At 52.8% G+C, this 71,786-nt stretch overlaps 1 protein-coding gene and 1 long non-coding RNA gene across 2 annotated transcripts; both read left to right on the forward strand.

Moving 5' to 3' along the window:
- Window positions 1-1,562: 1,562 nt before the first annotated feature.
- On the forward strand, window positions 1,563-28,927 carry LOC119104542 (uncharacterized). The gene is made up of 3 exons (XR_005094957.1): window positions 1,563-1,644; window positions 28,490-28,556; window positions 28,856-28,927. It is a non-coding gene; the product is annotated as an uncharacterized LOC119104542 (long non-coding RNA).
- Window position 28,928: 1 nt separating this feature from the next.
- LOC119109013 (papilin-like) lies at window positions 28,929-60,544 on the forward strand (the record flags this gene model as incomplete). Its single annotated transcript, XM_037232560.1, is given in 49 exon segments — window positions 28,929-29,032; window positions 29,924-29,984; window positions 30,977-31,059; window positions 32,109-32,259; window positions 32,917-33,040; window positions 33,562-33,642; window positions 33,950-34,122; window positions 35,023-35,155; window positions 36,177-36,303; window positions 36,847-37,066; window positions 37,564-37,602; window positions 37,604-37,744; window positions 38,285-38,458; window positions 39,023-39,211; window positions 39,650-39,794; window positions 40,402-40,487; window positions 41,400-42,388; window positions 42,588-42,795; window positions 42,894-42,978; window positions 43,372-43,532; window positions 43,902-44,101; window positions 44,428-44,565; window positions 44,838-45,043; window positions 45,411-45,635; window positions 46,316-46,341; window positions 46,343-46,441; window positions 46,443-46,497; window positions 46,941-47,117; window positions 47,528-47,704; window positions 47,968-48,144; window positions 49,275-49,448; window positions 49,992-50,198; window positions 50,611-50,790; window positions 51,367-51,738; window positions 52,539-52,724; window positions 53,698-53,821; window positions 54,156-54,241; window positions 54,572-54,617; window positions 54,620-54,733; window positions 55,381-55,543; window positions 55,946-56,047; window positions 56,302-56,424; window positions 56,736-56,892; window positions 57,158-57,285; window positions 57,831-57,981; window positions 58,408-58,908; window positions 59,544-59,699; window positions 59,950-60,060; window positions 60,314-60,544. Coding segments are annotated over 49 exon segments (8,220 nt in total), but the record flags the coding sequence as incomplete, so codon positions are not given.
- Between the last annotated feature and the right edge of the window lie 11,242 nt (window positions 60,545-71,786).

Raw genomic sequence — 71,786 nt, forward strand, 5'->3', positions numbered from 1 at the left:
CGTGAGGTTGAATGTAAGCTTTAGTCCAAACCCTAGCTGCGTCTAAATCGGGCGACTGTCGCCAACGTTTCTACTTCTGTGGGAGCTTGATACAGGCAACTTGGAAAGCGTGCACGCTGCGCACTAAAGAAGCGTTTTAAGCAAAGATGGCATCCCAGGGGCTAGACATCGTGACGCACCGCGCCATGAGCCTGAAGCGCCACCTTCAGGAGGCTGTTACCTGCGCTGACCTATAGCCTGGAGCTGGGGGTGCTTGGCCTGCAGACATTTGCATGTCAGACCTGTGACCTACCCACACCAGTTACCAGCGTGTCGCAGGTGGGGCTCTGCTGGTCATGTAAGATGTTTACATGCGCTCTTCATATATCACATAAATTATGGCAGACGATTTTCATGCGACGTCGCACTGCGACAGTTTGAATAGAAGAGCAAACATTACGCCAAACGTGTACGATCTGCGGCATGAAGGGACAGATGGAGGAGCAAGGAGCAAGACAAGGCAAGGAACAAACTCACAAAGCAAGTCAGCTTTGTGAGTTTGCTTCTTGCCTAGGCTAAGCGTAGCAAGAATTAAACTTGCCACGTTTACGTCTACCAAAACTTGCCCTTGCCTAGGCTAAGCGCCTTATGCCTCGGGAACACTCAACACCTGAACACCTGAAGCACCTGAACACTCAACACAGTACTTGACGTGACACGAAGAACGCGTGCTTCCTCCAAGCGTCTGGTCCGACATGTCTGCGACTGCCGTGTACGTGACGGTCAGCTGAAGCGTACAGTAAGACTCGACCCTGCCATGCCTCAGCGACCAATTCATGGGGGCCGAACGAGAGTACTGGTCACCTCCCGCCCAATAGGTTCCAAGTTTTTACACAAAAGTGAACAAATTTCTGACAAGTATTCAGGCAAGAATTTGTATGCAACAAAAAGTCAATCTCGCCACCGAAGTTGCGTTTTCCATAACGGCCAAAATGAGTCCATAATTACCAATCCACTTGCTTCTTAGTGAGCGTTAGCCGTTCTATGTAAATATTGCCAATCGTAACATGACATGTAGGATTCAAAATTGTGAAATACATCTTTTGAAATGCTCAATGGCCTATCTTGCTGAGGCTTTTAAAATGTTTTTTTTAGTTGATCACATGCTCTCATGAGAAGGTAAGCTAACATTTTAAAATAAGTTGCTGCCACCTGGCCCGGTCCATGCTTTCGTTTGACGTGATTTCTGTACGAATCTATTTGTACTTCCTTCGGAAAAAAACTTTGAAACGAAAACGGCTAGACGGTAAGTACGAGCGACAACCAACAAGCGGGCATATTGCGCGCGTGCACTGCCGTTATGCGTACGGGTGTGTACGCACGTGTGCTTTTGCGTCGGTTCGTGTACGGATGCGTGTAAGCAGGTGTGTGCGTGTATGTACGCGTGTGTGTGCGTGCGTGTGTCTGTATGTGTGTGTGTGTGTGCGGGTGTATGCCAGCCCGGCGCCGGCTGCGGAGGGCACATCCGGCGCCGGCAGCTGCGGCCGACCGGGCTACCCGCGCCGCCTCAGTCGCTGGCACAGCGCCTGCTCGACACGCACGTGTGTACCGGCCGGCTGACCGGGCGCCGCCGCCGGCCACCATGAGGCTCTCCGGCTCGCTCAGGTCAGTACCGCCGCCGGTGACCTCGCTTACCGGGCTGGGGGCCGCCGCAGGCGCCGGGCAGGGGCGAGGCGGGGCAGCCCGCACTGATACGCCGCTGGACCGCGCTCTGTCAGGGGCCGTGTCGATGCTAGACTGATGGTTATGCTATCATTGCCAGCCGTTTGGTGGTGTAGAGCTATGTAAGAAAAGAAAAACGAGCCCTCACTTGTCACGTGGCAGTATTTGGATGGCGGTCAGTGTTTAGGTCACGTGAATTTTTTATGCAATGCCTTATGTATACTATGCGGATCTTTGGGATTTTGGATCTTGGATCTGCAAACAAGATCTTAGATTTTGTCCATTGCTCGCTTTTAGTTTCCGACCATTCCTTGATGTTTGTTCGAGTGAGTCATTGGGTTGTCGATTATGGGGAATGTGGTCTTCGTGCTTCTAGTTGATACAAGAGCTTGGAAAATGTCACGGAAATTCAACAATTGATTTATAATATCAGGTGACATGAAAGTCTTTCGTCCATATTTGTTATGTGATGCGTGCGCATTATTTCATCCTATAACCACGTTGGTGTGTTTTGCGGCGCGAAATGAACGAGTTTATTACGAGTGCGTGAATGATGTGCCTTGTGATAGAGTAACGTTTACCTTGCAAGCGGTCACTGGAGTGGATACAAACAGGTCGTGCCAAGAATGGCTTTCGGTGATCGTGAAAACACTTTGTAGCTTGCAAAAGAACGACATCTAGCGTCACATGCTGCTACACTTAATCCACATTTGCGATGGGCTAGTGTTAGAGCCTGTAATACAATATTGCGACGAAAATGCTGGCATGCAGCAGCATTTTAAGGCAAAGTAACACCCATGTTTCATTTGAATTGAACAAATTGAGGTGAAAGTTGAATGCTGTGTGGAGATCAGCGATATCACCAACATCACCTCTTGAACAACCCTACGTTCGGGGCGAGGTCGGCGGCTCTTTCACGTCGGAAAGTTGCCCGCAGTTGAATTGCAAGTCGTTGGGTCTGCTGCCTTGTTGGAAGCGAAGTGCACCAAACATGTTCATAGTAGCATCCATGGGCCGTAGAAGTCGCGTTTAAACTCGAGAACAAGAACGTTTAAAATGAACGTCCCGATTGAATACAACTCGGCCCTAACTGACAAACGTCACATTAGCAAGGAATACCTTTAAACTCCTGGTTTTTCGGCATGGTGAGCCCACCGTAAGCTTGTGCCTTTGTCAGTTTAACCTCGCTCAGTCGTTCACTGTACAATTCGTGCACTACATTCGCTGCACCACTATAGTGGTAGTTCTGGAACAAGCCGGGGTGCTGCATTACGGGTGGTGAAAAAGTGCCTTTTCGGTCTCCGATGAATTTTGAAACCGTCTGAATCGCCACCCGGAGTCAAATCTTTCAGAAAACGTCGCAATATATCTAAATATGATAAACCACAAAAAGACGACCCAAATGCAATGCGGCATAACCACCAAATATTTTCGTTTCGGGAGTTTATTTGCAATTTAGTTCTATTTCCCGACCATCAAATACTGAATGTTGGTTGAGATTTACCTTATAGAAATATCTGATAAGGGCATACTTAACATAACCAGCCTAAATGCGTATAGTTTCCTATTCAGTATAGTTTCTATTGTAGTGTCCTATAGTTTGGAGGTGTGTGGGGGGGGGGATAAAGTGGGATTGTGCCTGCTACCCAGGGATGCAGTATAATATTTTTAGCTATAATTTTATCCATTATTTTGAATTTATCATAAGTTGGAGAGTTCATCTGCCCGAGAACTAATTTTGAGAGACTACAACCCTGTTCCGATTGCGAAAAAGTGTGCCAAATCTGGGAAGAAAACTGCTTTAAGTGCATTTCGGAGGCAGGCTCAGGCATTTTTTCTTCCTGAACCTCTCCCTCTCCCCCTTCCATCCCTCACCGCGACGTATTTTGCATAACTGCATCCCCATAGCCCTACATTTACCGATAATGTGGTTCTGGAAAGCACCTGAAACAGTATCACTTTTGTTTTCGTGACGCCATCGTAAAATCAGCTGGAAGCGTTGGCGACTTTATCCTCGCACAATCATTGCCCGTGCAGAACTTGCACTTCCTAGCATGATCCCAATTATTCAGAGCAAAACCCGTGCAATAATGGTATCAACAGATGAAAACGAATTTTTGAATACCTCTAGCACCTTCATTTAGCGTTATTGCAATATGATGACGACTTAAAGTGTTTTATCTCACGCTTGTCCATCGAGCAGTGCGCTAATTCCGAGGTGCAGCGGGAAATGTGAGAGGCCTACACCAGCGATGCTCGACCCCTTACCTTGAAGCCGCTGTTCCTCTCACTAGCAGGAAGCCCTCGATGAATGCTTTACATGTGTCGCTTCAACGACATCCGTTTACCTCTGAGGCTACGGCTCAGATATCCACAAGAGACAATTCTTCTAGATCCGTAGGGCTTTTTAACGCTATTCCATTAAAAAAACTGACGGTTGGCTATGTTTGCCTGGCCAATCAGCTTCCAACAACATGAACACAACCAACAACAGCCCACAGCCTTGCATTGAACCCAACGCATTTCCAAGTGGCGAGCAATCAAGCCCATCTGTCTCAAATGGCACGACGCTTAAAAACGCAGCGTAGCAAACCAATCACGTTCGTCGCGAGGTGCTGTCGCCAGCCGCGATTCTTACGACTAGCAATAAGCCTAGTTATTTAGTATTTTATACTGTTTAGCATGTGAAGTAAATCTTGGCTGCAAAAATCTGTGGAAAGCACTGATCTGAGGGACAGTGGAAGAACACCGTGCCACCACTGATCTGTGGTATCAGCACTAGCACAGCATATAGTTTGTAGTATGTTTCTGTCACCTGCTAAGAACTATCCTGATTAAAGCTGCTATGTTTGGCTACATCTTATGCCTCAACTTGCTTACACAGCAAAACGTCAGACGAATGCTAGGCTTTGAGTTTTGTCGAGGTGGGCTAATTTGTTGTAATGTGGTCTTGCCTGTTGAAACTTGTTTTCAGTTTCGGAAATTTGTCATCAATTGGTTTGCGAATGTGCCAGTTTTTGTTACCGAGCATACCCGGTAAATCAGAAGCTTTTCTCACCCCTGCTGCATTAGGTGGCATTTCAGCTGATGATGTCAAACAGTGAAATACTGTGCACACCACTTGCCTCCATGCACTGTTTCTTATTCACGCAGCGCATTAATACTTCCATCCGTATATGATGTCACGCAATCTTGCACGACTGATTTCTGTATATCAATCGATAAGGCGATATCATCGCAGCGTTGTCAGTCGCAAAAGATAGGGCTATCTTTCTGTCTGACATTCGACGAAGAACTAGAATATGCACGGAAACAAGCATCAAGTATTCATGTCCACGTTCTTAAAGGGATTAATCCGAGCGAAAATCATGTTAGAGTGATGTAGAAGTAAGTTGTTCATTCGCATTTGTAATTTGTAGTGAATTTGCAAAGAACATTCTTCACATAGATAAGACAATAGGAGTAACCTTATTCCCCGAGAAAAAAGACCGGAAGAATGAAGATATAGATGGGCTGATATTTTGGCTGCATGCTTATCTCTGAAACTGCATGCTTGTCTCATAAACCATTAGGTGCCATTCCAGAGAGTTCTCATTGAGCGCTGTAATAACTAAAGGGGTGTTGGCTTGGGCAGGGCCGTATGTGTGGGGGACTGCCATGTTGTTGTGTTGTCACTGCATCTTTGTTCTGATTTAGCAGTCCTTCTAGTCTAGTATAGTCCATCTGGAAATACTACCAGGTGACACTCCAATCCCACTAGGCCCACAAGTTGGATCCAAAACTTTTACGAAATGGTTTTGCTGTCCAGAGAAAACTTTTTGGAAAACGAAAGGCGATTTATAAATCATACCATTGCGCTGGATATTCTGTATCTAAACAGCCCCTCCCTCAAACAAGTTTTTATATGCTTAATCAGCCTGACTTTCCGAAAAGAGAAACTCGAGAGGAGCATGAGAAGCAGCTGTCTGTGGCACTCGCCCACCACGTCCTCAGCAAAGGCACATTACTGGTTAAATGGTCATGCTCATGACATAACTATGTGTCCGGTACACTGTAAGTCAGGGAGCCAACAGCTTATGCAGGCATCTCGGAATATGTGAGAGAATTTCTATCCTAAAGCCCATAAAATCAAACATCAATACAAAATTCTCCAATACTGCAAAAATACCATCAAATGCCAACATCATCATTTAATTTTGGTATTCCTCGAATGTCGTAACGTGTCACCAGCTATTTTAGGCCAATAAAGCTATCGATGACACTGCTTTTTGTTCTCTCAAATTATACCTTTGGTTTATAGGGATATTTTGGTAGGGATTCGTCTCGTTAAACAAATTACTCACTTCAGTAGCAATTAAATCTCACAGTGGCATAGACACACACCAACAGTGTGCACTGCGGGGTGGAGGGGCTGCCTCCTTAGGTACAGTTGTGAATCCTACCCTTGCCCCTGGTGTGGTGAATCGGTCCTAGTCAACTTCATTCGCATGTTCATTGAAATATCAAGGCTCGCATGTAGGCTCATTAAAACGCTGCGCCGTAACCTCAGAACTTTCCTGAATGCCTGTTTAATCTAAAGCTCCTTTAAAGGTATCACTGTCGGGTATTTTGCTACTTTCGGATATCTTAGCGATGACCGTTATGGAGGCGTGCCCGGAAAATATGGCTCACAGTCAATCGCGCATAAGCCTCGCCAAAAATAGCCTTTCGGCGTTCGCCAGACGACTCCGCTGCTGCCACACCTCTTCCGCACGTAGACGTAAGGCCATAACATCCTGGAGTGGCGATTTGCTCAACACTTGATATGTTTGGTTTGACACGTGTGAATTGGCCGTCCCGCTGGTGCGGTAGTTCTTGCGCCTGCCGGGGGGCGGCGCCACCGGCTAACACTGAGTGGGACGTACGATGTTTTAGCTCCATTCTTTCCATTCAAAGCCATAGGCGAACAACTTTTTTGTAGCTTTCAGGATCGCTGGAGTCACACTCCCCTCCCAGTGGCTGCCAGTGTGTTCTTGTCTCTTCTTCACAGGGAGCGGCGGACGCGATTGTACATGTGTCCGTGCACATGAGTTCGAAGGGACAACATGAACTCCACATTTTCCAGCCTGGGCTCAAGGATTCCTCTAGGAGGAAATGTTGTGGTTTATAAATATATTTATTTAACTTTCCCTCTGAATTCAGACAAATGTGGGCAGCGTTAATGAGCTGCGGGACTGAATCTGAGCATGGTCAAAGATGACGCGACGGCCAGCATTCTTACACACGTGATCTTCGGGTTGGCTTCAGCCTGTTCAGAATGATGGCTTGATGACAGGGTTTTATTTCCACTTTACCAGGAACGCAAATGCGGTCGCAGCGTCCTCAGTACCTCGCGGCCTGATGAACATCACTTTCACAACCCAAGCATAAGCGTCTTCGAGTAAGCAAGTGACGAGGCATTCCTGAAAATTCACCAAACATTTATATCGGACCGCATCCGGCCGCGCCATTTGATGATTTACAGGCAGCCGCTGGCGCACGTGGGTGTGAACAGCGGGCCGAGGCTGGGGAACGTGGTATGTCGTTATGTGATTCATCTTTGGAGTCATTCTCTGCTGTATATACATCAAGCTACATGGACGTATCTTTGTGACCTAAGGCAAAACTAAGCCAAGGTATGTGTGTATTGATGACCAGGAGACGGGCAAGCAGCCAGCGCAGGCGTGTATTTGGGACGCGTTCGGCCGTCGTATAATCTCGAAAACTTATCTGGAATATTGGAAAATTTCTGGACTGGCGTTGGGCACTGCGAACACAGAAAATTATCCCAGATTATTTTGCATCCTGGGGAGATCCCCGGAAAATTTTCAGAGCATGGTCAAGACGAACATTTTTTCCTCGCTATGTATAGCTATGATCGTTCGCTGTGCATGACACATGTGAGACGAATTTGCGAAATACTTTCTGGACCTGCCGAACATAGGTGGAGAATCTTCGTGGATAATTATCAAAGAGACAATCTTTCGTTGAGTAATTTCCCCGCGACAGAACGCGCCCTTACAAATCGGGGAAGATGCATGATCAGCATGATCAGCATGATCAGCATGCATGATCAGCATGATCAAAGAGAAGAAACCAATCAAATTTAAAAGGGGCACCAACTCTCACAGGGCGCCATCACATGGAGGAATGCCCTCTCGTTTTTTTTTTTAAATCAGGCGGCAAAAGATAATCCTATGCACCTACTGTTTTAATAGATGGTCACTAAATGTAGATGTTTGCGCTCATTTATCCGGATACATCGAATTAGTCCAATAACGAGTAGCGTCCACGCAAAAAAACTGAACTTTCTTTAAAGTTTTTAAGGTGTAGGGTCCTATGCCATCTTCTATAGCCATTTCGCACAAAACTTCGTCCAAAAATACAAGATCCTAGGAGCACCTGCCTGAAGTAATAGCTTAAAGTCCAGTGCGAAACTGGTGCTTGGCGTATATGTCTTGTTCATTATGCCTTTCAAGGGCCAGGGCTGCTAAGCGTCTCAAAGGGATGAGGTGACGTGGCAAGTGTAGGCGACGCCACGTTGAACTGATCGTTCAGCGAATGTCCATCGATGTGGCGGCGACACCAAATATCGCGATCTTCGCAATGTCTTGTCGCGGACGGTCCAGCACCCTATCCGACCAGCTCCTTGTCGTAAATGTGTCCATGCTGTGTTTGTTTTCACATGCACTGGCTTTCCAGACCATGCCTTCCCAGACTGACACCAACCTGTAGTGATCAGTGTGCGGTGAGCATTGGGTTATGCCAGCTCTTTGCACGGAGACAATACATGGAGCAGCTCTGGTCGATTTCTTGCATTCAGAGGTGAATAATGTTCCTTGTGGTCAATTAATGACCAATGAATTGGTTCACTGCTGTGTATGGAACAGTAGCAATTATCACTCAACGTTGACTCGGAAAAATGCCTGGAACTAGCAGCTGTTTGTATTACATTCCGCACAAAGCTATGTCTCAAGCTGTCGCACAAAGCTATGTGCCAAGGTTCACCTTTTTCAGTGGATTATGTGGGTTGTGCCAGACAGGTGGTGTCTTGGTCAAAGAGTTGGCATCTTACGAAGTACAAAGCTGTCTGTGTCCGGCCCATATAATGTAAAACAAGAGTAAGAAAGTTGACTTTTGCCTCTGTGCTTCTGCCTCCTGGCTCCCAGAACCTCCTTACCCAGCTCCCGCTTGCGGAACATCTGCTCCCGCATCCCGGCTCCGCAAGCCCGGCTCCCAGCTTCCAACCTCCCTGAACCCTGGCTCCCGGCCCCAAGCTTCCCGGCTCTCACCTCCAAGCTACTGACTCTCAGCTCCCAGCTCCTGGATCATAACTCCCAGCTCCCAGCTCCCAGCTCTCGGCTCCCGGTTCCCAGCTCCCTGCTTCCGGCTCACGGATACCGGCTCCCAGCTCCCTGCTCCCGGAACCCTGGCTCCCTTCTCCCGGAACCCGGGCGACGGGCGCGGGCTGGGCGCCGGCCGGCAGCAGGAAGAGAGGCCGGCGCCGGCGGGCCACATCTGGACGGCGTCCTGTGCAGTCCCGCCGCCCCACACGCCAGACCGGACGGAGATAACGGTGACGGCCGCATCCGACTCGGCGCCACCGCGCGCCGATCAGACTTTCAGCATCGGGACGTTCAGAGCCGAGCAACGCGGCAGCGAGGCGTTCAGGGCGCAGGATCGGAGCTTCCAGAACCAAGGGGCACAGGATCAAGGCACTCAGGACCGAGGGCGCAGGATCGAGACATTCAGGACCGAGGAACGCAGTATCGGGACGGTCATGGCCTGGGGAGCCAGGACCCAGGCGCTGAAGACCAAGGGGTCGCAAGATTGGGACGCTCGGGGCCGAGATGCCTTGGGACAGAGATGTTTAGAGCCGAGGGACGCAGGATCGAGACGCTGAAGCCAGGAAGGGGAGTGTCGCGACTCACGGACGAAGGACGCCCGCGAACAGGCCGTGAAATCAGTGAGAGACACGCTCAGGACAATCGTGTAATGCGAATGTTTACGCTGAGGTTCCGCCGTTCTGACGCGGACACTCTGCGAAAGCCGGGAGGTCGGTCTCTTTGACGGTCGCCAGATGTTGTCCGGCCTCTGTCGTGGCTAAACTGGCGGTTACTTCACTGGAGGACATAGTGGCTCGATGTCCCCCCCCCCCCACCCTACTCTCCCTCCCTCTCTTCCAAAGACGCGCTCTTCAGGGCCTGCGAGCAGTACCGAGTAGTCTCACCGGAAATAGCTCGGGCGGCACGTGGTCCCTCTCGTACGCACATGCCCGACAGTATTAATAACAGCCGGCGAGGCGCGCCTCTGTCCGACCAGGCACGCGCAGTGTGAGCTATTAACCCGACACGCGCCGGCGGGAGTCAGGTCAGGGGTCAGGCGGGGAACAGACTGCACATCCGAGATTGCAATCGACGGTTGCAGGGAACATCAAAGACGCACCTCAGCGCCGTTCGGGTGTGAAGGTTGGGCGATGCGTAGCCTGGCTGATTTCGACCAGCGCCGGCACACATCTCGCGAAAAGGTGCCGTTTGGGTCCATGGTGCCTTGAGGCCGCGGGGGACGCTGTTCGGGGCAGCATCTGTAGAATTTCACTTCGTCACGTGTGTTCACAGTTCAGTATCAAAGATGCTTCTCATCATATCACCCTAAACGAGTGTGCTGTGTTCACGGCCAGCCCACACACCCGGATGTCATGACCGAGGGGGGTGACGTTGACTCTACCCGGTGTTCGGGTCATGCAGTGCCGCTTCCTCCGTCCGAGTTTGCTCACTGCGGCTGCAGCTGTCAGCCGTCTGAACGCATTCGACGGAGTCATGCCGCGCTAGATTTGGCCCTAACCGGAAATGGGGAAGTGCTCGTGCACTAAAAAAGGCCCCACCGCCCCGGCTCGGCAGCAGTTTTTGCTGCCTTTGAGCGAACTTGGTCGTGCGGCTTCAGCAATGCTGAACGCATATCCCCATGATTCGAGGGCCTCAGTAATCGTAAGAGCTCTCACCCACACAGGTCCACTTCAGACCTGGCCCACTTGTCACCTGCTCGTGGTGACCACTTCCTTGTAGCGGCCAGCGCCTCGTGAATCCCTTCTGAGTACGTGCCGGGGTGCAGACGGCGGCGTCGGGCGAGCTACACGCGCGGGCCCACCGCGCCGGCGGGGTAACAGAGAGGGAGAAGGGACTGCCGAGCCGGCCGACGGGGGTCGGATTACCCCGGCGGCCTGGCGGCGGTGGCGGCCGCCAGCGGGCCAGGCCCGACATTCGATCCCCTGGGAACGATGCGGCGCCCACCCGGCGGCGGCCACCGCCGGCCACAGCGCCCTCCGAGGGCACAACACCGGCCCGGGACTGTCTCCGACCTCAGCAGCGTCGGGCACAGCGGTCTCCGAGGACACAACACCGGCCCGGGACTGTCTCCGACCTCAGCAGCGTCGGCCAGAGCGCCCTCCGAGGGCACAACACCGGCCCGGGACAGTCTCCGACCCTCAGCAGCGTCGGGCACAGCATAGCGCCGAGTGGCATAACACCGCCGCGGTACCCTCAGTTCCCGACCGCTCCAGCGCCACCGCTGGTCAAGTGCGACAGGTACCCTTCTGAGCATAGCCCTGGAGTACTGCTCTCACTGTCAGTGAGCTAGATGGCTGGCAGCAGTTTTTCAGAACGGTTTTATAAAACCTCGGTCGCTACCGTCAGCAATTCTGTCACCTATGTGATGCACCAAATCATTACCGCGTGATGGTTGGTTCATTTTTCATCATTACCGGAGCACGAAGAACATCTGATGACGAGCAAGCTTTCGAACATCCATTTACGTTCTTTCTTATAGGAAAACGCTTGCTGTCAGACCGCGTCTAATACCAGCTGGGTGCAAACGCCGCATGCTGTCCAGCTGGTAGCAAAGACGAGCGCTTACGACCACAATGGTCGCCGTTACTCATCAGCCACCACTTCGCAGCGCGGTCGCTGCAGCACAAAGTATGCGGAAGCCACGCCGGCGCACTTTGGCTCTGTGCGGTGGGTGTGAGGGTGCAAGCTTTGCTCTTGGCACGAACCCGCTCCGGTTTCGCGCCAACACCGGTGTCGGGTGGCCGCCGAAGCCCAGCAGTCTTGTACTCCGTAAGTAGGCGGTAGATCGGAAACGCAGTCGAAATGGAGAATTTTCAAAGTCGGGTTGCATTAGGCTGTGTTAATCTGCGATTCCGAAGCGCGCTGCCAAGATGCGATATGTTATTCTGCTGAACGTGGCTGCCAGCCGAGATGAGCTGTCAGAGTTTGTGCACCCCTGCCGGCGTGCCTGGTTTCCGCGGGCCTTTCCCGTGCTCTGGGTGTCGCCACGGGCCGGGGGCGCCGGGATGACAACATAACGTGACTTCGCAGTGGCAGCGGCAGCAGCACAATGCGCCATTCAGCGGGCAGCGGGTTCCGCTGCCACCGCCAGGCTCTTCCAATTTCCGGATTGGACGCTGGCTTGCAGGTGCCTCATCAGGCTCCGAGAAGCTTGTGTAAGAGAGCTGCGGAGAAAAAGAAAAGGACTGGCATGTGTCGGGCTGAGCATAAGTTACATGGCATATGAAGCCCAAATGCTTCCCGTCTACTGAAGTGCTCATGCTAGTTGGCGAAAACACACTTCAAACAAAATTCAATACATCACACACCCCTTTCGTGCTAACACTAAGGAACGATGAAAAGGCAGCTGCCCCATGAAGCCTCGCTGACTCAACACGTAGGCTGTGGGAATTTCACCTTCGCTCATTGCAGGGGGTTGACTGGCACTTGCAACATTCAGTGTCACCACTTTCGGACTTCCATTGCCTGTCCTGATAGATCGAGGACAGAATACAAATTGCATTGATATCACTGTTATCGCTCATTTTGTATGTAGGTTGGCTCGGGATAACCCTTATAGACTGACTTGCCCGAAAGAAGGCTTGGTGTTTTCACGCGATTAGTTTTTGGTGGTCCTTTAACCCGCGGCGGTCTGGTGGCTACAGATAACCCGACACCACTCTGAGTTTCTGAAATAACCTCCAAACTGCGCGAGGCAAGCTCACAAAACTGGCGGTCCCTGACCATTAATGAAGTCGATGCCTCCTTAGAGACTTTTGTTTTTCAGTGATCGATCAGGTCAACGGGTTACTCGTCGATTTTTTGCCTTTGCATGGAGTACACGCAGCTTCCTCTCTCGTACTGCATCGCTTTGGTGTAATTCGTAAAATGTTGGTTTTGTTTGCCATCCGGGACCAGGCGTGCATATGGGGTTACACCAGGTCACCGTCGAATGACAAATGACTCGACATAACTGACACATTTTCAGACCGCCTGCGACCGTGTGCTTTAAAAACTGGATCAACAGACAAAACTGTTTGGTGAATGACCGGGCATTGGACTGACCTGATATTTATCTTGACTATTTAGCACCATGATATGATTTGAAACATAGTTATTTGGTTGTTTCATCTTCTACCGACTTGAAGCCACCACGCTGGCTCGCGGGCCTGAACGTCGCTCCAAGAGTTTGATGACCTTTTAAGCATTTCGCCTGCCTGTGATGACGTGTGATTACACATTATCATTCGCGTGAAATATGTGACCTTGCCGATTACTGGGTAAAATGCACCAAAGCTATCGATGGGCGCCCAAACGTTTCCCGATCCGACGATTATACACTGAGATGTTTTGGAGATGTTTGGGAGTAAGCTGAGTTTTTTATTTTAATTGGTTTCGGAAAGTAGTAGCTTTGGCCATTTTCCCGTCAATTAAGGACGAACGTATAAACCGAACTGTGTTGGTATTGCCCAGGTTTTGGGAGAAGACACATTCATCTCCTCCATGCAGTCGGTTTCGCGTATCCATCCGCTCTGGTTGCCAAGGTCCGACATCAATGCCCAGAAGCGTCCCAGAATGGGCCGATCCATGGTTCTCTCACAAGGGGCGTGAACGGATGCTCACATAGACTCACACTCTTATCGATATGATTCCGCCCGAATGCATTGGCCTCGTGTACATGCGGCACCGGGTCCATGAGACCTAACTGAGTCTCCAGTTGTGTTCTTCTGTTGCTTTTTCAGTTACGTTTTCCGTTTTCCATATTAGTTATAGATGAACACTATTCCTTTTCTAAGAGCTTGCGAGGGAATAGTACAAGTTTATACAGAACAAATTTTAATAAATCGAGTTTGTTGCTAACAACTACTTGAAGCTGTGATCATTCGCCACGAATATGGTAGCTTCCAGAAAACGACGGCGGGTGATGACGGGACCGGGCACTCAAGATGGAATGTTTTCATGGCTAACATGAGATTCGTTCAATCTGCAGTATGGCTCGCAAGTGAGACGAGTCGGGCGGTGAAGTGTTGAACTAGCAATTCCCTGAGTAATAACTAGAGTAGCAACTCCCTGAGGAGCATTCAAGGTGCAGTTTCTCTAGTTGGCTTAACATTACTTTGTTTGGAAATGGCATTGAACGTAAATGCTTATCTTTAATGCCTGCCATTAATGGGTGTCATTTATCATCTTCGATTCTTGGAAACCATCACGAAGGAAGAACTACATCGGACCAGGCAACTGCACTAACCACAAAAAGGCCAGCATGCCTGCCGTGCAGTCTTTGCATTCCTTTACTTTCACAATGCCCACCCATATTCTTAACAAGCATAGACATCACATAATTCCCCTCAACCAGTGCAAAATGTGCAGAGCCATGATTGTATTGTCTGATTTTATTGTATTGCTATCATAATTGTATTGTAGTGCTGAAATCGAGACGCGAAAAATTGATTTGCTATAGAAGACCTTCACCTGTCGTTTGTTTGCATTAGTATCGTCAAAATGTTAGAGGAATGTTTCACATCAGTTACGTTACGTTTGTGCCTGATAATTATGGTTCTATGCGATGCCATCACGTGAAAGGTAAAGGCATTTATAGTTGTACGACCCCACATAACTAAACACTAGTTTACTTCTACCGTTGAGCGTCGCAAAACATGCAGGGTTAAAAAATACTACCTCTGAAGTGAACCTGCTGGGCATAATCTTGATTCAGCTCACTGATATGCGTACTCATTTTGGAGACCTGGGCTTTTATCATCAACAACAGCTCTAGCCACATACCGCACCATTAATTCAATTTTGGTCGCCCTGACTTCCCATGCCGCCTACTACCACCAGGTGTTACTTTGCACGACAAAGCCCACTAGTGTAATGATTCGACGCTCCTTCATCGGTTATCCCGATGTTTCAATGGTTTGTATTACTTTGGGGAGAACAATGCCGCATGCTATACAATGAAATTATAATACATAACGCGTACAGAGTTCAAGTTTAAAGCCAGTGAAGCATGTCTTTCGGGAGCGTACCTGCCATCAAAAATGCCGGTCGTATTGTTTAAGTCATGAACGAAACTCATATTTACATTCTAATCCCCGGCCAGAGGAAAAAGGAGGGTACGTGTTAGCTGTCAGCCAGCAATACACGCGCTAAACATTTCCGAACGGACCCAGTGGTTGGCGTTCTCTCCGTATGGTTGTCCCCCTGTCCGCCCCCAAACGTACGCGCGCCAGACGTCACAGCGCCGGTGCGACAGGGCCGCGTCCAAGGTCGTCGCTCCCGCCCTCAGACCTTCCAGGATTTATTTGTCCCAGCACGGTCCGTTTCGGCCCCGTCGGTCGCATCTGGAAGCCATGGCTGCGGGCCCCGCCGGCCGTACCCCTCGGTGCGCCCCGGCTCCGCCCATCCATCTTGACGCGTCGCGACCCTTCGGGCCCGGCATGCCGCTGCAGACCCGCCGCCGACGCCGGCGCCATCGCCTCGGAAACGACCGCGTATGGCCGCCGGTTCGGCGCGGCCACGCGACAGCTGAGCCGCCGGTGAGAGGTCGCGGGAGGGTCTCCACGGCAGGGCGCCACCGTCTGCTTCGCTGCCAGCCTTAGGAGGGGTTCCTTGTTCGGGCAGGAGATGAGTCAGACATCCGGTCGGTGGGTGGGTCGTCTCGTCAGAGGTACGGGGGTTGTATGAACAAGAGTACGTCGGTCGTCCGGTCAGGGTTACGGCGGTGCTGCTGTCAGGGGTACGGGGATCGTGGGATAAGGATTCGTCCGGTTCCGCAGGGATCACCTGATCAGGGATCAGGGGACATAAGATTTGTTCGGGAGAATCATGGTCAGGGATGCGTGGGTGACGAGTTCGATGGAGCGGTCGGTGGACCGGGAGCGGGTACGGTGTCCTGCCAGTGCTTATGTCTTTTGTAAACGGGGCTCGCCCTCCATGCGGCTCGAGGGCTCAACAAAGCTGAGCCGCCGTGCAAACACGCCCGCCACTCCCACCGGGCGACGACGGACGCCGGCGGGGCGGGCAGTCACCCCGTCCGACACACACGGCGGCTTGACAGGACACCCTCTCTGCACACGTGCTGCGTCACGCGGCCGCCGCCCGCCGCCGCACCGTCTGACTCGCGCTTATTGAAAGGGTGTGCGGAGACGGCGGCAGCAGCAGTCGGCCGTCTGCGGAGCCACACGTGCACCAGACCACCCCATCCCTGTTACCGGGAAGTGATGACGGAGGGGATTCTGCGCGGTCTGGCCGCCACTGGACGATGTCATCGAGAGGGCAGAGTGTTCCGGTCGACCCGCCGCGCTCTGTCGTCTCGCTGTGGCATCATTCTGAGTCGCTGTCGTGGCCTGACCCCACAAGCCGCCCGTCTAAACATCTTGTAACCCGTCCAAGACGCCCGCCGCTAAGTTGAGCCTTTGAAGTGACGGGGACGCACAGATTGTCTGGTGGTCAGCGATGGACAGCGACATCATCGTCGGCGTTTGAAGGTGCCGGAACCCTGCCAAGAGCGCTGCCCGACCCCCCAGCAGGCACTGATCGCACTGACCCCACTTCCGTCAAACGGCCGTTTCATCAGATTTGCTCGCTGATGAAGGAGAGCCGTCTGCCGCGCACAGACGGGCTGTCTGGCTGACCAGGCGTCGCTCAGGCTCCCCTCGGAAACACAGCACACCGCCGACGCGTCCGGCCTTCTGAGAGGTGTCCAATACGTCAGAGCGTCTCGCGGCGGCCCGGTAGCTGGAGCGGACGCATCGAGAGCACGGCCTCTCTTAAGCGCTACGATGCAAGACGGGGTCTGTCGTCCATCCACTGGGAAAGCGGACGTGCCAGGACGGCCGTCAGTAAAGAGAAACAACCTTTCCGCAGAATCCACAAGAGGCAACTCGCTGGCCGCCGGGGCTTTGGCAGCGACCTGCTCTCGAACGCACCCGAACGGCAGCTGATGACCTCATCAGACAGTTCTGACAGTGTCTGAACGTGTAACTGGCTGTGCAGGTTTGTTGGGCACGCGACTGTCTGAGATTGTCGGTGACATTAAAATGCCTCGCACGTCTCTGCGACAGCGGAACTGCAGCCGAATGTACCACGCGTCGCGACGGTCCCGCTCCGTGGCCTCCCTAACCGATGACTTGTTGTGCTGTGCGTCTTGAGCTGTTATCTGGGACGGCCGCACTCCCCGCCGGATTCCGGAGATGCTGAGGAAGTCTGCTACAAAACAACCAGTGTGTGTATAGCAGGCGCTTCGCGCGCCCTGCTAGCGAAGCGCCCACATTTGAAGCGCGACATTTCGTCACTGAGTTGGAGAGTTTGATAGAAGGAACGAGGAGTTCGCGAAAGCAAAACGCTAAGCGGCTGAACGATTCTTCCAGTCTTTCATCTCCTTGCCGGCAGTCTCTGCAGTGTCTTCAACGTTACACAGCGGCGGAATTTGAAACGCCCATGGCGTGATTTGTTAAAAAGACGTTTGGGCATTTCGTACTCGATATCCGGAACTAGGTCTGGTTATGGTTTGGAAAGATTGCGCTGCTATTCATACTTGGTGCAGCTTTTGCCGGTGAAATTGATCTGCTCGCGAGCGATGCTGGCCCAAATGCAGGTCCTGTTTGCAGTGGCATAGACCGGCTTTAGCCCGGCCGGCCTAGTTTCCAGATAGAGAAGGCTTTGGGTTTCCCTTGTTAGCTGTGCCTTTTTTCGCATGTTCACCATTGGCGTCAAGGAACTGCATGACTTGAGAAACAGTTGAGTCTCGTGGCTTAATGCGCATACATGTGTCAAGTCTCCAACGCGCCTGAAGGCAGACTGTGCTGGAAATAAAGTGCCTTTAATTCGGTGTTGCTTTACATTTTGCACCACTGTTGACGATCTTACTACGATCTACGGCCCTTCAACTACCACTATTATTCTGATATTCCACTATGCCACATATTTATGTAAAGACTTAGATTAACCCTGTTACAGAAGCCACCGGCTCCCTAGTCATTTACAGATTATGATTGATTAGCAGCTCAGCTCAGAGACTCATGCGGAGCTGACTTTCCCGAATGTAAACATCCTAATGACGCCACCCACGGACCGATCCACCGTCGTACGTGCCCTTGGACTTCTATCTCAGTACGAATGCCCGCCCACCACCATTACATAAGTCGCGTCGTCCAATTCAACCTGTAGTCCGTTTTTGGCGAAGCGGCGGCGGTTTTCCATGAGCTGCCATTCGCGGACGCTTCCGCCGTGAACTGGGCCACTTCTGCCGGAAGCGAACACGCCTATCGGTCCGAACTTCCGCGGCGCCGGCCGTCGGCGGGGCGGCGGGCCGACAGCGCGCACGTGCCGCCACGAGGCATCCGGTTTCCGTTGTCACGCTGCGGCGCGGCGCGCGGCCGGGCGGGCAGCTGCGGCGACGCGGCGAGGTCGGCCCCGCGCCTAGAGGCGCTTTGAGCTGTCGGAGGGCTGCTCCCGGGCAGGCGGGAGCTCGGAGACCGCGGGCGCGTTGGACCACGAACTGGCCAAGAGCCTGCCCTCGGGCAGACCGGAGCTCGAATACCGCCGGCGCGTCGGGCCACGCGCTGGCCAAGAGCCTGCGCTCGGACGGGCGGGAGCTCGGAGACCGCCGGCGCGTCGGGCCACGAGCTGGCCAAGAGCCTGCCCTCGGACGGGCGGGAGCTCGGAGACCGCCGGCGGGTTGGGCCACGAGCTGGCCAAGAGCCCCTGCCCTCGGATGGGCGGGAGCTCAGAGACCGCCGGCGGGTCGGGCCACGCGCTGGCCAAGAGCCTGCCTCGGTCGGGCGGGAGCTCGGAGACCGCCGGCGCGTCGGGCCACGAGCTGGCCAAGAGCATGCCCTCGACGGGCGGGAGCTCGGAGACCGCCGGCGGGTTGGGCCACGAGCTGGCCAAGAGCCTGCCCTCGGACGGGCAGGAGCTCGGAGACCGCCGGCGGGTTGGGCCACGACCACTCTTGAGCGCGACGGCTTCGGAAGCCCAGCACGAGTACTCATACTAAACAGCGAAACAGCGTATGATGTAGACAATGACTCTCACACAGAGACGTAGTGTCTGATGCCCATTGAAATACAGTTCCGATTAAAAAATATTGTTGCAATGCATGACAAACAGTTTTCAGGGCAACGGCTACAAAGCTTTCTGATTCAGTTACGATGAATGAACCGCATTCTGGTCTAAATGCTTACGCACAAGTATCCCAAATAAATTGGAAGGCATCGTGAGATACATAGCTATGAAGGTTTTCTGTAAGACGCGAACATCTCGCCTGATCCGCATTTTACAAAGGTGCTCACATTCTGATGATGTGTCAGAGCCGTTCACGAAGTTCGGCAAGCCTCTTCGCGACACTGATGACTTGAACATAACATCTCTTGTTCTGAGGAGATATAAATATATGTTGAGGCTCATGCGGTGTATATAAAGGACTATGACAAACTTCTGTTCCTGGTAGTCGTTTTTGGGTAGAAATAGTTATTTGCGATTTTAGTGCTCAGTGGAATGTCGCGTTCCGGCTGCGCATTAATGCTATCTGAACAGCAGCGTTGCCCGTGGAAGCTATATCTGCACGGTCCTCTGGGGGCTCGGATGACGGGACGTAACGCTGCTAGACGGCACGTGACGCTGCCAGACGGCGCGGCGTGGGCGGCCTGGCTGTAATGGAGACGTGGCCGACCCGGGCCTCAGCTGATAAGCCGTGTCCAGCTGTGGACGGATTTCCGTCATTCTGGTGTGCGATTCGGCTTAGCGCTGTCTGCTTTGAAACATGACTGGTCGTCAACATTCGCAGGGCATGACCAGTCTGCGGGGCGTTACGCGTCAGCTGGCTGCTGCATACCGGCGACGAGAAATGGCCGAGGGCTGTGTCGTGCCGATTCATAGCAAAACAAAAGTGCGCGCCGTATCTTCCCCATCTCCGGTCTCATAATCTGGACACGTCATGAGCACGCTTAAACAGATCTCCACTGGAAGCGACGGATGAATCACATTCCTTCCTTTTGGTTTTTCCATAAACTCGTGTGCCTGCTAATGCCATGGATGCTGCAAACCTATCATGCACGTTGTAAAGCCAGCACTGTCCTTGACTTAGACTTGTAAGTCATTCAAGCCATTTGCTGACATGTTGCCTGGGCAGATCTAGATCGCGGATCTAAGTCACTGATCGTATCAGACCGCATACACACCAGGCCAGGGTCTAAGTTGTCTGGATAAGAGCTCTTCCGGCCAGTCATGCATATTTCCAAGCTATGGGCAATGAGCTAGAGTGGATGGCGGTGGGCGGACCTTAGAGCACCTGGAGATACATCCCACGAGGCTTAGACCACGCGAGGACCTCCATGCAGTGTTTGTGCGCGGTGGTCGGGCGGTGCCCCATCAGGTGACGCTTGGGCTCATTTACAGCTCATGCATGCAGCCTGCCGCGCATAAACGAGGTGTCGCGATGGTGCAGGATGAAGCAGGAATAAGGAATTATTGGCGAACGCACGCCAGATCACGAGCGAGTTTCAGTGGCTGTTGTCTTCAGTTCCTCACTTGCGGAAGTCCGACGGTGCTGCCACAGTTCGGCAGCGCCCGTCTACCCGCCTAGCCTGGACTTCAGCCGGCCATGGAGGTGATCCAGGCCAGTCGTCTCACATTGCGTAGCCGGTTGCGACCTCCACCTCACCTGTGCTGCCGCCCCATGTCGGGCTGAGGCGTCGGTCTGGCCTCGTGGCGGCTGCGCCAGCAGAGCCTCTGGCGGCTACCATCTCAAGCGCACCTTTGTCTGGTGTGCCAGGCAGATGGCGCTGAATTGAATGCTTGAGGAGAGGTGCCTGTGTTAGAATCTGGATGGAAAAGGCACCTTTTTCCACACTGGGCATTACAAATTTTGACCTTTCACTAAACGGCATGTGTCAATGCGCCGGACATGATACGCATACGTCTGGTCAGCGTTAGGAAACGATCAGAAACTGATCGCCGTCAACGTAATGAAGACGGGAGTTAGATAAAATTAGCAGCGAGTCGGAGGTAGGTAAACAGTGACGTATAGTGACAAGCATAGGAGGCGGATGGTAAGCCAGCATTTCCGAACGGGTCGTCCTTGCACTGGTGTAGAGATTCTGGGCTAGGTGAACTGCGTGAATGCATGCATCTGGGGTCAGTTAAAGGAATTTTGACACCGTTTTGGTACTTCACAAGCATTATTAGATCAGACGCGTACGATTTGATGAATACAACCAGTTTTCTCGAAATCGCTCTGAATAGCTCAGAGTTTTTATTTGAAGTTGCCGCTCCTGCGGGAGAAATGTCATTGACCTCCATGTTCTACGCTATGAAAGTAATTCACCTGATTTCCCTGCCTTTTCAAATGTGTGTGTGCTCTCATGTTTGCAACACACTAATTTGTCAAGATGTTTGTGTAATAAATGCCTACGAAAACTTGAAACACTTCTTATACAAAGCAATAAACGAGAATGTGAAGCTAATCCCGTGAATTCAATAAAATATTATGCTTTGTCTTTACTTTCTCATCTATGGCACTTCCAACTGTGGCTCTTCTCGAAACGCACTCTGGCTTAATAGTATCACATGGTCTATAGTGACGCACTGGCTCAAACTTCAACCAATCCGTTTCTCGGTAGCTGTCTCTTGCGCCCGCTGTGCTTATCACAAGCTTTTGTATGTGCTAACATCATTTAGTGACAGCTGACGACTATCAACAGATTTTACCGTCGTCATGAGGACAGCGGTCGTGGCAACTGCAAGGAAAAAGTGTGGTACTGTTTCAAAGCGTTGACAGCGTAATTTGGTCACGAAGATGATTACAACGTATGTCTTTATTATGTTCTGATAGTGCTGTAGCGGCACTGTTAGTTGCTATTATTAGACGTAAATGATTCTGGGGTTTCACTAGAGTCGTGTTTTTAAACGTGATCAAATGGACGAACACTCTCTTTAAGACAAAAAAAAAACTGTTTCAAGTCCCAGAGATGGCATAATCATTCATACCCAGACGCTTAATGTGGGATTACCTCTGGAACTTTCATTGCGTTTAGCTTGGAAATGAAGTGGAAGCGCACTGGCCACCGGCAGCGGAGCCCATCAGAACATATAAGGCTGCCTTTGGAAGCCGGATGATAAGCGTGTGAATGAGTAGATGAACGAACGAAACCGAACGAACCGAACGGACGAACGAACGAACGAACGAACGAACGAACGCACGCACGCACGCACGCAGCACGCACGCACGCACAGCACGCACGCACGCCCGCCACCCACGAACGAACGAACGAACGGACAACTCTCTTCTTAAAGACGAACGAACGATACGATACGATAACGAACGAACGAACGAACGAAATAACGAACGAACGAACGAACGAACGAAACGAAACGAACAAACGAACGAACGAACGAACGAACGAACGAACGAACGAACGAACGAACGAATGAGACGAATGCATGAACGAGAACGCACCGCAGAACGACACGAACGAACGAACGCTACGAACGATACGAACGAACGAAGAACAACGAATGAATGAATGAATGAATGAATTAGCGCATGAATGAATGGATGGTGGTGAAAGAAAACGGAAAGAATGTATACATAGACAACATATGATTGAATGAAATGAAATGAAATGAAAAACTGAATGAAATGAATATGAAATGCGGCAAGATAAAACAAATGTATGAGCGATAGTTGAGGCGCGTTTCTTGAATGAATTCATAGGCTGAATGAAGGTGTGGCCGAATGAATGAATGACCGAATGCCTGCATGACCGAATAACCATGGAAAAGCAAATGAAAGAATGACCGAATGAATTAATGAGCTGGTTAAATGTATGGATGCGAGTGATTCTGAGAGACTTTACTGTTTAAACGTAATTAATTCAATTGCGAAACCAACATGTTCACCTTTGCAAAGCTCAGTGGGTACCTATCACTGCTGTGTGATACTGCTCCCTGTGACGGAAGCCCCTACTGTAACAAATTGCGGAAAGTATGGACTTACATACAAGCACATATTGAATAAATGCATCAGCTCCATCAACAAATCTCAAATTTTTAGATTTCGGTCAGAGGTCACTCTACACTTAAAGTGGAAAATAGATTCTTAGGAGGAGCAGACCCAACTAACACTTGACTGGGCGTGTGGATAGATTAAATCGCCTGCATAAATGAACTATTTAAATAAAGACAATTGTTTAAATGTGTGGGCGAAATAGATTGAATGGTGGGGAGGATAACTGCATGGATGAGGGCGAATAAATGAACAAGTGAATGAGTCCATGGATTGGGCAAATAATGAATGATGGTGTCCAGCATAAATAAGAATTACTGCGCACGTCAAATTGGCATGCACATTCAAATTTTTTGAATGGTTGTGTGTGTGTGCAAATGCAAAGCACCATTTGCACATAAATTTACCCTTATTCCCCCCTACATTTTTGACGAAACAGGCTTACGGCGAAGAAATACCGTCTGATTTACGGGAATATGAATGAGGTATTGCAGAATAACACTTGCATCTGTTGATGTCAATATTGCATGTGCTTTGCTGCAGGTATTTGGGATCGCGTTAGGAAGTACGAAATCTGCAACGGCGGTAATTATGCAAAGATACTGAAGGTCGCCAACGCTTCCAGCTGGTTGTACGATGACGTCACGCAACCAAAAGTGATCTTGTTTCAGAAGCTGGTAGTAGAACTATTTTATTGGTAAATGTAGGGCCGCAGGGATGCAGTTTTGCAAAACACAGGGGTGAGAAAGGGAAGGGAGGTGGTGCAGAGGGAAAGAGATGGCTGAGCATGCCTCCGAAATACACTCGGAGTAGTTTTTTACCCAGATTTGACACACCTTTACAGCTGGGCGCAGGGGTGGTGTTTCTCAAAATTAGGTTTTGGGCAGCTGAACCACCCAAACTATGAAAAATGAAAAATAAAAGACAAAATGATAAGTTAACGCAGGAAACTTATCAAGTTAACGCAGGAAACTTATCAAACTTATCACTGTTAACGCAGTGTTATTCTGCAATACCTCATTCATATTCCCGTAAATCAGACGGTATTTCTTCGCCGTAAGCCTGTTTCGTCAAAAATGTAGGGGGGGAATAAGGGTAAATTTATGTGCAAATGGTGCTTTGCATTTGCACACACACACAACCATTCAAAAAATTTGAATGTGCATTGCCAATTTGACGTGCGCAGTAATTCTTATTATGCTGGACACCATCATTCATTATTTGGCCAATCCATGGACTCATTCACTTGTTCATTTATTCGCCTCATCCATGCAGTTATCCGCCCACCCATTCATCTATTTCGCCCACACATTTAAACAATTTGTCTTTATTTAAATATTTCATTCATGCAGGCGATTTATCTATCCACACGCCCAGTCAAGTGTTAGTTGGGTCTGCTCCTCCTAAGAATCTATTTTCCACTTTAAGTGTAGAGTGACCTCTGACCGAAATCTAAAAATTTGAGATTTGTTGATGGAGCTGATGCATTTATTCAATATGTGCTTGTATGTAAGTCCATACTTTCCGCAATTTGTTACAGTATGGGCTCCGTCACAGGGAGCAGTATCACACAGCAGTGATAGGTACCCACTGAGCTTTGCAAAGGTGAACATGTTGGTTAGGGGGCACGATGCCGCCTCCCCCCTTAACTCAGGGGCGGATCTAGAGTGTGGGGGGGGGGGGGGCACCGGGCCATGGCTTCCCCTTGGGCCACGAAGAGGCTCAGTGGCTCCAGGGTAGCCCCATAGCCAACCAACCATGTGCAGTTTTTTTTAGCAAAAAAGGAAGAAACGCAACAAAATTGGACATCTCTGGATTTCCAGGCGACCAAGAACAGTTTCAAGCGAAAGTGAGGGGCCGACGAGAAATGAAAAAAGTTCTTCAATGATTGAAAAAGCTGTGGATAGTAAACTATAAGCCTCATTACACTGTCTAAGCGCCCTATGCTGTTTCTGGGGGGGGGGGGGGGGGGCTACATGCCCACTTGCAGGGTCCTTCCGATCGCTACGGAACCTTCCACGTTGCCCTTTTTCTCAGAGAGCCCTGTGCTGTTGCTGGGGTTCTTCCTGCTAGCGTGCCAGGGCACTCTTGTCAGTCAAGGGTCCTTCCACGGATTTTTTCCATTCACCAGAAAGGCTCTGTGGACTGTGGCCAGGACCCTATATCTTAACCTGCCGGAGAACTCTCAGTTGCTCAGAGGCCCTTTACGAGGGTCCCGGTTAACATACCAACACGCTCGCGATATGCTCCCGGGCCCTCTACATTGGCCTAGGGCGCTTTCCCATTCCATGTCGCTTGCTTAGGACCCTACGCTCTTGTCGGGGGCCCATCTGTTAGCCTGCTTGGGCGTACTCGGTCTTTCAGGGATCATACACACTGGGTCTTGGGTACTTCTTGTCTGAATGGGGCGGGGGGACCTACGCTCTTGTGGGGGTCTGTTTGATAACCTGCTCGAGCACACTCGATCGTTCGGGAGCCCTCTACATCGGGTTTTGGGCACGTCATATTTGAATGGGTGCCCTACGCACTCGTCGGGGACCCCCTCTGTTCACTTCCTCGACCACAATGGATTGTTCGGGAGCCCTGCACATTCGGTCTTGGTGTTTGAATTTACGGCCCTGTGCTCCTATCGGGGTCATCTGATATCTTTTTCGGGTACACTCCACCTTTCGGAACCCTCCACATTGCGTCCTGGGCACTTCCTATCTGAATGGAGGGCCCCACGCACTTGTCGGGAACCACTACACACTGTCCCACACACACTGACCCCACACATTTTGGGGCTTATTATGTTGTCTAGAGCCATTACGCTGCTGATTGCCTTGGTCCTATATGTCCATTTGCCGGGCCAGTCTGATCACTAAGGAGCTTTCCATGTTTCCCTTGATCTATTTGCATTTCTCGTGGGACCTAACGCTGCCGTTGGAACGCTATCTGCTTCCATGCCTGGGCACTCTTGGTCGTTGCAGATTGTCCTCCAAGGATTCTTCCCATCCGCCCAAAAGGCTCAGCACGCGTTTTCCGGGGCCCCATATGCCAATGTTCACTCGGTTGCTCAGGGGCCCTTCATATTAGTCTCGTTTTTTTCGGCTTGCTTGGACGATCCTGTGCTGTTGATGAGGCGCATATAAGGTAGGGCAGCAAGACACCCGATGCTCAGGTGCCCTCTGTTTTGATCGGGGGCTCTTTCCCTTTTATCTCATTTGCGGAGGACTGTTCACTCCCATCGAGGTTCTTTCTGTTGGCCTGCCCGTGCACTTTTGATCGCACAAGGGACTCACGGTCTCGCATAACTGCGTTTCCTCAGAGGGTACGGTACGGTGCTCTGGCCGGGGCCTTATATCTCAGCCCGCCGGAGCAGTTCGGTCGTTTAGGGGCCCACCACGTTCTTCTTGGTTTCCTTTTGCTTGCTCTGAGGACCCTATACTTATTGAAGGGGGCCACTTTGTTAGCCTCCTGCGGCACCCAGGATCGCTCAGGTTCCGTCCCTTTGGTCGTGGTGCCTTCGCCCTAGAGCAGCAGTCGAATATGTCCCGATGATTTTTTACGCGCAATTGGCGAACGTAATTTTACGTGCCGCCGACAACGTGTCATTTCCAGTGGCTATTGAGCGTGTGACACTTAGTATACTAGTGCATCATATTTTTAACGTATTTTGAACGCCAAGATATTTTGTACTACTTTTTAACAAAGGAAAAATTGTGCATTAGTCATCTGCCATCAGCTGACTATATCGCCCAACCGGCCAGCCGCAAATAAGCTAGGAATCAAGTCCCTGCTCGGTTTTGATGGTTGTTAGCAGTCAACTCGGGTTAACTTTGCCTGTTGCTCTGAAATACTTAGCCTCAAAATTACAGGATTTGACATAATCTGTTGAGCATGAATAAGCTCTATGAACATTCATTCGTAGTACGCCCAACTCTAGTGCTGCGCACAGCAAGATGGGTTTCCGTAATCGTCTCAAAATGTGCTAACCGGAATGCAATGACATTGTGCGACGGGGCCCCAAACTCTAGGAGCCTCAAACTCTATGGAGCCCCACAATGCTGCGTGCCCCTCGTTGACGAAATCCCGGATCCGCCCCTGCCCCAGCTGAATAGGAAGCTGCACCTTTAGGCTGGTTGTGTTAAGTATGCCTTTACCTGAATTCGATTGGTTTAGTCTCAACCATTTTTCAGTGTTTCATGGTCAGCAAATGACACTTAGGTGCAAATGAACTCACGAAACAAAAATGTTTGAAGGTTATGCTGCGTTGCATTTAATGCGCCTTTGTTCTTGTGGTTTATCGCATTAAGAGGTATGTTGCGACGGTTTGTGAAAGGTTTGACTCCAAGTGACAATTTGGACGGTTCCAAATATCGTTGATGACAGAAAAGGCACTTTTTTATCCTTGCAATCTTTGGCGGGTGTGTCGTGAGATAACGTGTGTAAAACATTGCATTCCCAACACATTGCAGTCCTGATACCTCAGTGCCTTCGTTCAGCTCGCCCGGGTTCGTCATGGACATCAGGAGCCCTGCTGTCTATGAATGATAGCTTGATTCCATGGCACATGTCTTTCTATGAACCTTTCTTTCTATTTGCGTATTCCCCATAAAACCAAGCAGAAAGCGTAAGTGCGATGCACCGAATTTTCACGCTTTTTCACATCCTCCCAGAGTGCGCAGCGAAGTTGGATCAGATGGACATGAGAGGATTCTCCTGCACAATTTGCCAGTATTTAAGTTTTGAAACTGTGAGGTATTATTTACCTTTAATAGCCCGTTCGCTGCGTCTGAAATCAGAACAGTTAATACTAGGTGTTTAGGTGGAGACTGCCCGAATTCTTGAGCTTACACACCAAGAAACAAAAGTGAAAAATGTCGTAGTGTTAAATGTAGTAATGAACAGAGCGGTATGCACTTTGAAGAAATTTCAACTTTGGAAGCACAGAATACAAAGTGTCATAGCCTTCTACAATCCCCTTTTCTCCCATCCACCTCTAATGGCCCGATTTCCACAAAACCGTAAATTGAGGCACACGTCCTGCGACGGACACATTATTCAGTCCGACTGGCGGGGGAAGGTCAGCTGACAGCTAGACAAAGACGGTAGCCTTGCACGGAGCGGTCACGCCTTACCACCGCACAGCACCTAAATACCCCTGCAGTCTTGCCTGCTGAAAGGTCAGGGGTCAGAGATAAAACCATGCGATCAATCGCATGTTTAGTGTTGTGTCGGCCTGTGTTGAGTGGCCGGTTCAGGGCACGAGCTACGGCTTAGGTTCAGCAGGGATCCTGCTTGGCGGGGTTCTGAACTAAGTGCAAACTGGGGAGATAACTGCAAGAAAAGCTTTCTTAAATACAGAAAAACCTGCAGCTAAGCTCCAGCGTCATCTGACAATGTTAGATCCATCCTATCAAATACTAACCGGGTGCATCTGCTTTCTCTGTCACAGATGGCTGCTGTTGCTGGCGATGATCTTCGCAGAGCTTCAGCAGAGCACTGTGATGGCGAGAAGGAAGGTATGCGACGACAATGGTGTATGCAGTTATTGTTATCACACGGGGAAACATAAGCAACGCATCTTTTCCTTATCTCAGCCCCGATATAAAAGGCGGCCTGCGCGGGAATTCCCTAGCGGCGGGTGTCACGTTTCGCTTCGTCCGGTAATCTTAATCATGGAACCGTCAGCACCAGCTTGCCATCAGAGTTGAGTCACCTCGGCAGCGCTGGTCGATACATCGCCAATCCCAGTCGCTCCGTCCCCGTTGTCGGTCTGGCCTTGCTTGAGTGTGGCAACGTATGCTCTGCCCGCCTGCAGCACCGGATCCGCCATAACGTGCAGCGGCGGCTGAAGCGGCAGCAGAGCAGTCAAGTGTACGCCTACTCGGCCCGCGCAGGACTCGGGCCCCTGGGGCATCTGGGGCACGCAGTCGCCCTGCTCTCGCTCCTGTGGCGGCGGCGTGGCCTTCCAGGTCCGGCGCTGCCAGGACGAGAGGTGAGATCTTCCAGGTCCGATGCTGCCGGGGTAAGAGGTGAGACCTTCCAGGTCTGACACTGCCAGGACCTGCCAAGCCCGGCGCTGTCAGGACGAGAGGTGAGACCTGCCAGGTCCGGCGCTGTCAGGACGAGAGACGAGACCTTCCAGGTCTGGCGCTGCCGGGGCGAGAGGTGAGACCTTCCAGGGCCGGCGCTGTCAGGACGAGAGGCAAGACCTTCCAGGGCCGGCGCTGGGCGAGACCTTTCAGGGCCGGTGCTGCCAAGACGAGAGGTGAGGCCTTTCAGGTCCGACGCTGCCAGGACCTGAGGTGAGACCTTCGAGGTCCGGATTTGTCGACGCGAGGGGTGTGATCTTTCAGGTAGGTTCGGCGCTGCCAGAGGGAGAAGTAAGACCTCCTAGGTTCAGCTGACTCAGGACGAGTGGTGAGGTGTACAAATAGCCTTCAGCTATTTGTTCCGTTGCAACGTTCCATGTAAAGTATCATAGTCTAGTCCGTGGTAATTTTGTTTCTAAACTGAGAGATGGCGTATGTCAGGTCAGGCCGGGTTCTGAGCCTTGAGCTTTATAGAAAGGGTACTCCATGTCAGGTGCTATAAGGCTGTATGACAAGAATATTTCGAAGTCGCTTGAAATGTTTACGTTGATCTCCGCCACTGGTGGAAATTTGGTAAACTTCCTCAGTTCTGCTGCGTAATTTCAGATTCACCTCCGTTTATACTTTACGCTTCACCATGCACGTTGGTTTGGATTTATCACGTGCTTCTCTTCGTCCCGAGTGTGCTTGATGACACAGCCGATTCCCCTGATTGGTGGTGCAATCGCGTTGTGTTTTCTTGGGAGAAGGACCATTGGAAACTGTTAATCTGACATCCGACCTGACGGTTCCAGGCCAGATGGCTCGTCGTCTTGCACTGGACCAAACAAGCAGTATATCTCCTGCAACATTGAGGTGAGAAACACATACTCTGCTGGGCCGAGCGTTCGCGTGCTGGGCTGTCTGATATCTTGGCATGTGATTTGTTCCTTGATATCAAGTTAACCGGTTACATCGCAGATGACAGTGGAAACAGATCTGATATGTCATCTAGACTACTGCACAAAGTATAACCTTTAGCTCACATGCATACTTCGACGTTGATTTTCCAATCACTTTAACCCAATTCGCAGCTCAATAAATGCCGGGGACGGTAGTTCGATTTGATGCATGTGATTTCATAAGGGGCGGATTACTAGTAAAAGGGCATCTTGCTCCTTATACCACCTCATCGCAGTCATCACTTTCTAAATGTCCGAGACTTTAGCCATGTGATGCTCCATAGTAGCATGTCTAGACTACAGAAGGTGTCATTTCACGGAGTGAGTAACATAAGTGACTCATTATTGACAATGATTTGCTTCGGCTGAAATTTGCCACGATGCGTTTTCCCAGATTATTTGCTTTTGTCCAGCTTGCGTAGAATGCGCGGATGTATCTGTGATCCGCTGACTGTCGTCGATGTCGAAGCCGTGTCGTTGATGTCGGAGTCGTGTCGTTGATGTCGGAGCCGTGTCGCTAATGTCGGAGCCGTATCGCTGATGTCGGAGCCGTGCCGTCCATCCTGGAGCCGTGTCGTTGTTGGCGGAGCAGTGTCGCTGGCGTCGGAGCCGTGTCGCTGATGTCGGTAATGTGTACCTGATGTCGGTATTGTGCCGCTAATGTCAGTATTGCATCGCCGATGTTGGTGCTGAGCCGATGTTGTGACCTAATGTTCGTACTGTGTCGCTGACGTCAGTGTTTTATCGCGGATGTCGGTGCTGTGTACCTGATGTCTGTAATGTGTAGGTGTAGTATACCTCATGTCGGTACTGTGTCGGTGATGTTTGGGCCTTTTCGTTGATGTCCATGCTGTGTCGCGGATGTCGGGGTACGACCGGGACCATGAGCGCGTGTTGGCGTTTCAGCCCTGTCCCGGAGGGTCCGGTGACTTGAGGGAGGAGCAGTGCACCGAGTTCGACAGGCTGCCATTTGAAGGACGCTACTACAAGTAAGACCGGATGTTGGTCGCTATGTTATGTTGGATGTGGCTGTAAATTTACTGTGGTATCACTTTCTGCACATCTTTAAAATGGCTTCTTCTGTCTTCCTTATTAATGCTCCCAAAAAGCAGGATAAGGTATAGGAAGTAGGAAGTGGGCATCACGTATGCTTGGTACAGCTGTAAGGTGCCCACATGCTACACAGCCATCACTCTCAGTCATATTTGTGACCTCAGCATGCCCCATGACCCTGATTCATTTGCCTTCGCAACATTTGAGCTCTGATGCGATGTTATAAATAGTTATTTTTTCATAAGCAACCTAGTCGAAATCGCCCAGACGGGAATCTAAACCATCGTCATCATGACTTGAAAGTCTTTATGTTGAAGTAAGCACTTTCAATATGTCATGAGGTTCTGGATAGGCAATGTTGTACTGCTAAATGACGACGATATTGACAGTGCTCAATATTTCAAACTGTGCACATCCTTAAAGGCGACAAGGGTTCAAAAAGGCTCCGCGAAAATAAGCTCTTGGAAAACAAGACATGTGAATCTTTAGAATGATGCCCGGAGCTGCTGCCCCTGTTGACACCGGGCCCGGCCTGCGGCAGGTGGATACCGTACCTGAAGGCGCCGAGTCAGTGCGAACTCAACTCCCTGTTGACACCGCCCCGGCCTGCGGCAGGTGGATACCATACCTGAAGGCGCCGAGCCAGTGCGAGCTCAACTCCCTGTTGACACCGCCCCGGCCTGCGGCAGGTGGATACCGTACCTGAAGGCGCCGAGCCAGCGCGAACTCAACTCCCTGTTGACACCGCCCCGGCCTGCGGCAGGTGGATACCGTGCCTGAAGGCGCCGAGCCAGCGCGAGCTCAACTCCCTGTTAACACCGCCCCGGCCTGCGGCAGGTGGATACCGTACCTGAAGGCGCCGAACCAGTGCGAGCTCAACTCCCTGTTAACACCGCCCCGGCCTGCGGCAGGTGGATACCGTACCTGAAGGCGCCGAACCAGTGCGAGCTCAACTCCCTGTTAACACCGCCCCGGCCTGCGGCAGGTGGATACCGTACCTGAAGGCGCCGAACCAGTGCGAGCTCAACTGTCAGCCGCAGGGCGAGCGCTTCTACTACCGGCACAAGAGGAGGGTCATCGACGGCACCAGCTGCGGGCCCGAGGGCCTCGACGTCTGCGTCGACGGACAGTGCATGGTAACCGAGCTGGCGCCGACGCTGGGAGAGCCTGCCTGGCGCGGACGGCTGCCGTTCTGTGGTACGGCGAGCGACTGCAATCGGGGGATAGTTGATCTTGGTCCAGGGTGTGATAGCTTATAGGTCATCGTGTATCTCTTATTGCACCTGTTTCCTTTCATACCACTCGCGCAGCTTTTGACACCTTAATTCACTTCAGCAGCCATTTTTTCTAATGTTTTGTACGGTCCGACGGCATGTCTTGTCAGGCGTACTCGTAACTCAACACCCAGATGTTAGTCCTCCTGCCCATCGGATTAAATGGCTCTGTTCTGGCTACCAATGGCTATGGCGGGAATACGACACCGTGTCGAGGAATGCTACGACACGCGCGCCCGTGAGAGGTCGACGGTCGCGCCCCCTGACACCTTCACTGTCGATGGGGCCAACCAGGCCACCTATTCCGGGACCCACTCGCTTTGCCGTGTAATTACGAGTCCATCATCCATACGCCAGATCACAAATAAGATAGTGACAGTGACATTGGGTTAGGCTGATGCTCACTCACCTTGCGCTCATGCCCGGGGCTCACATCATCCCTACTCTCACCCTCATGTCCGATCTCACGGACCCCACTGACGCCATCTCACCGTTCTCACGATCACGCCTTGTCGCCAGCAAGTGGGCTGCGACCGCATGCTGGGCTCCACCGTGAAGGAGGACAGGTGCCGCGTGTGCGGCGGCGACGGCTCCGACTGCTACACCGCCCACGGCGTCTTCGACGCCGAGAACCTGCAGTCGGGTGAGCTGTGATCTGCCCTCTAGCTGGGATCTGCCCTCTAGCTGTGATTTGCCCTCTAGCTGTGATTTGCCCTCTAGCTGTGATCTGCCCTCTAGCTTTACCTGCCCTCTAGCTGTGATCAGTCCTCTAGCGGTGATCCGCCTTCTAGCGGTGATCCGCCTTCTAGCGGGCTGTAATACTGGTCGACAAATTGAGCTGGAGGCAGGGTTTTCGTGGTATACTTTTGTGACAGCTGCTATCAATTCCAGTTCAGAACGTTGATCATCTGCGGCTACAAACGCGACCTTCATCGAGAAACGAACTTTTGGCTGCCAATGTTCCACCGTAATCTACCTTCCAAGTCTCTTGCTTGGTGTGAGCAGCGGCGCGTTGGCAATGCTTCAAACGCGTCCTTTCCTCGGGCCACGGGAATGTCAAGTGGACTAGGGTGTGCGTCGGGGGTGGGGGGGGGGGGGGAGATTCCCATCGCCATTTTAGACCGCCGGTGGTCTAGCGACTCACGTTTCTGTGACCTCCCCTAGGCTACAACGACATCCTGCTCATTCCAAAGGGGGCCACGAACATCATCATCGAGGAGATCAAGGCAACGAACAACTATCTAGGTATGCGAAGCCCGTTATGCTCCATATGCCCTCCATGTGTTAACCACGGCCATTATCTGTTCACTTTTAGTATGCTTCTGGGGCTGGTCGTGTTCACAACATTGCTTGGAATCTTCTCAGGACTGTCGATGATGGTGTAGGTCTGCCCATACGTTGGTGAACAATGTTTGATGTTCAAAATAATCTCATTCAAACTCGAAACTGTCGCACTTTGGCCCGGTACACTAACAAAACGCAAGACCAATGCCCGGGGTTCGTGGCTACCTTTTACCTCCTTTACGTGCAATCACATGGCGCGTTTCCCCAGCTATCCGGAATTCGACTGGTCATTACTACCTGAACGGCAACTGGCGGATCGACTACCCCACCACCATGGAGTTCGCGGGCGGCAAGGTCCACTACGAGCGGAGGCCACTGGGCTTCTTCTCCCCAGAGACCGTGCGCGCCCTCGGCCCCACCAGCGAAGCCCTCTACGTGGTGGTGAGTTGTGCATTGTACCAGCGAAGCTTGCCGTGGCTAACAGCAAGGCCTTCTGTGGCTTTCTGAGACCCTTGAGGATCTCAGAATCACCCTGGCGTGGTGGTGAAATCTGAAGTGCACCTCGAATGCCTTCTACGACACCGGTGGACGAGCACTGCTTGACACAATAGCTGACACGCGGCTCTCCCAGTGGTGTTCGGTGATGTATTGTGCCAACGAAGTCCTCCACGTGGTGGTGGGTCATGATAACCGTGGCGATCAACGTGTTGTTTAGTAACGTACCGCCCCACCGAGACTCTCCACAATGCCTTGAATTGTGCGCTCATTGCAGCGCCGTGGTCCTTCCATGTTTGTCTGAGTATCGCACCAATAGTATCTCTAGTGCGCTGGAAGCTGTGTATTGTGTCACAGTGACTCTGTACGTTGCTGAAATGTACGCCACCACTGGGGCTATTATTGTGACAGCAGATGCCCCAGTTTGCCGCCACAGACATGGTTAATGCTGTCACATGTCACAATTGCTGCCTAGATATGGAAAAGCCACCCACCCGCAGTGGTCCAATGCTTCCAGGCAGACCAGGCTCAGGATAGGTTGACGGCACTGTATCATCCTCGCACCTCTCTGTAACGATTCAGGCATAGGCTATTTGGCTATCACGTTGCACTGCCATTCTTGGTACTGGTAAATGTACGTGCTAAGTCAACATTATTCAAGTTGTTTTACTTCATTGTCCACACTGCACATGCCCGATAAGATTATGGGAGGCATTTGTCCCTAGCTCGAACGTGTTCATGCCAAACACCCTCATAACTCTTCCCTGCACACCGACGTTCATCCTGATCACCTGTCATTTGTCGGCCGGCACTTTCTGCACGTGACGTCGCACCCTCGGCCACCAGCTGCTGTACCAGGAGCGTAACGCCGGCATCCGGTACGAGTACAGCGTGCCGCGGACGGTGGCGGACGCCGGCAGCTCCGAGTACTCGTGGGTGACGTCCGCCTGGTCGCCCTGCTCCGAACAGTGCGGCGGAGGTGAGCCCGCGCCCGCCTGTTCGTGTTCGTCTACCCATGTGGTGCGCTTCTATGGACTCTGCATACGTCGTGGCTGTCCTTAGCCTAGCGACAGCCGCTCTAATAAAGGGACGCATAGTAAAGCATACGATTTTGCTAGAATTCATGTATCGCCGCTAGTACTTAATCAATCGATAAGGGCACGCAAAATAAAATCAAGAGAGAATCAAGGCAGTCCCTGCGCTCAGGCTCCTCGGCTGCGATACTTCCACCGGGTTAGTCTATACCTGACATCCCCTTTGGACGGAGCCAGCGCCTAGAGTCGGCGGAAACGCACTGAAACAACATCACAAGTGCGCGCCAGTGGCAGAATAGAAAGCTCACGTGCCGGCTGACACACAGTATCACATCGACCAAAACCACAGCTACGCGTGTTGTTGTTTCCTTTCTTCAGCAAATTATATTTGTTCATTTGAGGTGTTTCATTGTCGGCTGTACCATTGAGGTGCTATTGACAATAGCACGTGTCTGGCCCTAAACAGGTCAAAGAATAAGGCGCAGAGATACAGATCGTCAATATTGGGATTTTGACCACTTTGCAAGGTGTATAATCTTGGGAATGTAGCACAGCACACAAATAATAAAGATGCATCCGTAATGCGGTCTTGATTTGTCAGCAAATGTACTAGTCGTTTTTTGTAATGCCTGCAAACACAATAGGTTTCCTCCGGCATGCTTTACCTCATTTACGGGAAAGCGAGATATTGATTTACTTTTTTGCCGCTTTATACTAGTTCCTGTACTGTTCACGCAGTTGTTGCCCGTTTTGTGCAAGCTTATTAAAGCATCTCCACGAAAAAAAAAAACATTCTGATCTGAGAAGAATGCCCAGAATTCATCCACTGCATGCACCACCGACCATGTCCCGTCTTCGATGACGCTATAACTGCACGCCACTACGCAACTGTTTGCCATCTCTGAGGGTCTGCCGTGTCAATGACGCGACTCAGACCCGCCGTTCGGTGTTTGTATGGGTCAACAGGCAGCCACAGCCGCCAGCTGAGCTGCATCAGGAAGCAGGACATGCGGGAGGTGTCGCCCGACCTCTGCGACCTCCTGACCAAGCCCGAGGAGACCGAGAGCTGCAACCAGCAGCCCTGCCAGGCCAGGTGCGCTTACTGCGAGACCAGGGAACTGCTGTGCTCTCGAGCATCTATCACGCGTGACTCCCCTGTTTGTGTATGTCCGCCGGACAGCCTGTCAGGCTTGGTGAGGGTGACGACTGAGGTGAACCTGGAGCGCGACAACTCGTGTCTGACGCCTACTACCAGCGTCAGAGTCACCGCGAAACAGTTCATGTGGCAACGTCTCGCCCCCTCCGCCCTTAAGCTGCCCTAAACTGACCTGTTCTGACCTACTTTGCCCCTCCATTCTCTGCCATGCCCCTCCGCATGCCCTTTGCTGTCCTACTCTGTCTTGTCTTACCCCACTCTGTCTTACCCTACTTTGTCTTACCCTACTCTGTCTTACCCTGATCTGTCTTACCCTACTCTGTCTTACCCTACTCTGTCTTACCCTACTCTGTCTTACCCTACTCTGTCTTACCCAAGTCTGCCCGCTCTTTCCTGTCCACGCCTAGCGTTGCCCTGTCCCCTGCCCTGCGCTGTCCTGACCTGACCCGACCTGACCCGACCTCTGCTCGCCTGCCGCAGCTGGAAGGTGGGCGAGTGGTCGGCCTGCTCGGCCGGCTGCGGCGCCGGCGGCGTCCAGTACCGCCAGGTCACCTGCGAGCAGAAGGTGCAGGAGTCCGTCAAGGCCGTGGTCGACGACGACCTGTGCGCGCGCACGCTGGGCACCCGGCCGGCGCACATGCAGGAGTGCAACACCGACACGTCCGCCTGCCCCACCTTCCACGTCGGCGACTGGTCACCGGTGCGTGCCGCCGGCGTGGGTCTGGGAGCGGCGCTATTGGTCCAGCGGGCTGAAGAGCGCCAAATGCTGTGCGGATCTTGCCTGTTTACACGAGCTCCGAACACTCACCACGCGCACCCAATCTCACTCGCACCGGTCAAGCACAATACGCTCAGCTGATTATTGGGGTTGATGGGATTTATGCTTCGTCAACTGAAGACCTCACGGGCACTATCGCCGCCTTGATAGTTATTAGGATTCTGTATCACGGGGTGAGTTTTGTGACCTCCATGAGCTGCTCGGTCTGCCGTCAAGTGACACTACACATCATTTCTTGAGATGAGACAATTTTCCTGATATTTGCAAAATAAACGATGCAGACATTTCCTGACGTAGGTTTGTGCGTTCAAAATGGTGCTTTTTACCTGCAAATGGTGGTGTATACCAGAAAACGGTGTCGTGGCATGCCAGAATGATGGTACCTCATGTCACTGACACTTGGCCGTGCCCTCTGGCAGTGTGGCAGTCTGTGCGGGGAGGACGAGAAGAGTCGCCAGGGTACTGTGCCACCGCGTCACTGACACCAAGACAGAGCTTCTGGACGCTGCCGAGTGCGAGGGTGACATGCCGAACGCCACTGAGCCCTGCATGCTCAGACCCTGCGAGGGCGTCGACTGGATCGCGTCCAGCTGGAGCGGGGTGAGCGTCCCTCTCCCCCTCCCCCCCCCCCCTGGTGGGGGGACTCCGGCGGGAGATGAAGAGGCTCGTGGGCGCCACGACCGCCCGCACCGCCGGGTGGGCGTAGGAAAGCCGTGGGCCAAAGAATTCCTGTATGGTTTTCGCGTGGTACGAGGCGTGATCGAAAATCGTTTCCAGCAAATGATGTAAACTCAAACCAAATTTCCGCGGCTGGCCTCTCCATTCGACGGTGTTCGTGACATTTCAAACCGGTAGTCCCAGCACCACACCGCGGGGCGGTGTAAGTCAGCTACGAGTGCGCCGGCTGGGCGACAGTGTGCCGGAGCGCGGACGGACTCAGACCTGTCTCCAGTGTCTCCACCTGAGCTCAAACCTGTGACCAGCGCCCGCTGTCAGCCTCGACGGCCGGACCGAGGCATCGCGACGCTAAATAATTTGAGATGTAAAATGGCCGCGCCACGCTTGTTAGCCCCCAACAGCGACGCACCTGGAGCCGTCTCCCGCACAACGCCAAACGCCACCCGTCGCCCGCCCCGGCAGTGCGAGGAGAAGTGTGGCCTTGTGACGGAGACCAGGAGTGTGCAGTGCGTCAACATGGAGGGCAAGGTGTACGCGGACGAATACTGCCAGAGCGGCCGCCGGCCGGAGACCGAGCAGGAGTGCCTGACCACCACCGTCTGCCCGCACAGCTGGTATGCCACCCAGTGGAGTGAGGTGAGTGCGGGGCGCCGCCCTTCCGCGAGTCGCCCCGGTCAGCGGGGAGAGTAGCGCTAGAGCTGGGTTGGAGTCGGTCTGGAGACGAGGTTGATCATGTGTGTTTGTTCAACGGAAATGCGATCTGAAAAGAGCTGGTTTTGCTTTAAAGATTGAACAATATCTTGCGTACATGGATCGCGGACAGAACCTTCATACTACACTCCTGTACATTTTCGCTCTCCGTCATTTTCCCTCCCTCGCCTGAATGCTTGTTTTCCATGCCATCCATAATTTGCGATGTTATCATTGAAGTATTTTGCTTAGATCACCCTTTTATCTAACTTCCATCATTCATTATTTGTCATTCCATTGCTTATCATTCACTCCTTTGTGGTCGTTCTTCAGCTGCTGATGTGGTGTGAATCCGTCATTTGGCTTCTGATATTACTGATACAGCAGACACCCGACTCCAAAACCACCACCTTACCTCCGGCTCTTGTTCAGCATCAGCCGTTCGCCTGATCATCTATGCAGAGCCTCCACCCAGGTCCGGAGACGCTGACCCCGTCGCCCCGCCTGCAGTGTTCGTCCTCGTGCGGACCGGGCGTGCAGACGCGCCGCGTGTTCTGCGCCTCCGTCAACGACGACGGCCTGATCGTGCCCGGCGACGACGACCAGTGCGACCCTGCCAAGAAGTACGAGGCCTCGCAGCCGTGCGAGGGCGCTGAGGGCAACTGCGACGCCAGCTGGATGTCCGGCCCCTGGGGACCGGTGAGACGCCGCAAGGGTCGGGCAGCGGGGATGAGGGTGGTGTCCGCCACGCTTCAAAGACGGGGCGCTACCCTCACCTGCCGACGCACTTGTACGCTCAACCTCACAGACAGCCGCAGCCCAGCTGGCTCTGATCACCTCGCCTGTAATAATACCAGCCTTACAGCCGTGTTCGCAATGACACTACTTGAAGTCACACTGACTGGGTCCCAGTCAGGTGGACGACCACGCATCATTCTTACAGGCATTGCACTGGACGGAAGGAAACAGCACAAAACTGGACAGAATGGAACTGAGCACAGACCTGAACAGAATGGAGTCGCTGAGCTTAATGGCACTGAAACCCGACTTTACCATGGCATGACTGCTGCAGGGCTCCATATTTCACGGGCGATCCTCTCAGCCTGCTCGAGACCAGCATGCTCTGTGGCGTTCCAGTGCTCCAAGTCTTGTGAGAAGGGCTCGCAGTCGCGCGAGGTGTTCTGCACGGACGGGCAGGAGAGGGTCGACATCACGCTCTGCGACGACAAGCAGATACCGTTCGCCCTGCAGGAATGCAACGACATGGAATGCGACGCTGCAGGTCTGCATCTCGTCGCCTTCATCCGAGCTTTAACGGCATTACGCCCGCCACTCATCTGTTGCCTTTGTATTTAATGGTAGTTTCGCACTGCACATCGTAAAAAGAAGCCAGTCAAGGCTGTCTGCAGGCTGTAAGAACCATTTCTGAGATATTTATACGCTAACAGATATTAGTACTCACTGGAGTGTAGATCAAATAGTCTAACCCCGTGATCGGCTGGTTGGCTACGTAGCCCAGCTTTGTCTGTGTCTCAACACATCCTGTTTTTCACCAAATGCCGCGTTTCACCACTTTTTTGCCTCCCCATATTTCACTTCGTCCGGTGTCTAACCACCTCCTGTGTAATCACCGTAGGTGTCCTCTCACCTCTTGTTTCTCACCTGCTCCTATATTTCACCACCTCTCGCGTCCTTATTGGTCACATGTTTTACCATGCGCAATGTCTCCCCATGCATGGTTTCTCACCACGTGCCGTGTGGAGCCACTGTCACGGGTCTTCGCCGTGCCTCGAGCCATGCCCTGTCTGAGCGCCTGTGCGTCGTGCCTCCTGCTACGTACCTCTGCTCCTTCATGTCCCGTTTTTACCGTATGATGCGGTCGTCTTCAGAGGAACTGAAGCAGCTGAAGGAGTTGGCGTCGCTGGCCTTCGACCCAAGTGCTCTGGACGACGAGTGTCCGTTGGACGGGGAATTCGTGAGTAAATGACGGGCTTGGCCCCAGCCTACACTCTGCACAGATAATGGTGGCAGATGACCGGGCTGAGGAGCGCGCCTCATGATTCCTTTAGTCTCGCCTACTTACGACGGTCGTCATCACTAGCACGTTCACGCATTCATGCAAAAGCGATCAATGCTAAGTTCAGCAAAGATATTTGTTCTTACTTTGTGCTGCGTCGAACTAACATCACTGTCACTGAGAACAGTCTCATGAACAGCTGGGTCCCATGATTACCCTTTCCATGTGCTGAATAGTGCACCATGCCAAAAGTGCACCGGTAGCGTTCATGGTGTCGATTTCCTTGCTTATGTCCCCCTTTGGCCGTGATTGAAAGACGATGCACAATTACGGATGATAATAATTTCAACTTTTAGGGTGCATCCACTGGAAATGATTATGCGGCGTTCATACATTTACTGTTCAAAAAGCATACGGTTACAGTGTACACATATATGTATATTGCTGTCCCGCTGGCTCAGTGGGTTAGAGCACCTGCCTTTTGCCTTATCCACTCCCGTTTGGCGAAGGCGGGTACAAGTCGCTCTAAGCGTCCACTATTTGTCCTTGACGGAAATGACCTGCGGGCGGGGGCAGCGGCCGTGCTTAAGGTCAGGTGACGTCAAAGGGCAGGCCGCGCCGTGCCGAGCATTGCGGCGCGGTTAACTTTCACCACCAAATTCTGCCGTTGATCCGGAATAACGCGATCTGATGGTAGGGGTCAGGCTCACACAACAACCTTCAGAAGGTTCGTATGTTAAACCTAAAAAGATGCCTGTCTGTTAGTGTGACTAATCCATTGAAACACGCGGAGACAGCATTTCATTAGTCTCGAACAATTATTTTTTAGCTAATTATCACTGAGGGTGCTCCCATTGCCGGCACTTTTAGGGACTGGACTTCCTGGGCAGCGGATCGGGCGACGGGTCCGGAGACATCTTTGGTTCCGGTGACGAGCTGGATGTCAGTTTCAACGACCTGCTCGGCCGCGCCCTGGACGCTCAGGCTGCTGATAGGGAGAAGGACTCCGAAGAGGCGTCGGGCATGGAGGATGCTTCAGAAGAAAAGGACTCAAAATCGTCCGAAGAGGACTCCAGCTCGTCCGAGGAGGACTCGAGCTCGTCTGAGGAGAGATCGGGCTCGTCCGAAGAGGAGTCTGGCATGGGAGAGGATATGTCGGGGGCAATGCCGGAGGATATGTCTGGAGAGATGCAGGATGTTATGCCTGGGGAGGTGTCAGAGGAGACCTCTGGAGATACTTCAGGAGATATGGCCGAAGGGATCGAGGACATGTCGGGCGAGGCACCTGTTGACGGCTCGTCTGAGGGCTCCGGCGAAATGGGCATGAATACGTCTGAGGAAGCGCTGAACGCGTCTGGCGAGTTTTCTGGTGACGCGTCCGGTGATTTCGAGGAAATTTCCGGAGCAGAGTCTGGCGATTCGGTGGAGGAGATGTCATCCGGTGATTCGGATGGTAAGCTGCCAGCCTCGGCCACTGAAGAGTCCCGTGTTAAACGCCAGGTGTCTGGCGCTCCGGCACCAGACACGCCACCTGAGGTCGAGGCTGGCGATGACCTGTCTGGAGACATGTCCGGAGACATGTCCGGAGACATGTCCGGAGACATATCCGGGGATGTGTTGGGAGAAGCGTCTGGTGACTTGTCGGACTTCATGTCTGGAGATATGTCCGGAGACATGTCTGGGGATGATGGTTCAGGAGAAGATACGATTGGGTCAGGAGAGGTGTCTGGAGACCTCCTTGACGACGATGGCATCAGCGGAGAAATGACGGGCAGTGGCGAAGGCAGTGGGGACATGATGGAAAGCGGAGACATGATGGAAAGTGGGGACATGATTGGAAAGCGGAGACATGATGGAAAGTGGGGACATGGTGGAAAGCGGAGACATGATGGAAAGCGGAGATATGATGGAAAGCGGAGACATGATGGAAAGCGGGGACATGATGGAAAGCGGAGACATGATGGAAAGCGGGGACATGATAGAAAGCGGAGACATGATGGAAAGCGGAGAGATGATAGAAAGCGGAGACATGATAGACAGCGACGACGTGTCTGAAAGCGGAGACATGAGCGGAGAGGATGAAGAAAGCGGGGACGCGAGTGGAGATGACATGATGCAGAGTGGAGAAATGCCAGTGTCCGGAGATGACATTGATGAGCAGACAAGCGGGGAGGACGAGTCGGGCTCCGCTGTGGACTCGGACGAAAGCGGAGACCTTCCGGATGATTCGCCGGAGGAGAGCAGCGAGGAGGAGGGATCCTCCGACGCGAGTGGCGAGTCCCGGTGACGACAGCGATGAGGACATGCTGGACGGGATGGACGAAATGGCCGGCAGCGGTGACCAACTGATGGACGGAAGCGCAGAAAAAAGACGACGACATGATGATGGGCTCTGGAGACATATCGGGAGAAGGCTCAGCGGATGCCTCAGGATCTGGAGACTTTGACGGTAAGTGATAGTGTTCTTCAGCTTTATAAGAAGTCAACTCATTTGAACCCTTTAAAACTGTACTGCACACCGACTTATGAAGAAAACATAAATACCAACGCATTTGTTGAATAGGTTTTGAAATTAGTTAATGCATCCGCATCATTTAGATATGCTGCAAATATTTCAGTGGTCCATCAGTATAACAAATGAATTGCTAATGAAGAAAACATGAATTCAATGCTATCGTCCCAACCGCCAGAGCCACTAACTCGGCAAAAGCTATCTGAATGCTTCCGCTTTGTATCTAAATCATTGTGCACGTAACGACTTCAGTGTGGCCATTTTCCGACATTGACGCAGACGCCCTGACTGGCCGATGTGCACCCCTGTTTACTCTGCTTGCGTTTTCAGACCTTGAGCTTCTGCCACGCTTCGGTGAGAAGGAGGAGCAAAAGTCCAAGAAGAAGTGCGTGCCTCGGCCTGTTCGCATCCTGTGCGAGGCGACCGACTTCGGGTGCTGCCCGGATGGGCTGACTGCCGCCGCCGGCCCCTTCCTCAAGGACTGCCCGCCGGTAAGGAGCCTGCGACCGTTAGTTGTGTCCGCCGGAAACCTGCGGACAAACCAGCGAACTTGACTTCTTTGCCGAGGATCGTTGATCCATCGATCGTCGTGCTGGGGATCGCCATCGATTTCGCCTTTTGCTTTTTCTCTCTCCATGTTGTTAGGTGTTGATGTTAGCCATTTCCAACGTACACCCCGCAATACGGCCACGGTGAGAGGAGTTCCGCGCACCACAAGGGCCACTTCATGTTGTTAGGTGCTGATGTTAGCCATTTCCAACGTACACCCCGCAATGACGGCCACGGTGAGAGAGTTCCGCGCACCACAAGGGCCAGGAGTAACAGCCTGTTGTGACCGGTACCGCACGGTGTCGCGGCAGCTGGACAACTGCCAGAAGACCAAGTTCGGCTGCTGTCCGGACCGCGTGACGCCAGCACAGTCGGAGGACGAGAGCGAGTGTCCGCCGGTGGCCGACTGCAGCCGCTCGCTGTTCGGCTGCTGCCCTGACGAGTTCAGCGAACTCTCCGGGCCCGAGGCAGACAACTGTCCCAACGTCACCCGAGAGTGCGAGATCAGCAAGTGAGTACGCTCGTTTTGCCGCTTTCTGCAGGTCTCGTCTTACTTCCACGGTTTGCCCAGTAGGTGAAAAGTAGGCGGCGGCCCGATGTCCTTGCGTAGACGCAGGCGTACCCCTGCGGCTAGCCGTGTGCACATATGGACGAGTGGTTGCGGTGCTTGGAGAGGGGAAGGTTTGAATAAAAAGTTGGGTCTCGGATGCCATCCTATGGCTAAATCTGTCTGAGAAATCAGACGGATGAAAGCGTAATACTGAGTCCAGTCTCCGGACCCTAGCTCTCACCGCTAGCGAGGAGCGAGTTGTTGACCCACCTAATGCGTCCGGTCAGGTTCGGATGCTGCTCCGAGTCGGACGACCCAGCTGAGGGTCCGTTCGACAAGGGCTGCCCGGAGAAGGACACCGAGGCGCCGGCTGTCGATGATGAGGACAAGAAAATGGATGACGCCAAAAACTGCACAGACACACCGTAAGCTATCTCTCGGCCGTACCACCGCTTCCATCGGCTACGCATGCTTTCGTGACTATAAATTACATCACTGTGGAACTCCCTGGCTTTTCTCCTAACCCGGGCAATCCATTCAGACTGTGGCACAATCAGTCAGTCGATATCCCACGAAAACACTGGCGGCCTCGCAGACGGCCGGCGGACGTTAACGGCGACGATCGACGGCGGCGGCAGCCCCGTGGCGCTCCTCGAGGCGACTCGAGTCCTTAACGTCTGTCACACGTGCACGCCAGGCACGGCTGCTGCGCGGACGGCACCACGGCCGCGTCTGGCCCCAACGGCGAGGGATGTCCGGCAGCCTGCCTCAGCTCCGAGTTCGGCTGCTGTCCCAACGGCTTCTACCCGGCGCACGGCCCCAACCAGGAGGGCTGCTGCCTCAACACCAAGTTCGGCTGCTGTCCCGACAATATCACGCCGGCCAGTGGGACGGATCTGGAGGGTGAGGTGCTAGTGATGGTGCCATCCGCCAACACGTGCCGCTTACAATTCAAGTGACGTTAATTGTGTGATGCATCACCACTATCCTGATTGGCTACATTGGGAATGACCTGACGCGTTTGCGTTGCATGTCAGGTTTATGGCTAGGCCGCTTGAAGTCTTCTCAGGAGATGGCGGTTACAGTCAACCGTATTCGGCACAGTGACATTACGAAACTCGTATATCTAACCCTTACTCTGTTTCCTTCGGTTTTTTCAATTGCACATTCCCCACATCTCACTTTCTTTCTCGCACTCTCTCCTCCCTCTTCCCACCTCTCGTCCTGTGTCTGGCCACTCACGTGGATGGTCGCTTGCCCGGCACCTCAGGCTGCGGCTGCGAGTACTCGGCGTTCGGCTGCTGCCCCGACAACCGGACGTTGGCGCGCGGCGAGGCGCTGGAGGGCTGCGGCTGCCGCTACACCGAGCACGGCTGCTGTCCGGACGGCTACACGCCGGCTGCCGGGCCCGACAGCCTCGGCTGCGGTTGCCACACCTTCCCATACGGCTGCTGCCCCGACGGCCAGACCGTCGCTCGTGGCCCCAACCAGGAGGGTGAGTCCGCCGCCGGACCGACACGAACGGCGGCCCCAACCAGGAGGGTGAGTCCGCCGCCGGACCGACACGAACGGTGACCCCAACCAGGAGGGTGAGTCCGCCGCCGGACCGACACGAACGGCGGCCCCAACCAGGAGGGTGAGTCCGCCGCCGGACCGACACGAATGGCGGTGTGGCCGTGTGTTGGATTCCTGAATTGTGTTCCTGAATCATGCATGTGGTTGAATAAGAAAAGGCATTTTCAAAGATTCCTTGTGGCTAAACCACTCATTTTCCTCGACTGTTTGTAATGTGAAGTAAACCAGTATGAGTTCATTACATCCTCCATCTCGCGCCCGTGTGGCTTATCATGCACTCACTGTGTCTCCACTACGCATGTTGTCATTGGCTTAAAATCCCAATAAAGAGTAGCCGGCGTGTTACATTTGCATTTTCCGCGGGTTGTGAACTGTGTGTGTGTGCTTTTCTTCTCGATCGGCTTTAATTCAAGCCATTGGAGGCTATCCCTCTGCTCCCTCCCGCTCAGCTGCAAGCGTCACACACCTATGCACGCGTCGGCCGCAGCTCTCCCGCCGCTCTGTGTGATCCCGCCGCTCTGTGTGACACTGCCGCTCTGTGTGATCCCGCCGCTCTGTGTGACCCCGCCGCTCTGTTTGATCCCGTTCGTGCCGTTTCAGAGTGCGGCTGCGACTACGCCGAGTTCGGCTTGCTGTCCGGACCGACGCACGCAAGCCAGCGGGCCGGGCTACGCCGGCTGCGGCTGCGAGTCGTACCCGTACGGCTGCTGTCCGGACGGGCGAAACAGAGGCCACCGGACCCAAGTTCGAAGGCTGCGACGACAAACCCAAGGAGCCGGCAGGTCTGACTGCCCGACCGCCGACCGCGGTCCTGAGCTTTGGTTTGAATGTTCCTTAGCCTGCGTCGGTGACCCTTTGCCTTCAAAAGCGCTTCACTGATTACAGAGCGTCTGACATAAAAGCGTCTACCAAAAAGTCGATCCGCTGCGAGGCCATTTTTCTGGCGTATGTCTGTGCTGTTGAGGGCGTGAACGCTCGTGCGCGGGCGCGATGGGGGACCGTCCTCTGGTCAGAAGAACTCCTAGAGGCCTTCTTGGCGTGTTCAGGCTTGATTTGACAAGTCCTAAAATCCCAATGGAGTCACTACATGCTACAAAATGCAGCTGTGCAGCCTCGATGTACACACTGAGTGTCCGCCGCGTGACTCATGGCAGTGTGGCACCACCCAGTCCGACACCACACCGACCTCCACCGAAGGCCCACTGACATGGCACGTGGCCCGCAGAGATCTGCGGCATGCCCAAGGAGCGTGGCTCCTGCCGCAACTTCACCGTGCGCTGGTTCTTCGACATGGAGTACGGCGGCTGCTCGCGCTTCTGGTTCGGCGGCTGCGACGGCAATGACAACAGCTTTGAGACTCAGGAGGACTGCAAGGCACTCTGCGTGGAGCCCGAAGGCATGGGTGCGTGGGACGTTTGGGTGGGAGATCCCAATGCAATCGTTTTCTTATATTTCGTTACATTTGTGTTCGCTGTATTTGCAATACTCTTATTCCAACTAATGTTTGGAATATTGCTTAGGAGCCAAGTGTGTGACCATTTGTTTCTGGCACTTCAGCGTAGCATTTGAATTGGATGATCGTCCTTAGAGAGCTGGAAACATCGCGAAACTAATGATATGTATGCTCTACTTTCATTTATTTTACTTTATCTGACACAGATACCGCATAAGCCTAGTACAGCAAACCTAGCCCTGCGTGGCGTTCGGCAATGATAAGAATCTCTCTTTGCTCTGCTCACCGTTCGTGCTATCGTCCGCACCTGTGAGCTGTGTCGACTGACCTTGCCTGACCCCACCGGCGTGCCTCAACAGAGGCGTGCCAGCTGCCGGTGGTGAAGGGCGCCTGTGACGGCTACTATCCGTCTTGGTACTACAACCGCGAGCGCAGCCGGTGCGAGCCGTTCGTCTACGGCGGCTGTCTGGGCAACGGCAATCGTTTCGCCACGGTCGAGGAGTGCGAGAACGTCTGCGTCGTGCCTGACACCCTGGGTAAGCTTCGGTCGAGGAGTGCGAGAACGTCTGCGTCGTGCCTGACACCCTGGGTAAGCTTCGGTCGATGAGTGCGAGAACGTCTGCGACGTGTCTGACACTCTGGGTAAGCCTTAGTCGGCGCAGTTGCTGCAGCTGATCTTAGCAGAAGTTCCCCATGCCAGCTCGCTCAGGACTTGCCCAAGAGACGTCGGGACTCGCTGTGAAGCTGGCGGAGCGAGTGCGGGAAATGACTGACCGTTGGCGTTGGGTGTCTGTCACAGATCCGTGCGAACAACAGGTCATGCCTGGGCCGTGCCAGGGCAACATCTCGCGCTGGCACTTCGACAAGGAGTCTTCCTCGTGCAAGGAGTTCATCTACGGAGGGTGCAAGGCCAATGAGAACAACTTCCTCACCAAGGAGGAGTGCACGCACCGTTGCGCCAGGGCCGGCCGGAAAGGTAAGCACCGTTCAGGATAACTCCCACCTACGCGCCCCCTTAGCACGCTTGGGATAACTCCCACCTATACGCCCCCTTAGCAAGCTCGGCATAACTCCCACCTACGCGCCCCCTTAGCAAGCTCGGGATAACTCCCACCTACGCGCCCCCTTAGCAAGCTCGGCATAACCCCCACCTACGCGCCCCCTTAGCAAGCGCGGGATAACTCCCACCTACGCGCCCCCTTAGCAAGCTCGGGATAACTCCCACCTACGCGCCCCCTTAACAAGCTCGGATAACTCCCACCTACGCGCCCCCTTAGCACGCTCGGGATAACTCCCACCTACACGCCCCTTTAGCACGCTCAGATAAACTCCCACCTTACGCGCCCCCTAGGGGATAACGCCCCATCCTATGCACCGTCCCCTTATCACCGCTCAGGATAACTCCCCAACTATGCACCGTTTAGCCGTACCAAGATGCGAATCTGAATGGTGGAACGGAGTGAAGAATTTCAAAATACTCCACCAGCTTGGTGTTGGGCCTGTTGGTTAGATCCTCCTCAATTGACCATTACCGTTAGTGATATCCACGAGCTATTTGATGTGGTCCATATAGCATCGAGCGTATTTAAATTTCTAACGCTCCGCGTACCCCGGGATGGAATATCTGCCGACTGCAACTCTCACTTAAGTTCGTCAAACACAAAAATTATTCGCCCAAAATTTGCAGTGGACTTGCTATGATGATTATGAGAAAAAGGATGATTGAATTGAGTTCCTCGTGGCCAGCCACAAACTTTACAGCTCTCATGCCATGCCTGTCTGATCATACAATTGAATTACAATCTGCGTCACAAATAATCGCAGACCAGTTTCTACACTGCGCCGTTATTTTAGTAACATAATACATGCACAGGATTATGTCACGTTTATTGATATCGTGCGCGCATACAGTATTATCTTGAAAAAAATAATCATATACATACTACAATTATTTCTTTGTATGTGCGGACACAGCGTGGTAAGCACACATCTATTACACCACGCCGTTATTTCGCCGTGTTATCTGTGCAATGTTGGGAGGCGGCAGCGCCTGTCATGAGCCACCTGGAGTCGGCCGCTCTCTGACCACTGCCTGGTCTGCGGCAGCCATCTGCTCCCAGCCGCGTGCCGAGGGCTCGTGCGGAGAGTCGCTGCCGCGCTGGTACTTCGACTACCAGGAGAGCCGCTGCTCGCCGTTCTACTACACCGGCTGCGGCGGCAGTCTGAACCAGTTCGACAGCGAGGAGGAGTGCGAGGAGTCGTGCCCCTCACACGTCTACGGTAGGCGGCGTTGCGATCGCCGGCGCCCTGGGTCAGGCCGCCGTCGCAGCTCTAACGTGAATGTGACGTTCGGTGGTGTTTATCAGCATGGAGAGACGTGTCCACGGACAGCGGGCGCTAATTGGTGACTGCGGATGAACCACGGGTCATGGCCACTGATCTTAAAGGTCTTGAAAGCTACTGATCTCTGGCATGCTATGTGGTGCCACTGCCAGGTGGTTTTAAATTGTACAAAAATTTAGCCAATTGGATAGGTATTTTAATATCTGCAATGGCGTTTCCTCGGGGCACAGCTTAGTGATAGGGTGTGTACTAGATCAAATGCAAGCGATCAGCATTTTAGCTCTGAGTACTGCTGGCCGAACTGCAAACAGATGCAAGCGCCAGCGGCACATCTTGCTCAATATAACCTCGCGATGATCATAACTATTCGAGAACTTAGGGAGCCACAGAAGTTGCATAGGCATCTTGACACTGTGATGCACGACGCTTGTTTCTGGCATGTCGCTGTTGTTCTCTAAGCCCGCACTCTCGCTTCCTCAGCGGCCGAGGCCTGCACGGAGAAGCAGGACCCAGGTCCCTGCGCCAACTACACCATCCGCTACTCGTACGACCTGCAGGACGGCCGCTGCAAGCCGTTCTACTACGGCGGCTGCGACGGCAACCGGAACAACTTCCGCTCGGATGAGGAGTGCCGCGACAAGTGCGAGGTCCGCAAGATCGAGACGGAGCGACCCCAGTTCCGCACGGGTCAGTGGCGACGGCGGACGCTGCGCTTGCCACGCCGTCAGCGGCGTCCCCTGTGACTATCGCGCAAGTGCTGCACAAGATGCGGTGGCGGCACCAGGTGTCTGTGTGTGTCCGACAGGCCAGGGGTATACTTCCCTGCATAGCTTCAGCCCATGCAGGTGGACGCCGTCCGAGCATAAGATGTTCGATTATTTAAGTGACAACGACCGCACACCATGCGAGACGGTTTCAGCAGGTCTCTGGCAAAACCGACGGCGTTAGAGAGGATCGTCATGCTGTTAAGAGTGTCGGCCGTCAGTTCGGCTCAGCTGCCTGATAGGGTCTCCCCCTCCCATTACTGACGGTGTGCCGGTACCTGCACGGACTCTGTTTCCCAGTCAGCCCATTTGTGACCCAGTCGACCCCTCGACAGAGTCGTGTTTCCTGCCGGGCGACGCCGGCTCGTGCGGCACCGCCTCCTCCCCCGAGGCGCTCTGGTACTACGACGCTCGGGTGGGCGTCTGCACCCAGTTCCTCTACAGCGGCTGCGGCGGCAACGAAAACCGGTTCCGGACGCGCGACGAGTGCCGCCAGCGCTGCGGCGCGGCTCAGGGTGAGCCGGCGGTTCTCGACCGGCGAGGCCGGCGTCTTGGGACCAGCCTTGTGGTGCTCTCGCGCGACTGGCGTGCAGCATATCGGGCTGTTTTCATTCTTTTAGAAACGAGGACATACCCATTTGAGTTTGACGCATCAGGTGTCCTGTGCGGAAGAAACATTTGGTACGCGAAATGTGAAGCTATGCTGTTTGTACATCCACCCGCGTGGCTTGCTGAGTAGCAGCGTGAATTGAGGGCGGCGTGAATTGAGGGTGAATTGAGGGTTCTTTCTAATATTTGAGTCTTTGAGCTTTTTACCATACGGTTGCCAAGGAAAACAGTCGTCCAACCCGTCAGGAACCTTGACGTGTAAATCCCTGACCCAGGCCACGTTCAGACGCCCCTCGGTGGCCGCCATTTTGACATCCTCGGCCTGCGAGGAACTCACAAAACCGCTGAAGCGGTGTGACGCTCCCTGACCTACCCCGGGTGCGTCACTCACGCTGGCAGACGTCTGCACCCTACCGCGCGTGGTGGGCCGCTGCTCTGGGGCGTTCCCTGACCAGCCCCGGGTGCGCCACTATCGCTGGCAGATGTTTGCACCCTGCCGCGTGTGGTGGGCCGCTGCTCCGGCTCCCTGCGCCAGTACTACTTCGACGCGCAGCGCGGCCGCTGCCTCGAGTTCGACTACAGCGGCTGTGAAGGCAACGACAACAAGTTTGACAGCCTGCAGGAGTGCGCGAGTCGCTGCGGTGGCCCTGCGGAGGAGCCGCGGCCCGAGCCCGAGCTAGAGACGAGGGACAGACGGCCCGAGCAGGCCACGCCGCCGCCCGAACAGAGGCCCGAGACGAGGGACAGACGGCCCGAACAGGCCACGCCGGCTCCCGAACAGAGGCCGGAGACGAGGGGCAGACGGCCCGAGCAGGCCACGCCAGCTCCCGAACAGAGGCCGGAGCAGGAGCAAGGTGAAGGACGACGCAACGATCTTATACTGCCAGCCTAGACGTAGTTGATGTAGCAGTCGGGCACGAAAGTAGTGTCCGGTTTTTATAGTCTCTTACAGTCTTCAGTCTATCTCGTCACTTAATCTACAAAACACGTTGACTTGACATCATATTAATAGAACGGGCTACAGCCGTAAGTGACCCTGAACCTGAACTGACCTAACCCTGGAGGCACGGCGGGTCATGGAGGCCGCGGTGCTGTGGGCTGCCAGATCTGCTGCCGACCTGCGCTCGACAGTACGACCCTGGTCCTGCTGGACGCTCGTGAGCGCCTGATTCCGCAATTGCTGGACGGGCCAGCTCGAGCCTGGGCTTCTTTGCCTCTGTTCTTTTGAATATTTGTATCAGTTTCAAGTCAACGTGTTTTGTGTATGGTCACTGTGCTCCAACCCGGACAAGGGTTAAACTATTAAGCGAAAGATCTCTGGACCCTCCTTGTTCATGCTACAACAGCCAAATTCTGTTAGCATCCTTCTATGCTTTTCGTGTGCAAAAAAATGCTGTTCTGTAGCACGGAACTAACTGCACATAACTGCATCGTCGCAAAGTGACGCATTTAAAAAGGCACCGTGCGACCAACCGCTTCTAACTAGCTCGAGAGCATGCAAACCCGGTGACCAGACTGAGTGTGCAAGGCTGTGTATCACCCACCGCCTTCGAGTGACTAACACCAGCTGGCTCAGCGAGCACGCGAGCCCGCTGGCCAGCCCGTCGCGCCCGGCCCTGTTTCTCACTGAGCCCTCGGTGCCGTGGTCCGCTAGATCTGCCGCCGGTGTGTGCCCAGCGGTACGACCCGGGCCCGTGTCGGACGCCCGTCAGCGCCTGGTTCTACAGCGCCGACATGAAGCTGTGCAGGCAGTTCACGTACGGCGGCTGCCGCGGCAACGACAACAAGTTTGTCAGCCAGGAGCAGTGCAAGCGCACGTGCGCTGAGTACCGCGGACAGGGTGGGTGTTGGCACTGCCCGGTGCCGAGAACAGGATGGGGGTCAGTGATTTTGAGCAACGCAACAACGCAGACAGGCTGCGCGTTGGTGTCGCTGAGTGCCGCGAGAAGGGTGGATTTTGACACTGTCAGGTACCGCATACGGGGCATTTGGTGCTGGGGTGTTCCACAGAACCTCGGATGGATGCTAGGGTACACCACGGTAGCCCGGGTAGGCGTTAGGGTACTCCACAGTAGCTCGGAGAGGTGCTAGGGTACTTCACAGTAGCTCGGGGAGGTATGGACGGGTACGGGTTTAGGATATGGGTGAGGTGAGATAAGCCGCGGCCACGGCGTTCGGCAGACCCAGTGCATCTGTCCTTTGTGCCTCTCGTCTCCGTGCTAGCAGGCATCAGGCTGCAGAGATCAGCTGAAGATACTCGGGAGTGCCACATGTCTGGGCACCAGCCAGAGATATTTAAGATATATGAACCAGGCACATGTCAGAGATACTGTCATGGGCACCCTTTTCCTGCGGTAGACCGTATTCGCGAACTCCGCCTAATGGCCATAGGCCACGCGAGCTTGTGATCTGCGTCATATTGTTGGTCCGTTACTTAGTGCCACCACTGGGCTGATTTAAGCATGCGCTTGTGACCGCATCTATGGGTGAAGGCGTACACTACCTTGCGCATTCAGTTTTTTACGGGTCGAACCGTCGTGTCGGGACATCAAGGTGAGCCGGCGCTACCTAAAATCCAAGTAAGTCGACAACTTCGCTACCGTAATTCACGACGCCTGCATCGTTGTGATGGCTGCCAGCACTGGTGTACCCATACACGTACATGCAATGCATGCTCCGATGCGTGAGTGTCGAACAGCGACGCCTGGTCGGCGGATGCCGCGACGCCTGGTCGGCGGACGCCGTAACGCCTGGTCGGCGGATGCGTGACGCCTGGCCGGCGGATGCCGTGACGTCTGGTGCGTGCGCCGCAGACGCCTGCAGCATCCCACCGTCCCCGGGCGACTGCGGCGGCAGCGAGACCAAGTGGTACTTCGACTACCGCGACGACACCTGCCGGCCCTTCGTCTACACCGGCTGCGGTGGCAACGTCAACAGGTGAGGCGCGGGCCACGCTGCTGACGGAGGCCGGTAGCGTTCCGTGACAGCGCTATCGTTATTAAGTAGACTTATGATTCAGTATGTTCATGGATACTCGGTTTCTGTACGATCAATCCACACCATACCATTTGCCCATTATGTACTGATGTGAAGCTTTCAAAACATAAGGACTGAATGGACTACAGCAGATAACGGTCAATTTTAGGATTTTTTCGGAGCTAGCAGGTCTGTAGACATTCATAGGGAATGATCCTAGTGTGTGTTTATTTAGGACAAATGAGATATGAATGTCACCGGCTCGATGGTGTTGCTAACCCCGATTCATACGCAGGTTCTCCACGGAAGAGGAATGTCAATCACTCTGCGTAGACGGCAGCGAGCAGATGGTTCCAGATCTGGAGTCTGAGAAGGATACAAGTAAGCCTTATGTACCTTGTCAACGAGACATCTGCCACATCTATTACCACCCCTTTTATTTTTCCAACACAGGCTCGTTGGTGTGTTTCGTTTTTAAAGCGCGTGAGGGGCGGTTTTACGTGCCATTGTGATGTTTGCCGTTCTCCATCAACAGTGGACGTTGATGTTGGCCTTTTCTGCTGAGACGGTTTCTGACATGAAATTGCTGCTGATTAATACCACTTCATCTCAGGTCATTTACAAGGATTTGTTGTGCGCAGGAAATGTGTGAGCTCCATGGGCTTACGAATGGCGGCTCACCGTATGCACTCGGGTCGCGACGCTTTCCAGGCATGATCGAAACAAAGGCCGGACCGCCACCAGAAGCCAGCACTCCCTGAGAGTCCGATCGCAACGACGGCGGCCCCCACGGAGGAGGCGGCCCCCCAACCGGTCACCACCGGCGCCCCGGTCGACTGCTCGCCCCACCAGCAGCAGTGTCAGACGCTGCGGGTCAGTGCAGTGCCGGAAACTGCAGCTCGCCACAGCTGTGTTGCTGAGCGTGACTATCCAACGGTCTACTGTCTCCACCCATCTGTTACGGGCCTCAGCCGCGACCGGCCTGTCCTTGTTCAATGTGTGTTGCCCACGTACCTTTTCGCCATTTGGCGGTGCTCACCAGCGCTTGCTCACTTCGTCAATTCGGCTCCATGTTCCCTCGCGGCTTCAGTTCACTCCGGGCTGTTCATGCTTGCTCACAGGCTGAAGCGTATGACAACACACACAGCATTTATTCACCCTGGCGTCCACGGACAAAATGCGAGCGTTCACACATCCTTTAAAGTAAGCTACGCACAATGCCAGACAAGTGTCAGCGCGTCCCTCGTTGCGGACAGCGCTAACTGAATACGATTACAAATATTAATAGCCCAGCGTGTCACAGGGCCCTAACCCCTTCCTCACCGTCCAGTATCCGTTTGGCGTGGAACGGCGTAAGGACGACCAGCGGCATTAGCCCCCTCCTCACCGTCCAGTATCCGTTCGGTGTGGAGTGGCGCACGGACAGCCAGCGGCACTAACCCCCTCCTCACCGTCGTGTCCGTTCGGTGTGGAGCGGCGTGCGGACGACCAGCGGCACTGACCCCCTCCTCACCGTCCAGTGTCCGTTCGGTGTGGAGCGGCGCACGGACGATCAGCAGTGCGAGCGCTGCTTCTGCTTCAACCCATGCCGCGAGGTGCGCTGCGGTGCCGGTTACCGCTGCGCCATCTCCTACGGACGCGACGAGGAGGGTGGTCTGCTCGTCAGCGCCGTCTGCCGTCCCGGTGAGCCAGTGTCGCAAGCGGAGCAGGTGACCGCCGCAGGCTAGAGATGCTCCAGTAAGGCGCAGTAAGTAAGGTGCTGTCGAGCGCCGCCATCTCTGTGGTGGGTTGCCGCGGCGTTGAATCTACTCCAGCGCGCTCCTGCTGTGGAGCGATCCTGCTGCTGTGGATGGCACCAACTAAGGAATGTTGTTGGCAGCGTAGGGTAGAGATCCGTAGTTACCGATGGTTCAATAGGCTCGCCAGATTGCTAGTCCGCGACTGGTGCAACTGGCACCACCCCGCATGGCGGTGCGTCACAAGCCAGTTCGGCCTCTATATTGAAGAAAACTACCGTATTTATCTGTTCTTGAACAGCCGTCGCGATCAAGTTCTTGTTTTATTCTGTTTTATTGTCCGTGTCAGGAAACAAGACTGGCGAATGCACATCACCGAACACAGTGGATGAATGCGGCGATGCCAGAGACGGCTGCAGGGACTGATGCAGATTGCCGGAACAACCTCAAGGTACGCCCACATGCTCATGTGCATGCCCTTAACTGCCTGTCAAAGAACGTGAAGGGGGATCGGCACCAATGGCGCCAGCCTGAGCTAGTTTTGATTTTTGTGGCAATGCTGCGGGAGCGGTTGTTTGACGCACCGCAGTTCCGCTGCTCTGCACATATTTTGCCGTCCACGGCGACTGACAGTCTGCCGGCTCCACCGTATGACGCGCAGTTAGCGGCCATTCGTATTTCCACTGGGCCGACGTGTTGTTGCAGTGCTGCTCGGACGGCTGCTCCCTGCGCTGTCTGCCGCCGGACGGTGAGACGGAGGTCATCGTCAAGGAGACCAGCGTCCTGCCCTCCACCACCACCACCATGACCCCGGTTACCGAAGCAGAGGTTAGTCAATTGCGCCACGCGCTCGATCCAGAGTTGCAACGCGCTGGGGGTCGTTATCAAGCCCAGGTTTGTACAGGCTTTAGTAGATGTGGCCTTAGATCATGAACGTCGTGATCCTTACGACCATTCAACAAAGACGCGTCAGCAGGCACATCGGTTTTCGGGTTTGGTGAAAATCGTTTTGGGCAACGTCGGGCTTTCTGGTCGCATACACCGCATTGCATTTGACGCCTTATTTGGGACTTGTGCGGGTTTTGGTCGCAAGTTTTTCGCTGAAGGTGTGGCCCGAAATGTCGTGGATTTCTTTACAGGCGACTGACATGTGGCCCGATGCCACGTTCATGCCCACCGAGCTGCCATACCCGGTGCCAACTGCTGCTACGCAGCGGCCTTACCCGACGTACCCACCGTACCCGACGTACCCGCCGAGCCCCAGGCCTCCTGTACAGCCCCCCAGGGGCCGGGAAGGTCAGTGACGACGGCCCACGACTGGACCTGTCTGGGGCTGGCCGATGTCGGCGCGCTGACCAAATACATGTGGTCGCTTGGCTTTTGTTCAGGTTTGTAGGTGCACACTCTGCTTCAACCCTTTCAATTCCGTTTTGCAAATGTTCCTTGCTTGCTCTGTCGTTTATTGTCTTAAAGACTTGTTCAAGTTACAATCTATGCTGTGAGTAGCACTATTCGCATTTTCTATGACACCATCACGCTCCGACAATATGGCTGTTTACAGGGTCTCCAGCCCGCATCGTTCAGTCGGAGCCCGAGGTGGAAGTTCACGAGGGAGAGCTGGCTGTTCTGAGCTGCATCGCGCAGGGCGAGCCAGAGCCAGTCATCACCTGGACTCACGGTGCCAGGAGGGTAAGCTGCCGGACACTTGTGATCGTCTGGGACAGTGCTGTCGGCAGATAATGCGCCTTCGCCGAGCCTCCATCATCCGGGACGGAGGCTCAGTGCCGGCTGTGCCGCTCAGAGCCTGGGGCAGTGACTGGGCGCCACGCTGTCGGCCAGGTGGACACGAGCCGGCTGTGCCGCTCGGAGTCTAGCGCAATGACTGAGCGCCGCGCTGTCGGCCAGGTGGACACGAGCCGGCTGTGCCGCCCAGAGTCTGACGCAGTGACTGAGCGCCGCGCTGTCGGCCAGGTGGACACGAGCCGGCTGTGCCGCTCAGAGTCTGACGCAGTGACTGAGCGCCGCGCTGTCGGCCAGGTGCACACGAGCCGGCTGTGCCGGTCAGAGCCTGGCGCAGTGACTGAGCGCCACGCTGTCGGCCAGGTGGACACGAGCCGGCTGTGCCGCTCGGAGTCTGGCGCAGTGACTGAGCGCCGCGCTGTCGGCCAGGTGGACACGAGCCGGCTGTGCCGTCAGAGTCTGACGCAGTGACTGAGCGCCACGCTGTTGGCCAGGTGGACACGAGCCGCGGCCGATTCCGTCTCGAGAGGAACGGCACGCTGGTGATCGTGGGCGTCGAGCGGGACGACGGCGGCGAGTACACGTGCACAGCCGACAACGGCCTGGCTGCGCCCGCCCGCACGACCGTCGCGGTCAACGTGCTCGGTGAGCTGGCGGCACCGACGTGTGGCGGCCGTCGTCAGAGTGGTGCCATGCTTGCATGCAGTCGGTTACTGGGCTGTTATAAACTCACTCTGTCTAAGCCTTCTGTTGAGTACTGCTTTGTAGAGTCATCCATGCAACCTACTCAATAACTCCGTCGTAGTACTAATCTAGCATGCTTATCCGTACTATTTCACGCAGTCTTTATAACACCATAAAATGCTCGGCGCGCCACGTATTCCAAAACGCATGCCGACTTTTGACAACAGCCCGCACAATGCCCAGCGGTGAGCCTACCTATCAGTAATCTGCGCAGCTGAGTCGGGTGCAGAGCGACTGATGCCCGGCCGTCATTGGGCAACGGCCGACGCGCGCGCGGCGAGTGAGTTCGGGCAAGCCGGCTGACCTGACCTGCGCGTGGCGGCGCAGACCCGGTGCCGCGGCAGGCGGACGTTCTGCGGCCACCACCCGATGACCAGCCGGTGGTGGAGCTTGGCGGCCCGGCCATCATCCGCTGCTACTCGTACGGCTGGCCGCGACCGTCAGTCACTTGGTGGCGCGACCAGCGCATGCTGCCGCTCTCCTCTGAGCGCGTGGAGCAGAGTCGCGACCACACGCTGGTGCTGCGGCTGGTGCGGCTGCAGGACCTGGGCACCTACACGTGCCAGGCGTACAACGGACAGGGTCGCGCCGTCTCCTGGTCCACCCAGCTGCGCGCCTACGGACCGGTGTTCACCAGCGATCGCTCCGAGGACCAGCCGTTCCTGCAGTTCCTAGTGACGCGGAAGCAGCCGAGCCAGCCGCCCACACGCCCGCCGGCCGTCGAACCTACGCGCTTCCCGGCCCGCCGGCCCGGCGAGCAACCCTACTACCCCGACTACGCCACCCGGCCCACGCGGCCCACCATTACCGACGTCACACCCCAGAGGGGTGAGTGGGCGGCGCGACGAGTCGACTGACGGTCATAATGAGAGGAGGCCCTTCCTCCTGGGCTAGGCGTCAGAAGGCTTCTAGAGCGCCACTCGTCCGAGATTGGTCCGCTGGTCAGCGGCTCTGGGGGAAGCGGGACTGGGGCCAGGGTTGGGTAACCATCCGGCTCTCTCTTAATCAATCACTAGCACGTGTAACGTGACCTAACTACCACTAAGTCGTGTTGTACTAACTGCATCTATTATCGCCCAAGACTTATGGCATAACATGCAACGCTGTTAAAGTCCAGGGAAGAAGAGCAATCATGCATGTACTACCTTGTATTGGCTGACAGTGTTTGCTCAGGTTTCATGGTGTTTTAACAGGTTTCATGGTGAGAAGTATGGATAAGGCATTGCTTACCAGGTATATGGTGCTAATTCATTTCAGCTGGTTCCCCGTGAACGTATCTCACTCAGTAAGCCCCGGGGCATCGCAGGTCATACCGAGAACTATTGCTCCACTACCCAAGGGCGAGGATGCTGCGGTCATGATAGCCATATTCGTCCGGGATCCTTCACGCGCCCTGTCGCAGCGCGCGATGACCTACCGCCGCGACTGATGACGTGATCTGACCGAGCTCTGTGCGGCGCCAGTGGCCGTGCGGGCGTCCATTAACCTGACGGAGACCATGTTCGCGCCGGGTGTCGACATCCGCATCCCCTGCGAGACGTCCGGCTACCCGGAGCCGCGCATCACCTGGTACAAGGACAGCGTGCTTGTGCAGCCCGCCCAGCGGCTCCGCATCCAAGGCCAGTAACCCGTCAGTCGGCACGGCGGCTCGAAAATCTTGCCAGTTTTGGACACGTCACAATTTGCGTGCGTGTGTGTGTGTGTTGTGTGTGTTGTGTGTTGGAGAAGGGAACGGGGAGGCGTACGGGCATCATTTTTCACAATTTTCCTTTTGTCTGCCGTTTCTGACGTAATCTTTCTTTTGCTGTTCGCTTTCTAGCTTGGTAAAGCACTAAGACATGTTTTATGATTCATGTCTTCCCACTGCAGGCAACGATCTCCTTGTCCTGAGGTCGGAGCCGTCTGACACCGGTGTCTACCGATGTGAGGTGGATAACGAGTTCAGCACCGCCGAAAGCAGCGTTAGCATCGTCGTCGAGGGTGAGTAGTCAAGAGTTAGTTGTACAGAATAGGCAAGGGGTTGTACCCCACGCTAATTTTCCTTCTCCGTGCAAGACATGTTTGAGTTATGCGATCACATCTGACCATGATGTGGTTCAATGCATTCGATTTTCATGACGGCCTGGCCGCCGTATGACCATTGCAGTCGGCGCACCACACAGCCCAAATTGGCGTCATGTCACGCACGCCTGGGGTGAGCGCAAGTGCCACATTCTGACTTACGGTTTCGCAGGCACCTACGTTCATCCCAACTGTACGGACAACCCGTTCTTCGCCAACTGCAAGCTGATCGTGTCAGCGCGGTACTGCGCCAACCAGTACTACGCGCGCTTCTGCTGCCGCTCGTGCACGCTGGCGGGCCAGCTGCCCTCTACCGGACGGCACCTCAACTATCCGCCGGCTGACGGCCGCGTCTAGCGACCTCCATGGGCCGAATACGAACTACAGTTGCGGACGGTCGTCGCTAGACGCTGCGCTCCACGGCCACGGGGCAATGACGCGAACGACGCGTGGTGAGGCTCTGCTGAGCAGTTAAGGCGCCAGGGTTATGGCCGGAGCGCTGGGATCGAGCTCAGCTCAGCCACGGCCGGCGGCCGTGCAGTGCACAATGAAGCCTGGTCCGCACTGCATTCGGTACAATGCTACCAGTCGCTTGCTGCCAGCCGGAAGCCTCGAGTCCGTGTGTTTGCGATGCTCGACATCACTGCCAATGACGTGTGTCAATGTCCAGCCGGTGAGGTTGAGCACAGGGCTGAACGGCTTAGTCCGCTGGTAAACAAGTAGCGTGGGTTGCCAGCGCGCACGGCCGCCAGTTGTTAAGCAGTGTGTATGAAATGCTTGTCTTTAAATGCCATTTGACCAAGCGTGACTGTCACTTGGCTTGGCCATGCTTTGGAAAGCATGAACGAATGTTAGCCGCGGCTTCTTACGGACTAGTTCACAACCGTGTGCCAGACTGTCTTACTTTTTTACGAACGCCAGTAAACCCGTGCTTTATACCAACAAGTGTACGGTATTACACCACATGGTCTGTTACACTATTGGACGAATTCCTATTTTAGATATTTGCATGTGTGGTTTCTATCGCCTGACATCGGCCAGTCGTGTAATTTTATGTCGTCCTTGTCAGCCAATGACCTTGCCCTCGCTTTGATGCGAACCCAGTGTTCAGAACTGGCCCTGGCCATCTCAGCCACCTGAATATTGGGAGGAAAGGCAGGTGCAAAGCCGACCCTGGCACTCCCCCACCGCATCTTTTATGTCTTTTGAATTATACGGTGTCCGTCGTCTTTGCATTTAGTACACATATGACTATCCGTTTTGCTAGCTTTTTGTCCACGACCTCTGCCGCTGGAAATACAGAGTGGTGGATGTCGGCCACCAGTTTCCCGTTTTCAATGTCTGCATTGCAGCGGACAGCAGACCTTAAGTGACAGCCTGTATGTGAAATAAAGCCATGGAATTCTGCCGAAGCCTTTCAAATCGTCATGACAGCGCCATGCCTGCACCGACCGCATGTCTGAAGAGCGAAGCAGATTCCTAAAGCAAGTTCTCAAAGAATGCAGCGATTTAGACCAAAAGCCATCCCTTCTAAAATCCATTAAAGAAAACTATTTTGATGCATTCATGACAAGTTTGCCAGCTTGCGCCATTGGCATCCTGTTATCCATAGCAGCAACTTAGTGATCAGTCGGGCAGCGACAAGGGCAAGGACAATTTTCTGCCACAATTGCACCACTTGCCACGTGGTTTCGGGGTATGTATCAAGATCCACGCACACTAGCAGTGTCAGCGCCCCGCAAGAAAAGGGGTAACCTGTGCCGATATTTGATATAAACAGAGTACGACAAGTTACTAGACAAAATCAAAGATAGATTCTAAAATGCTTGGAGGGAGTGTTCCGCATTTCTATGGGGTGTTCAACTGAAAGAGCCGTCTTGGAGACCTTTCGGTTCAGTTAACAGCACTGCACTTCTTAAACGCGCCCGGTTGAGGGGATGGGGGGGGGGGTCAACTTACAGGGGTGGTAAAAGTGTACTTTTTGTCGCAGACCAAATTTTTGGAGGAAAAACTGTCGCCAGTAACGTAGTGCGATATCATATGACAACATAGTCATAAAGTCCATGCCCAGTAGCGTAATCAGTAATCAGCCTTTCACAGAAACTCTTCCATCACTGCAATTTTCAATGTCATGCACATAACCGAAACGTTCAGTCAAACACCGCCCTTGAACAAATGTCAGGATAAGTGCTGTTGCTAGGGAAGCAGGCGCACCTGCCCTAGACTAATGACATAGCCCAATCACGTCAGGAGTTTTCTTCCACCCTCTGCCCCCTCGGGACTTGCCGGGGCCTCACGTCTAAACTCGATCTACGGCTAAATTTGCTTTCCTCCTCCGCAAGAAAGCAGCGAATAACCTCAATAGCCATATCGGCAGAATGCATGGCAGATCCGAACCAGTAGCAAGCAGCACTGGGAATGACGTCAGATATAGGGGCCTCTACAAGGCCATGCTCCTTTATGAAAATCACGCTGCGCTTCGAGCCCCATCTCAACCGTCGTCCAACTATCCACCACACCTTTGGCATGCTCCAAGCCTGGCGTGACATGTTTTGACTGGTGGGCGACTTCGCCGTGCCCCAACAAGTCATTGTATGGAAATTTATCAATAACTTCACGTCAGGCGTCACTCTTCCTGAACAAGTTATTCGCCCTGACAGGAGAGGGAGGGTTTGCGATGCGACCCCCCCCCCCCCCCATACGGTCTTCTGAGGATACCAATGAGGATACCAATGCGGCATATTATGCAGTATTGCTCAAATCTTTGGCAGCCTCTGGGACATCCATTGTACGCGTGTTGACAGCTAAAAAGTGCCCCTAGCAATTCTGGTCTCAGAGTGGCAACGTTTTTTACGACCTTTGCGAGACTATTCAAGGCCGGCGGGCGCGGCGGGGGGCAAGCGACGATTCTGCGGGCCGCGCCCGAAGGGTTGGCACCGCCACAAGAACGGAACCCTACATTATAAATCTAGTCTCCAAAACAGACAAAACTACTCGCCATTGCACTCATAATTAAACAAAGAACACGTCTCTTTATGTTTCATGTCACTTCACTTTATGGTTTGGTATATATAAACAGACCTGATGTTTGGTTTTCAGGAATATTTGACCTTCGACGTGGTCTAGTAGGGTCAATTAACAACAGGCGACTTCTTACCAATCACAAGACCTCGCTAAAGCCAGGTGAATTTTTCTGCGATTTCTTAGTTTGCAAACGTCAGGGAATCACCCTCTCCCCCCCCCCCCCTCCAGTCCAGTCCGCGTTACAAAAACCGGCGAACCAGGGTAAGTGATAAAAGCGTTGGCTGACATGCTTTCTTATTCATTCTACATATGCAGATGTAAAGTCTGTATGTCAGGTTATGAAAACGTGCACTGCGACAGCAGAATGACGCATTTCGTTACCAACAATCAAACCTTGATAGAAGTTCAATCAGCAAGCCAAAATCGCCCTTTGCATGCAAGTGGTAAGCAAATCTGATGTTATCTGTGATGTCTGTCATGTGTAATGCAGGAGTGTCAATTCAAATTATTTTTGAGGGCACTACTCAATATCTTTGTTGGGTTGGGCCACCTTAATGCTGATTCCTCCTCCTCCCAGCCAACATTTCCAGCTGGAAAATTACAAAATATGTGTGAGAAAAAAAGCTAGCTTTAACACAAAACCATTCTCTCTGGACTTAATTTATTGACCATGATCCATGGGTTGCTTCTCCCTCTAATCATACCTAAAAATTGGCATTCCTGTCATTATGTCAACACCACATGTTGGGCTGGGCCCCTCAATGCTGATTCCTCCCCCAGCCAACATTTCTAGCTGGAAGATAAAAAGGATGTAAGGAAAAAGCTAATTACAACACAAAATCATGTTTTCTAGACTCTGAAGACAACATGAGCAAAAACAGTCATGAAACTTATCATATTTGCATTAATGCAATGCCATGCTTGTAAGTGCAAAGAAAATATTCACATCAATGAGCACTGCAGAATGAATAAATTCCAGGGGTTTCCTGTTACAGTAAGGGTGCTATCACCAGGAAATAGCAAACATTGCCCTCATGGGCAACCAAATGCCAACATTTCATTGAACTCATAGGATAGTTGGACCACAATAACATAAAACCACCTGCTATTTGAAGCAGAACTCTTGTTAAAGGGGGAGATGGCAATGAAACCTGTACCCCCTCCTCTTTGCCTATGTTTCATACACCATTTCACCCTTCACTTGCATTGCCTCCTCATGGGCCTACCACATTGGGTATCATAAATTTCCAGCAACCAAGATTCATGTCAACAAAAGGTTGAACTGTAAACAATTGTCTAAAAGCTATCAAAACATTGATTGGAAAATTATATTTCAGGCAGGGCATTGTTTTTGAATAAAGGTTAGGGAACAGTGAAAAATTATGCAATGTACCCAAAATATGGATGTCTCCCAGATTAGTACAGCACACTTCTTAACAAACTTAGGGGGAGAGTTGGAGCTCTGAACCGAATAAAACGTAGGAGCATTCCAATTTGAAGATTTATGTGACTGGTATCAGGACACAAAAAATGGCACAAAAATGACACAAAGTAGTATTTCTGAACCATTGTCACCTTCTGTTATTTTCTTCATGAGGAGTGCCATCAGACTTCAACATCAAAGCCACAGTTCTTTGAAAGGGAAGAAGGCTGGTCGTTTGCGCCAGCTTCAGTGAGTCAGCAGCCTTCTCAGTGTCTTGAAAAGGCGATTTGGATAACCACAGGTCAATTTCTTCCCTGATCGGATCATCCCGCCGACTTACCCTCAACTGTCAACGCCTCGCGTCGCTGAGGACAGGATGCTGAATCACGGCATAGCCAACGAAGTAAACAAGGCCAGAAATTTAGCCCTGGGCGGGTACTCATGACACCGCAATGCTAATGGCAATTGCAAAATTTCAGTGCATTGAAAGTCACCGCCCACCTCAGATCAGTCGCATCGTTACAATTGAAATACGCCGTTGAGGCTAGATCAATCGCCATATCTAGATATTTGTCGGTACTTTTTACTATCTAGTTCGGGACACTGCGTCGACTATTAAAAACGGCGAATCGGCCGACCGGCCCGCCCATAGGAAATACACTAGTTGTCACTGGCCTGTCTCCGAGTCGGCCGACCAATTAAAATTCGTCGGATAGTTTTGTCGCCGGGTTGGAATGAAATCTAGAAAATACACCAGGGTGCGTAGAGTACGATAAAGAGTATTTACAGGAACGTTTGCTTGTGTTGTGTGACGGCATGTATTACGACGGAGGCACAATATGTATGCAGTGACCTCATGTTATGTTTTGCATAGTGTGCTGTGCTGTGCTTTTCGTCTTGGCCATCACCAGAATTTGCTGTCCAAGAACATTTTTGGCACCAAGCTTCCCGTGAACATATGCATTTTTGTTGCTGATCGTATCCACCAAGTCGATGTCAATTTCACTCCCCAAAGGTTTTTCTGGAATACTTTTTGACGGCGAGTCGCGGCCGCGCCAAATTTCACATAGCTGGGGACAGTTAAATATTAGACCATTTGAAATAAAAATTGTGGTTACCTTGTAAGATCACTGGCCTACGGTAGGTCAAAAACAGGCAGTGGATTCAGCGAAGGCAATATCAAGGGAATCGTTCAACCTGACACAACAACGGAGTGTTAGACGAAGCCAGACATCTAAGATAGCTTCTTAGGCAACACTACAATTGCTTGAACAAATTCCGTTGACCTATGGCCAGGTATGAAGGTCAGGCCAGGTCAAAATCAACCTGCCTTATTACTCCAGAGCTTGCTGTGTGGAGTGGCTTCTGGTACTCATTTTTAATTTTTGACAACAAGAACCGCATCAAACACCTACCATAGACTTGTTACAGGTCAGGATAGGTCACTGACCTAAAATGCCCCAGGTGAACATTTTGTTTTGAGGGACATACTGCGTAGCGTGATCTCTGACACTGATTCAAATGGAAAGCTCAAAGCAGTCTCTTATGATTTTGGTTATCGTGACCTCCGAAATGCCAAACAAGGTCCCTGACCCTAAATTATCACTAGTGATATTTTGCTTAGAGCAGGTATCTAGGCGGAGGGACACTTTGGGCACAAATCTGGAGTGTGACCTTGTTTGACCTCATTTGACCCCAAGATCGTGACTTGGGAAACCAAAATTTTGAAGCAAGTGAGTTCACGTACCGATCAACAAACCCTGGCAATCTATTGTGTCAAGCTCTCTTGGCTTTTAGATCCAGGAAAGTCAAATTGTCCTTACCCCACCCGGGCAAACGGTATTCAACCGGTCACCCGGGCGCGTGTTACGACCTAAGACCTTTTGTTTTCTGGGTTACACGCCCACGAAGATGTGCGAACATTTTTGTGCTGACCATTTCGAGGTTACTCAGGTATCCATGATATCAAAGAATGGCATTTAAATCCTCAGCCATTCCATGACCATGCGGCGTTCAAGGTAAATGAAATGATAATTGTCCAGTTGCTTACATCTGACGTTCGTGAGCGCGATTTCAAAATGTGGCGGCCGTCAATTGGATCTCAACCATTGTTGTGCAATCCCTACTAGATTCCGATACGAAGGAGATTTTATGTAACGTAATGCAAGAAATTATACAGTCTTCCTAATTGCAGAAATAAGACTTGTAATCCAATGGCTTAAGAAATGCGCTATAACGGAGCATGCTTGTACAACTAAACATCTTAAACTCATGGATAAATGTGCAAACACAGCAAAAGAAGGTTCAAACCACGAAAACATCACGGTATTTGGCTCAGCAAACACTTTCAGCCCATGCCGCTAACTCTGCCGATTGAAAAACTACGAGCGAGTAATGTTATACTGATGTTCCATGAGGTAATCACACATGGACGTAATGAGAAGAGTGTTTACCAGCTAGAGAAATTTTGCTGTGCACAGCAGCCCTTTCCACATAACAGGATGCTAAAAGTTAAAAGTTGGTTTAGTTCACCATATCTGATGCTTGCTACACTATCTTGAAATGTGGAACATTTCCTTTAGTTGGCGCCAGACTGTGAATGTAGGCAAGTGCATACATGTTAATAAGTGACGTCATTCATATCGTAATAGAGTCGATTCGCGGTCACGACAAAACGGTGAAACGTGCACAGGCAACGTGAGCGCCAAGATTTCCCACCCTGTAACGGACGCTGCCCTCGTAAGCCATCCCGGGGAAGACGGGGTACGGAGTTCCCCGGGCGATGGGCACTCGTGCGGCCCTGTTCAACGTATGCACGGGACCGCTAGGTTCCGACGTATGTCGCTGATCCCGGCCGGCCGGCGCTATGCACCTATCGCTACGATCTGCCACTGCCCATCCGACAAACTCCCATACTTGCGCCATCGACTTGAATTCCCTTTCGTGGGAGGGGGGTCGTTACGTAAGGGATTCTATTCGGAGCCGCTGTGGACTGCACTCAATCTCGCAGTGCCATTTCTCGCACCTGTTGGAGCTCTACCAAACTGCAATCGTGCAGCGGAGCACCGGAGGCTCTCGGCGGCGCGCCACAACCGGGCCGCCGGAACTCGGTCTACAGCAAGACCCGGCTCGCCCACCGCCAGATCGCCCAGGCATCGCACGAGTGTCAGCTGCGATGCCACTAACTCCGGCGCGAGGGATGCGTATTGATACATCCAGAGGTCATAAAATCCAGTGGTCAAAAAGTCCAGAGTCGCAGCAACCAGCGTTCATCAGAACCAGAAAGCGTCCAAAACCTCTGGACAGAGAAGAATCATAAAGTCCAGCGTTCATAAAGTCCAGTGTTCATAAAGTCCAGTGTTCATAAAGTCTAGCGTGCGTGAGATCCACGGTTTGGGATGCTGTCCCACTTCCTCGCAGCCCTTTACCTAATGGTTTGGACGTTACCCGATAGAGGGCTACCGGAGCTGATTTAGCCCGCCTCAGCCGACGAGTGACGTCATGCGGTGCAGTGCTGCCCAGTTAAACCACTGTGCATGAATATGGACAACGTTTTGTTTCAGCGCGCAAACTTTGCCGCGTCAGCACGCCCTTGGCAGCAGGCGCATTAAATAATTCAAAATGCTGATCCCTGGTTCGTGGCGTCAGAAATGCATCCGGACGTGCCGAACATCTCGCGATCTCGCTTGTGCTGGAGCGGGGCCGCCCACCCCCCCCCCCCCCCCTCCCCCTTTCCTCCTCCTTCTTGACCGGCGCCTTAATGGAAGAGCCTCATGTCAGTCAGGAACCAGCACTGGACAGAGTCTCTACCCGTTTTCTCTATGGGCCAAATGCGTCGAACTGTGATCCCTGTGCTACTTGTTAAACCGGTGAAAACAACAGCATATCGTGCAACTTTCTCTTGCTTGTGAAGGTTGTCTAGCCTCCGAAACATGTGGCCGAATTAGGACCAGAGTGACATAGCGGGAGCGCTATGGCACTCACAGATCGGAGTGCAAAAGTGTTAATTCATGTAATGTTGCCATGAGGAAATATGTGGCTGATAGTAATATCCCTTCTGCATGTGTGTTGTACGTATGTTGAAGTGCCTATGCCCGCTGTACATCCTAAGCATCGCCCTGATTCGCCGTTTTGCATAACTCGGACTGATAAGTGGAGAGGGGGTTAATGCGACCGTCCCCCAGCGTTTCCAATCTTATACAGATGGGGCTTACCGAGAACACCGCTACATTGTTCTGGACACGATCTCATGATTGGTATAAGCTTATATGTTGTTGACATGTCAAAGGTCGAATTTTGCGGAAAACCACACTTTGTAGCTTTACTTTATGTTTACGAGAACAAGCCTTGCAGTGACACGAACCTTAAATTGGTGTGTGTCTTGTTCAATTCTGAGTACGTTCTGCAGTGCAATTCTCTTCCCGCCCGCCGCCTGAACCAGTCAGATCGCCGTCGAGTGTTCATTACAAACTGCCGCTGCTCCGAGGCCAGAAAATCTAGGAACATGTTTTGGTATCAAAACACGTGCCACAATCGCCGTCTATCGTGGTGAGGGTTAAGCGTCATGTTATCGCTGCGTCGGGTATCGGCAACGATTTTTCTTGAAACGATATTCGTCATTTTCCCAGTAACTGAAGCCATAGCGGGCAAACAGGAAAAGCAATGCTTGCTTCCTTCCATAATTGCTTGCTCCTAGCTTCACCTCGCGCTGACCGCGTCCCAAAAGACCAAATCTCTCGCAACAAGTTGTGCTCTGTCCATTGGCTGGTGTCAAAAGGTTCCGATGCTTGCGAAACTTTCTCCGTCCGAGCGACGAGAACATCTTCACTGGCACGCCAGGCCGTTCACACGCGCTTGGCGACAGGCGGGTTTGCGCGAATGAAAATGGCGCGAACGATAAGATGATTGACCAAGGCAACCGATCGCTGTCATCGCGTAAGACGGGCTGCAGTGAACGCATAAGACCGAAAGAAATATGACAAAGATACCAGTATGTAATTTGAATATGATCATAATAGTTTTCAATCTTTGATAATGGATGTAGGAGCACACAGTGCGCTTACGGCAAGCCCAGTGTGTGGGACATACTACAAATGCTCTTGACACGGGAGATGCAAAAGTGTAGGCGGTAGGCGACAAACGACCGATCGCATATAGGAACACCGAGACAGATGTCAGAGCAACATGTTGTTGTCGATATTTAGCGAATACGTGGGCGGTAGGCACCAGGGTGGCGGCAGAAACTGCCATTTAATCTGATTTTTTGCCATTTCAGGCGGAGACAGGTTTTCTCTGATGCATGTTTTCGTTAAGATGACAGCATACCGTGCGTTTGTGTTTCTCCTCAAATTTTTTCCTGGTCTCCGTAATATCAGGCCTAGTTGTGAACAGAGTTGTATAACGGGAGATATGTGTCACCAGACTAAGAGTGGGAATATGTGAGTTCATATCATGAAATGCTTGTTATGTTACGTGGTTAATGGTGATATCCCTTCTGCATGTGTTATGTCGTACGCATGTGTAAGTACCTACTCTCGCTGTTTTACACATTATCTTATTGCTACATCGGGTATCGGCAATGATGTTTCGTGAAAAGATGACCCTTATTTTGTCGACAATGGCAACCATTTGAGGCAAGAATGTTTGCTTCCTTTCAAAATTACTTGCTCCTTGTTTCATCTTACACTGAGCCCGCTTCCGAAAACCAGCTCCCACGCGACAAGTTGCGGTCTGTCTGGGGTCGGGTGCTAGACGACTACGGCGCTTGAGAAACTCAAGGCGGGAAACGTCCCCTTACGACCAATTATGAATGTCATTAGAACATTTTCTTCCACGCGCCGAACTTCACACGCTCGACAATAGGCAGGCTGGCGCGAATGAAAATGGCGCGAACGATCAGCTGATCGGCCAAGGCAACCGATGGCCGTAACCGCGTAAGTCAGAAGTCAGTCAATCAGACTTCGCATAAGGCCAAGGAAAACACAACCACGATATAGGTACACACATTGTATATATATATATATATATATATATATATATAACGGATGTGATAACTATAGTTTTCAATGTGCACAGTCCGTTTCATTCTTTTCCTACGTCCTCGGTGATGGAGGTAGGAACACCGTGTACTCGGGGCAAGGGCAGCAGAGAGCACTTTGAACGGTGCTTATTGAAAATGCCCTTGAAACGGGATGGGTGACACAGTATGCCATAGGTGCCTAGCAGCGGGCCGTATGTAGCAAGACAGCGTGCGTACCTGTTCGCGTGCGTGCCTGAACCGCTGGTGGGTACCTGTTGACTTGAAGGAAACGAGCCTGAGTGGGGAAAGTTCAAAGACAGCACGGCCAAATACACATGTCTCGCGCGAAGGAGGCGTCAGCTACCTAGCATGTACAAACAACACTTTTCGGAACACAGAATTGGGTTTTGCAGTCATAAACACAACAAGGTATATATTCAGATCCACACCAAAGTGACATAAATGGCGCTTACGCGAGGAGCCGAAAAGCAAATTACGAAGAAATAACGGTCTACCCTTTGAGGTGATGGGAGGATGAGGCGTGTCTCGTCAACCGACCTTGACCAATGGCGGATCCAGAGTGGTAGGGGGTGGGGTTTGATGGGGTTATGCCCCCTGACTCTTGGGGTGAGAGGGCAACAAAATATCATGGTAAAGGGGCAGCAAAATCTTCAGTCCGTATCCACATGACCTTCTTTCAGAAGGTCCCAAAACTTCACGGGCAACACAACTGACCACAAATATTTATTTTCGATAGGCACTGAAATCCGGGTACACCATAACCGGCCCAAACCTTTCATTTTCTGAGCGCACCAAGTTTCAGGAAAACAGCAGTGTTGTGCCTCCTACCCTGACGAAATCCTGGGTTGACCGCTCAGACTAGGGGGCACCGAAATGGTCAATTTGGAGCACCATAACGTTCATTTCGCGGCACCATATTTTAAAGAGCCCCTCTTTCTAAGTGGGCGAGTGAAATTTCACAAAGCTTTGGTTTTAAGCAACGTTCAGAATCCATGGACATCACAACATTTATGCCTTTCACCCTTGCAAAATTCTCGATCTGTCCGTTCCACGAGGGAGCACCAAAACAACTTCATTAGCGGGTATCTTAGCTTTTATTTTTCAGAGCGACACACGTCCTGAGGCACCACAAAGCAGGGGCGGGTCCATAGGGGGAGG

Source organism: Pollicipes pollicipes, unplaced genomic scaffold (assembly GCF_011947565.3).
Source record: "Pollicipes pollicipes isolate AB1234 unplaced genomic scaffold, Ppol_2.1 Scaffold_2555;HRSCAF=2994_pilon_pilon_pilon, whole genome shotgun sequence".
NCBI lineage: Eukaryota > Metazoa > Arthropoda > Thecostraca > Pollicipedomorpha > Pollicipedidae > Pollicipes > Pollicipes pollicipes.